The sequence below is a fragment of the Lolium perenne genome, chromosome 6 (genome assembly GCF_019359855.2).
Source record: "Lolium perenne isolate Kyuss_39 chromosome 6, Kyuss_2.0, whole genome shotgun sequence".
In the NCBI taxonomy this organism is placed as follows: domain Eukaryota; kingdom Viridiplantae; phylum Streptophyta; class Magnoliopsida; order Poales; family Poaceae; genus Lolium; species Lolium perenne.
In genome coordinates this window covers 125,373,093-125,445,181 of record NC_067249.2, presented here as the reverse complement: position 1 = coordinate 125,445,181, position 72,089 = coordinate 125,373,093, and the positions used below count along the sequence as shown (strand labels likewise).

The 72,089-nt window shown below is 41.7% G+C and overlaps 1 protein-coding gene and 1 long non-coding RNA gene across 2 annotated transcripts; one reads left to right on the top strand and one right to left on the bottom strand.

Annotated features, from left to right (window-relative positions):
• Positions 1-21,409: 21,409 nt before the first annotated feature.
• Positions 21,410-43,186, bottom strand: LOC127334620 (uncharacterized). The gene is made up of 10 exons (XR_007872314.2): positions 43,112-43,186; positions 42,797-42,902; positions 41,182-42,300; positions 40,752-40,799; positions 40,583-40,655; positions 24,658-24,814; positions 24,511-24,588; positions 23,926-24,025; positions 22,216-22,422; positions 21,410-21,860 (listed from the first exon to the last, which is right to left on the bottom strand). It is a non-coding gene; the product is annotated as an uncharacterized lncRNA (long non-coding RNA).
• Positions 43,187-64,532: 21,346 nt separating this feature from the next.
• Positions 64,533-65,021, top strand: LOC139832494 (uncharacterized). The gene has a single exon (XM_071822268.1). It carries the CDS (start codon positions 64,533-64,535, stop codon positions 65,019-65,021), a length of 489 nt encoding a protein of 162 aa, XP_071678369.1.
• The last annotated feature ends 7,068 nt before the right edge of the window (positions 65,022-72,089 follow it).

The following is a 72,089-nucleotide window of genomic DNA, read 5'->3' as shown; positions in this document are numbered from 1 at the left end:
CAACCGGGGAGGTCAGAGTCAGAATCCAATCCACCAGATCGTCTGCAACAATTGTGGCCTAAGGGGTCATATGCAGAAGGATTGTCAGAAACCCAGAATCATTTGCTATGGTTGTGGGAAGGATGGACACATCAAGCCGGATTGTCCAAACAAGGCGTCTTGGAGCGGACAGAGCTCAGGAGGACGAGGTGGAAACAACAACAACAACAACAACAACCGCAACTACAACAACAACAACAAGAGGGGAAAGCCTTATGGAAAGCTAAATTGCACATCTTTGGAACAAGCGGAAGAGTCGGATCAAACAGTCTTAGGTACGCTAAGCATTCTTACTCATCCTGGCAAAGTCTTATTTGATACTAGAGCAACCACATCATTTCTTGCATTGGAGTTTGTGGAAAAATTTGGGCTTAGATGTTCTGAGTTAGAAACCCCTATAACTGTTCTATCCGCGGGGGGAACGATCTTAGTAACCCACGTGAAAGAAGCACAAGTCCTAACCATATGTGACTGTGTGTATTTCGCGGACCTATTCATCATACCCATGAAGGACATATCTGTCATCCTAGGGATGGATTGGTTGACAGAGAATGGAGCGGTGATTAACTGTGGAGACAAAACAGTATCATTTCGCAACTCCATAGGAGGCCGAATAGTTTTCCAAGGAGACAAATACAGTGAGTTGGAGATAGGATTGGAACTCAATAGTCTGAAGGAGGTGAGGATTGAAGATATTCCTGTAGTGAATGAGTTTCAAGATGTATTTCCTAAGGAACTACCGGGGATGCCACCCGATAGGGAGATAGAATTCACAATCGATCTGATTCCAGGCACAGCACCAATAGCTCAACCACCATATAAGATGGGGCCAAAGGAATTAGTGGAACTGAAAGCTCAGATTGATGAGTTAGAACAGAAGGGATTCATTCAAGAAAGTGTGTCACCATGGGGTACACCAGTTATTTTTGTGGATAAAAGAGATGGAGGAAAGAGAATGTGTGGAGATTACAGAAATTTGAACAATGTAACTATCAAGAACAAGTATCCTTTACCTAGAATCCAAGATCTTTTTGATCAAGTTCAAGGAGCTGGAGTCTTCTCGAAGATAGATTTAAGGTCAGGATATCATCAAATCAAGATCAGGAAGGAGGATGTACCAAAAACAGCGTTCGTATCAAGGTATGGACACCATGAATACTTGGTTGTACCATTTGGTCTAACAAATGCACCAGCAATTTTCATGAATTTGATGAACAAAATATTCATGAAGTACTTGGACAAGTTTGTGATAGTGTTCATAGATGATATTCTAATCTATTCCAAAGATAAAGAAGAACATGCCAAGCATTTGAAGATAGTTCTGCAAATTTTGAGAGAACATCAGCTATATGAAAAGTTCAGCAAGTGCAAATTTTGGTTAGATAGTGTTGAATTTCTTGGACATGTTATAACCAAAGAAGGCATAGCGGTGAATCCAAGCAAGGTTCAGTCCGTATTGGAATGGAAATCACCTAAAAATGCTAAGGAGATACGAGGATTTCTTGGTATGGCAGGCTATTATCGGAGATTCATAGAGGGATTTTCAAAGATTGCTGGACCAATGACCAAGTTACTCAAGAAAAATACTCCATTTGAGTGGACGGATGAGTGTGAAGCCAGCTTCCAAACACTCAAAGATAAGTTAACCACAGCACCGGTGTTAGCAGTTCCTGAACTAGGAAAGGATTATACGGTGTATTGTGATGCTTCCAAGAATGGACTTGGATGTGTTCTTATGCAAGATCGGAAGGTAATAGCTTATGGATCAAGGCAGTTGAAACCACATGAACACAACTACCCAGTACATGATTTAGAGTTAGCGGCAGTTGTGTATGCTTTGAAGAGTTGGAGACAATTTTTATATGGATCCAAGTGTGAGTTATACACCGATCATAAAAGTTTAAAATATTTCTTCACTCAGAAGGAATTAAACATGAGACAGAAGAGATGGTTAGAGTTGATTAAGGATTATGACCTTACAATCAACTATACACCAGGCAAGGCTAATGTAGTAGCAGATGCTTTAAGCAGGAAGAGTACGGAGAATCAACCTACGGAATGGGAGATTCCAAAGGAACTTCGGAAAGAGCTAGAGGATGCTCAGATTTTGTTTATTCAAGGTGATGTTAAGGGAAGTATAGCAACCATGAGGATTATGGATGAGATGTACTCAGACTTTAAGTATGAGATTATCCGAAAACAAGCGGATGATTTGTTCATCCGAGAAGAAATCAAAAGGATTGGAGAAGGAAGACCATCGGAATTCCATCTAGGGGATTTTGATTCATTATACTTTCAGAAAAGGATATGTGTACCGGATGATCCAGAAGTGAAGTCAATCATATTAAAGGAAGCACATGAAACCCCTTATTCAATACATCCGGGAAGTACTAAGATGTATATGCACTTGAAGGAGATGTTCTGGTGGAACAACATGAAAAGAGAAATAGCACAATATGTCTCGGAATGTCATACATGTCAACGAGTGAAGGCAGAACATCAGAGTCCTGCGGGATTACTCGAACCACTAGAGATACCGTAGTGGAAATGGGATGAAATCGGAATGGATTTTGTTACTGGTCTACCAATGACTAGTAAGAAGAAGGATATGATATGGGTAATAGTGGACAGGCTTACCAAGAGTGCTCACTTCATAGCCGTAAATACAAAGGATACTGCAGAAAAGCTTGTGGATATATATGTGAAGGAGATTGTGAGTAAGCATGGAGTACCCAAGAAAATAGTCTCAGATAGAGGTTCAATTTTCACATCAGCATTTTGGAAACAACTCCAAGAAGCTTTGGGATCCAAGTTGGATTTCAGTACAGCTTATCATCCACAAACTGGAGGACAAACCGAAAGAACCAATCAGATACTTGAGGACATGCTTAGAGCTTGTGCTCTGAACTTTGGAGGCTCAAGGGAGGAACATTTACCTTTAGCGGAATTCTCATATAATAATAGTTATCAGAGTAGCATTCAGATGGCACCGTACGAAGCATTGTATGGAAGGAAGTGTCGATCACCAATTTGTTGGTTTGAAACCGGAGAGAACAAGGAGTTTACACCGGATTACATCATGGAGAGACAAGAAGTCATCGAGGTGATCCGGGATAGACTCAAAATAGCTCAGAGCCGTCAGAAGAGTTACGCCGACCTAAAAAGAAGAGATTAGGAACCGAAAGTGGGAGACATGGTTTATTTAAAGGTTAGCCCAATGAAAGGACTTAAGAGGTTCGGAGTAAAAGGAAAGTTGAGTCCTCGATATATAGGACCATTTAAGATACTGATACGTCTCCGACGTATCGATAATTTCTTATGTTCCATGCCACATTATTGATGATATCTACATGTTTTATGCATACTTTATGTCATATTTATGCATTTTCCGGCACTAACCTATTAACGAGATGCCGAAGAGCCAGTTGTTGTTTTCTGCTGTTTTTGGTTTCAGAAATCCTAGTAAGGAAATATTCTCGGAATTGGACGAAATCAACGCCCAGGGGCCTATTTTGCCACGAAGCTTCCAGAAGACCGAAGAGGAGACGAAGTGGGGCCATGATACGTCTCCAACGTATCTATAATTTCTGATGTTCCATGCTTGTTTTATGACAATACCAACATGTTTTGTTCACACTTTATATCATTTTTATGCGTTTTCCGGAACTAACCTATTGACGAGATGCCGAAAGGCCGTTCTTTGTTCTGCTGTTTTTGGTTTCAGAAATCCTAGTAAGGAAATATTTTCGGAATCGGACGAAATCAACACCGAAAGTCTTAGAAATACGCGAAGCTTCCAGAGCACCGGAGAAAGGCCAGAGGGGTGCCAGGGGGGCCCCACACCACAGGGCGGCGCGGCCCAAGGGGGGGCGCGCCCCCCTATGGTGTGGGCACCCCGTGGCCCCTCCGACTCTGATTCTCGGCCTATTTAATCGTCCCTGACCTAAAAACCTCGACAAGTTCGACGGAAACAGAGAAAACCATCCAGAGCCGCCGCCATCGCGAAAGTCCAATTCAGGGGACAGAAGTCTCTGTTCCGGTACCCTGCCGGGACGGGGAATTGCCCCCGGAGCCATCTCCACCGCCGTCTTCACCGCCATCTTCACCGCCATCGCTGCCTCCATGATGAGGAGGGAGTAATTCGCCCCCGAGGCTGAGGGCTCCGCTGTAGCTATGTGGTTAATCTCTCTCCCATGTACCTCAATACAATAATCTCATGAGCTGCTTTACATGATTGAGATTCATATGAGTTTTGTATCACTACTATTCTATGTGCTACTCTAGTGATGTTATTAAAGTAGTTCTATTCCTCCTGCACGGTGTAATGGTGACAGTGTGTGCATCCGTGTTAGTACTTGGTTTATGCTATGATCATGATCTCTTGTAGATCGCGAAGTTAACTATTGCTATGATAGTATTGATGTGATCTATTCCTCCTACATATGCATGAAGGTGACAGTGTGCATGCTATGTTAGTACTTGGTTTAGTCGAATTGATCTATCTTACACTCTAAGGTTACTTAAATATGAACATTTAATTGTGGAGCTTGTTAACTCCGGCATTGAGGGTTCGTGTAATCCTACGCAATGTGTTCATCATCCAACAAGAGTGTAGAGTATGCATTTATCTATTCTGTTATGTGATCAATGTTGAGAGTGTCCACTAGTGAAAGTGTAATCCCTAGGCCTTGTTCCTAAATACTGCGTTACTACTGCTTGTTTACTGTTTTACTGTGTTACTACTGCTGCAATACTACCACCATCAACTACACGCCAGCAAGCTATTTTCTGGCACCGTTGCTACTGCTCATATATATTCATACCACCTGTTTTTCACTATCTCTTCGCCGAACTAGTGCACCTATTTGGTGTGTTGGGGACACAAGAGACTTCTTGCTTTGTGGTTACAGGGTTGCATGAGAGGGATATCTTTGACCTCTTCCTCCCTGAGTTCGATAAACCTTGGGTGATCCACTTAAGGGAAAACTTGCTGCTGTTCTACAAACCTCTGCTCTTGGAGGCCCAACACTGTCTACAGGAAAAGGAGGGGGAAGTAGACATCAAGCTATTTTCTGGCGCCGTTGCCGGGGAGGAAAGGTAAAAGGTACTCACACTCCGGACCTCGGCTACCAAGCTATCTTCCGGCGCCGTTGTAAGTACTCGAAGCTATTTCCTTTAGATCCTGCAATTGCAACTTTTTGTTTCTTGTTTACACTAGTTAGGCATAATGGAAAACAACAAAAAAATTGGTGAGCTTTTTAGTCTTTTTCCTGATTTAGAATTGTTTGATGCGAAAATTAAAAAACCTATGGAACCTTATTTGCATGCTAGTAGCGATGTTATTAGTATGAATGCAATTACTGCTAATGCTATGAAGAAGTCTAAGCTTGGGGAAGCTAGTTTTTGTGATCTTTTTAGCTTCCCATCTTTAGGGGAGAAAATTTGTTCTGATAATGCTTTATCTCCCATATGCGATAACTCTAATGATGCTTCTGATATTTTAAATCCACCTGCTGAAAGTATTCCGTATAAAATACCTATGAAAATTATTGAACGTGTTATGGACAACCACTATAAAGGGGATGGAACTGTCCATCCTAGAGATCATTTACTGTTTTTGCACGAATTATGCGGGTTATTCAAGTGTGCAGGTATCTCTATGGATGAAGTGAGGAAGAAGCTATTCTCTGTTTCGCTGTCTGGTAAAGCGGCGCATTGGTATAAAATGTTGGAGAATAGACATTCTCTTCGTTGGGAGGAAATTGCATCTCTCTTTTATTCTAAATTTTATCCTCCGCATGAAGTGCATATTGATAGGAATTATATTTATAACTTTTATCCTCGTGATGGAGAGAGTATTTCTCAAGCGTGGGGGAGATTGAAATCACTAATGCTCAAATGTCCCATTCATGAGCTCCCCCGTAATGTTATTGTTAATAATTTTTATGCGAGGCTTTCAGGACAACACAAGGACTATCTGGACGCGTGTTCGGAGGGATCTTTCACAAGCAAGGAGGTTGAAGCTAGGTGGGATCTTCTTGATCGGATTGAGGACAACGCTGAAGGATGGGAGAACGACAAAGGTAAAGAGTCAGGTATAAATTATGATTATGAATGCATTGAAGCTTTTATGGATACCGATGAATTTCGAAATATGAGTGCTACTTATGGTCTTGACTCTCAAATTGCTGCAAATCTTTATAAAGCCTTTGCTTCTCATTTTGAATTGCCTAAAAAGAATTTTGATAAGTACCATGAACCTTTTAAAGAGGCTTGCATGAAGAATGAAATTGTTGTTAATTATTGCAATGACCATGCTCAAACTCCTAAGAATGCTATTTCCTATAAGCATGTTAATTTTTGTGGAATACATAGACCTTGTGGAATTAATCAAATCAAAGATGAATATTGTATCCATCATACTACTGAAAAAACTAGAAAGTGGCTCAGGGCTCTAGATGATCTTGGTAAAAAAGTTTGTGCCCTCTATCCTTTTATTTGTGAAGTTTGCCATGAAGTGGGTCATTTTAATTTTCAATGCTCCTCCAATGATAATTTGAACCCAATGAGTGCTGCAAATTTGTATTGTGATGATGAAATTACTCCTAATCAGCATGATGAACTTACTTTATTTTTGGGGTGTGAAGAACTGTCGAGAAAAATCTCTTTGTTACATATGAGTGATCTTGATATTGATGATGTCCTGCATGGGTGTTTTTCTTATTGCATTGATAATAGCCATACAAATACTTACATACAAAATATTTTAGAAGATGACACCTTGCCAAAATATGATAGGACCGCTGTGTGTTTTCAACTAATTAATGAAAAGGAGGGGTCCTCCCAAGTTTCTTCTATTGTTTCTGAAAATAAATCAGGTTATGCGGACAAGCTACCCTTCAAGCCTCTTCCTCCTAAAGAAGGGAACGAGGAGAAGGAAGAGAAGAAGAAGAAGAAGGGAACGAAGAAGAAGAAGAAGAAGAAGAAGAAGAAGAAGAAGAAGAAGAAGAAGGAGAATAAAAAGAAAGAGGTAACGGCGTATCCCCGTGATGGCGTGTAACTCACACGTTCGTTGGGAACCCCAAGAGGAAGGTATGATGCGCACAACAGCAAGTTTTCCCTCAGAAAGAAACCAAGGTTTATCGAACCAGGAGGAGCCAAGAAGCACGTTGAAGGTTGATGGCGGCGGGATGTAGTGCGGCGCAACACCAGGGATTCCGGTGCCAACGTGGAACCTGCACAACACAACCAAAGTACTTTGCCCCAACGAAACAGTGAGGTTGTCAATCTCACCGGCTTGCTGTAGCAAAGGATTAACCGTATTGTGTGGAAGATGATTGTTTGCAGAAAACAGTAGAACAAGTATTGCAGTAGATTGTATTTCAGTAAAGAGAATTGGACCGGGGTCCACAGTTCACTAGAGGTGTCTCTCCCATAAGACAAACAGCATGTTGGGTGAACAAATTACAGTTGGGCAATTGACAAATAAAGAGGGCATGACCATGCACATACATATCATGATGAGTATAGTGAGATTTAATTGGGCATTACGACAAAGTACATAGACCGCCATCCAACTGCATCTATGCCTAAAAAGTCCACCTTCAGGTTATCATCCGAACCCCCTCCAGTATTAAGTTGCAAAGCAACAGACAATTGCATTAAGTATGGTGCGTAATGTAATCAACAACTACATCCTTAGACATAGCATCAATGTTTTATCCCTAGTGGCAACAGCACAACACAACCTTAGAACTTTCTGTCACCGTCCTGTGTCAATGCAGGCATGAACCCACTATCGAGCATAAATACTCCCTCTTGGAGTTACAAGCATCTACTTGGCCAGAGCATCTACTAGTAACGGAGAGCATGCAAGATCATAAACAACACATAGATATAACTTTGATAATCAACATAACAAGTATTCTCTATTCATCGGATCCCAACAAACGCAACATATAGAATTACAGATAGATGATCTTGATCATGTTAGGCAGGTCACAAGATCCGACAATGAAGCACAATGGGGAGAAGACAACCATCTAGCTACTGCTATGGACCCATAGTCCTGGGGTAGACTACTCACACATCACACCGGAGGCGACCATGGCGGCGTAGAGTCCTCCGGGAGATGATTCCCCTCTCCGGCAGGGTGCCGGAGGCGATCTCCTGGATCCCCCGAGATGGGATCGGCGGCGGCGGCGTCTCTGGAAGGTTTTCCGTATCGTGGCTCTCGGTACTGGGGTTTTCGTCACGGAGGCTTTAAGTAGGCGGAAGGGCAAGTCAGGAGGGGGCACAGGGGCCCCACACCATAGGCCGGCGCGGCCAAAGGGGGGCCGCGCCGCCCTAGGGTTTGGGCACCCTGGGGCCCCACTTCGTTTCGTCTTCGGACTTCTGGAAGCTTCGTGGCAAAATAGGCCCCTGGGCGTTGATTTCGTCCAATTCCGAGAATATTTCCTTACTAGGATTTCTGAAACCAAAAACAGCAGAAAACAGAATCGCACTTCGGCATCTTGTTAATAGGTTAGTTCCAGAAAATACACGAATATGACATAAAGTGTGCATAAAACATGTAGATAACATCAATAATGTGGCATGGAACATAAGAAATTATCGATACGTCGGAGACGTATCAGCATCCCCAAGCTTAGTTTTGCTCGTCCCGAGCAGGTAAAATGATAACACAGATAATTTCTGGAGTGACATGCCATCATAATCTTGATCATACTATTTGTAAAGCATATGTAGTGAATGCAGCGATCAAACAATGTATATGACATGAGTAAACAAGTGAATCATATAGCAAAGACTTTTCATGAATAGCACTTCAAGACAAGCATCAATAAGTCTTGCATAAGAGTTAACTCATAAAGCAATAATTCAAAGTAGAGGCATTGAAGCAACACAAAAGAAGATTAAGTTTCAGCAGTTGCTTTCAACTTGTAACATGTATATCTCATGGATATTGTCAACATAGAGTAATATAATAAGTGCAATATGCAAATATGTAGGAATCAATGCACAGTTCACACAAGTGTTTGCTTCTTGAGGTGGAGAGAAATAGGTGAACTGACTCAACATTGAAAGTAAAAGAATGGTCCTCCATAGAGGAAAAGCATTGATTGCTATATTTGTGCTAGAGCTTTGATTTTGAAAACATGAAACAATTTTGTCAACGGTAGTAATAAAGCATATGTATCATGTAAATTATATCTTACAAGTTGCAAGCCTCATGCATAGTGTACTAATAGTGCCCGCACCTTGTCCTAATTAGCTTGGACTACCGGATCATCACAATGCACATGTTTTGACCAAGTGTCACAAAGGGGTACCTCTATGCCGCCTGTACAAAGGTCTAAGGAGAAAGCTCGCATTGGATTTCTCGCAATTGATTATTCTTCAACTTAGACATCCATACTGGGACAACATAGACAACAGATAATGGACTCCTCTTTTATGCATAAGCATGTAACAACAATTAATAATTTTCTCATTTGAGATTGAGGATATATGTCCAAAACTGAAACTTCCACCATGGATCATGGCTTTAGTTAGCGGCCCAATGTTCTTCTCTAACAATATGCATGCTTAACCATAGGGTGGTAGATCTCTCTTACTTCAGACAAGACGGACATGCATAGCAACTCACATGAAATTCAACAAAGAGTAGTTGATGGCGTCCCCAGTGAACATGGTTATCGCACAACAAGCAACTTGAAAAGAGATAAAGTGCATAATTACATATTCAATACCACAATAGTTTTTAAGCTATTTGTCCCATGAGCTATATATTGCAAAGGTGAATGATGGAATTTTAAAGGTAGCACTCAAGCAATTTACTTTGGAATGGCGGAAAATACCATGTAGTAGGTAGGTATGGTGGACACAAATGGCATAGTGGTTGGCTCAAGTATTTTGGATGCATGAGAAGTATTCCCTCTCGATACAAGGTTTAGGCTAGCAAGGCTTATTTGAAACAAACACAAGGATGAACCGGTGCAGCAAAACTCACATAAAAGACATATTGAAAACATTATAAGACTCTACACCGTCTTCCTTGTTGTTCAAACTCAATACTAGAAATTATCTAGACCTTAGAGAAACCAAATATGCAAACCAAATTTTAGCATGCTCTATGTATTTCTTCATTAATGGGTGCAAAGTATATGATGCAAGAGCTTAATCATGAGCACAACAATTGCCAAGTATCACATTACCCAAGACATTAATAGCAATTACTACATGTATCATTTTCCAATTCCAACCATATAACAATTTAACGAAGAAGAAACTTCGCCATGAATACTATGAGTAGAAACCAAGGACATACTTGTCCATATGCTACAGTGGAGCGTGTCTCTCTCCCATAAAGTGAATGCTAGGATCCATTTTATTCAAACAAAATAAAAAACAAAAACAAACCGACGCTCCAAGCAAAGCACATAAGATGTGATGGAATAAAAATATAGTTTCAGGGGAGGAACCTGATAATGTTGTCGATGAAGAAGGGGATGCCTTGGGCATCCCCAAGCTTAGACGCTTGAGTCTTCTTAATATATGCCGGGGTGAACCACCGGGGCATCCCCAAGCTTAGAGCTTTCACTCTCCTTGATCATGTTGCATCATACTCCTCTCTTGATCCTTGAAAACTTCCTCCACACCAAACTCGAAACAACTCATTAGAGGGTTAGTGCACAATAAAAATTAACATGTTCAGAGGTGACACAATCATTCTTAACACTTCTGGACATTGCATAATGCTACTGGACATTAGTGGATCAAAGAAATTCATCCAACATAGCAAAAGAGGCAATGCGAAATAAAAGGCAGAATCTGTCAAAACAGAACAGTTCGTATTGACGAATTTTAAAATGGAACCAGACTTGCTCAAATGAAAATGCTCAAATTGAATGAAAGTTGCGTACATATCTGAGGATCATGCACGTAAATTGGCTTAATTTTCTGAGCTACCTACAGGGAGGTAGACCCAGATTCGTGACAGCAAAGAAATCTGGAACTGCGCAGTAATCCAAATCTAGTACTTACTTTTCTATCAACGGCTTAACTTGGCACAACAAAACACAAAACTAAGATAAGGAGAGGTTGCTACAGTAGTAAACAACTTCCAAGACACAAAATAAAAACAAAGTACTGTAGGTAAAAACATGGGTTGTCTCCCATAAGCGCTTTTCTTTAACGCCTTTCAGCTAGGCGCAGAAAGTGTGTATCAAGTATTATCAAGAGACGGTGTGTCAACCTTACCTTGGGCTTTACCCTTACCTTTCTTATTGTTTTTCTTTCCCTTTGGTTTAGGAAATATATGATTTCCCCCCGGTATAGAGGTGAATTTCAGAGTGCCTTCTCCCACATCAATGACTGCTCCCAATAGTTTCAGCAGGGACCTTCCGAGTGTGATTTTTCCTGTTTCAACAACAAGATAATCAATGGATATTGTTCTTCCAAGAATGGTTGTATGCACACCTGCGGCTATTCCCTTAGGAATTATAATAGAGTTATCAATGAGAGTTATTTCTTCTCCTCCTTCATCGACTCCCCAAAGTTTCAAAGATTTATAAATGCTTTCAGGCATAAGGCAAAATTCATACATAATATCACAGTAGGCATGAAGAGTTCGATCACCGATAACAATTTTAACAGTAGGATCCCACAATGAAAGTTTAGAGTTCACTAAAACTTGTTCAAGACGATTACGAACGTGGCAATAGTTATCATCCAAGCGAGATGTACTTATCTCGAGATTGTTTAATCTACTATATATGCTAGTGAGGGCTGAATCAAAGTTATTAGCTGAATCATGTGATGCAACCAACTTCTTTATGGCATTAAAAGCTTGATCCCCATTGCAATGAAGGAAATCTCCTCCCACTAAAGTATCCAAAGCATATCTATAGCGAACCATAAGACCAAAATAAAAATTACTAAGGAGCAAACTTAGAGTCATTTGAGGTTCAGTTTTACGATAAGAAGTAAAAATTCTAGACCAAGCATCCTTAAAACTCTCCTCATCCCCTTGTTTAAAAGTGAAGACTAATTCTTCAGGCGAAGAAGTAACAGGTTCAGAGCTAGACATGGTAACAAAAGTAACTAATTTTTTGTATTTTTAATATAGAGTGCAAGACAGTAAATAAAGCAAACTAGATAAAGTAAATGCAAGTAACTAATTTTTTTGTGTTTTTGATATAGCAAACAAGATAGCAAATAAAGTAAAACTAGCAACTAATTTTTTTGTATTTTGATTTAGTGCAGCAAACAAAGTAATAAATAAAACTAAGCAAGACAAAAACAAAGTAAAGAGATTGAGAAGTGGAGACTCCCCTTGCAGCGTGTCTTGATCTCCCCGGCAACGGCGCCAGAAAAAGAGCTTGATGGCGTGTAACTCACACGTTCGTTGGGAACCCCAAGAGGAAGGTATGATGCGCACAGCAGCAAGTTTTCCCTCAGAAAGAAACCAAGGTTTATCGAACCAGGAGGAGCCAAGAAGCACGTTGAAGGTTGATGGCGGCGGGATGTAGTGCGGCGCAACACCAGGGATTCCGGCGCCAACGTGGAACCTGCACAACACAACCAAAGTACTTTGCCCCAACGAAACAGTGAGGTTGTCAATCTCACCGGCTTGCTGTAACAAAGGATTAACCGTATTGTGTGGAAGATGATTGTTTGCAGAAAACAGTAGAACAAGTATTGCAGTAGATTGTATTTGAGTAAAGAGAATTGGACCGGGGTCCACAGTTCACTAGAGGTGTCTCTCCCATAAGACAAACAGCATGTTGGGTGAACAAATTACAGTTGGGTAATTGACAAATAAAGAGGGCATGACCATGCACATACATATCATGATGAGTATAGTGAGATTTAATTGGGCATTACAACAAAGTACATAGACCGCCATCCAACTGCATCTATGCCTAAAAAGTCCACCTTCAGGTTATCATCCGAACCCTCCAAAGATTAAGTTGCAAAGCAACAGACAATTGCATTAAGTATGGTGCGTAATGTAATCAACAACTACATCCTTAGACATAGCATCAATGTTTTATCCCTAGTGGCAACAGCACAACACAACCTTAGAACTTTCTCATCACTGTCCCTGTGTCAATGCAGGCATGAACCCACTATCGAGCATAAATACTCCCTCTTGGAGTTACAAGCATCTACTTGGCCAGAGCATCTACTAGTAACGGAGAGCATGCAAGATCATAAACAACACATAGATATAACTTTGATAATCAACATAACAAGTATTCTCTATTCATCGGATCCCAACAAATGCAACATATAGAATTACAGATAGATGATCTTGATCATGTTAGGCAGCTCACAAGATCCAACAATGAAGCACAATGGGGAGAAGACAACCATCTAGCTACTGCTATGGACCCATAGTCCAGGGGTAGACTACTCACACATCACACCGGAGGCGACCATGGCGGCGTAGAGTCCTCCGGGAGATGATTCCCCTCTCCGGCAGGGTGCCGGAGGCGATCTCCTGGATCCCCCGAGATGGGATCGGCGGCGGCGGCGTCTCTGGAAGGTTTTCCGTATCGTGGCTCTCGGTACTGGGGGTTTCGTCACGGAGGCTTTAAGTAGGCGGAAGGGCAAGTCAGGAGGGGGCACAGGGGCCCCACACCATAGGCCGGCGCGGCCATGGGGGGGGCCGCGCCACCCTAGGGTTTGGGCACCCTGTGGCCCCACTTCGTTTCATCTTCGGACTTCTGGAAGCTTCGTGGCAAAATAGGCCCCTGGGCGTTGATTTCGTCCAATTCTGAGAATATTTCCTTACTAGGATTTCTGAAACCAAAAACAGCAGAAACAAAGAATCGGCACTTCGGCATCTTGTTAATAGGTTAGTTCCAGAAAATGCACGAATATGACATAAAGTGTGCATAAACCATGTAGATAACATCAATAATGTGGCATGGAACATAAGAAATTATCGATACGTCGGAGACGTATCACCCCGCGTGAATGAGATAACGCTAAGTAACCGTAAGTATGTTGCTCCTAATGATTATTGTGATAATGAATCTGAATACGATGATCTTCCTATGCCCTTTACATATATTAGCAATCATGATTTGAATGAGCGCACTACTTTTGATATTGCAAATCTCTGGGAAACTAATTCTGAAAATGATGATGATAATAATTGCCATAGTGTCAGTGCTATCCATGCTTCCTCCCATAATGTAGAAAGCTCTAAGCTTGGGGAAGAGGTGTTTGAAAATCCTTTTGCTACTGGTCATTATGTTCTTGATGCATCTCCTTCTAATAACAATGATGGTGTGGACACAGATAAACCGACTGTGAAAGATAACTATTCTATTTCTTATGATGACACTGTGCCTCCAATCTTTGATGATTATTATAAAGAATGCTATGATATAGGTAATAACTATCCTTATGAAACTTGTCATAGTCATGATTGGATTACCAAAAACAATTCCCTTAATATGCAACTTGTTTACCATGTTCAAATTCTTGATAATAATCTTGCTCCAGTTACTATTAGTGAGAAGAACTCTTCTTATGCCAAAATTAATGATACTTCTATGCATATGAACCATGATAAGAATGTTTTAAGTGATGGGTATATTGTGGATTTCATCAATGATGCTACTGAAAGTTATTATGAGAGAGGGAAATATGGTTATATGCATCTTAATAATATTAAGTTTCCCCTCTTTATGTTGAGAATCTTGAAGTTACTCGTGTTCTATCCTCTTATGCTCGTCACTTTGTTCTTCATGAATTCATTTGTGTACAAGATTCCTCTGCATAGGAAGCATGTTAGGCTTAAATGTGGCTATAAAGAAAGAACTTCTTGGGAGATAACCCATGTGTTATTTTGCTACAGTACTTTGTTTTATATTTGTGTCTTGGAAGTTGTTTAATACTGTAGCAACCTCTCCTTATCTTAGTTTTGTGTTTTGTTGTGCCAAGTGAAGCCTCTAATCGAAGGTTGATACTAGATTTGGATTTCTGTGCAGAAACAGATTTCTATCTGTCACGAATCTGGGCTGTTTTCTCTGTAGAAAAATCAGACAAATATGCCAATTTACGTGCGTGTTCCTCAGATATGTACGCAACTTTCATTAGTTTTGAGTTTTCTGATCTGAGCAACGGAATTATTTATTAGAAATTCGTCTTTACGGACTGTTCTGTTTTGACAGATTCTGCCTTTTATTTCGCATTGCTTCTTTCGCTGTGTTGGGTGGATTTCTTTGTTCCATTACCTTCCAGTAGCTTTGAGCAATGTCCAGAAGTGTTAAGAATGATTGTGTCACCTCTGAACATGTGAGTTTTTGATTATGTACTAACCCCTCTAATGAAGTTTATGAGAAGTTTGGTGTGAAGGAAGTTTTCAAGGGTCAAGAGAGGAGGATGATATACTATGATCAAGAAGAGTGAAAGCTCTAAGCTTGGGGATGCCCCGGTGGTTCACCCCTGCATATATCAAGAAGACTCAAGCGTCTAAGCTTGGGGATGCCCAAGGCATCCCCTTCTTCATCGACAAATTATCAGGTTCCTTCTCTTGAAACTATATTTTTATTCGGTCACATCTTATGTGCTTTTCTTGGAGCGTCAGTATGTTTCTTGTTTTTGTTTTTGTTGAATAAATGCTTGTGTGGGAGAGAGACACGCTCCGCTGGTTCGTATGAACACATGTGTTCTTAGCTTTTAATGTTCATGGCGAAGGTTGAAACTGCTTCGTTAATTGTTATATGGTTGGAAACGGAAATGCTACATGTAGTAATTGGTATGATGTCTTGAATAACTTGATATTTGGCAATTGTTGTGCTCTTGTTTAAGCTCTTGCATCATATACTTTGCACCTATTAGTGAAGAAATACATAGAGCTTGTTAAAATTTGGTTTGCATGAGTGGTTTCTCTAGAGTCTAGATATTTTCTAGTGAGGTGTTTGAACAACAAGGAAGACGATGTATAGTCTTATAATGCTTGTAATATGTCTTTCATGTGAGTTTTGCTGTACTAGTTCGTGCTTGTGTTTGCTTCAAACAACCTTGCTAGCCTAAACCTTGTATCGAGAGGGAATACTTCTCATGCATCCAAATCCTTGAGCTAAACAACACTATGCCATTTGTGTCCACCATACCTACCTACTACATGGTATTTCCTGCCATTCCAAAGTAAATTGCTTGAGTGCTACCTTTAAACAATTCAAAATTTATCACCTCTGATTTGTGTCAATGTTTTATAGCTTATGAGGAAGTATGTGGTGTTTATCTTTCAATCTTGTTGGGCAACTTTCACCAATGGACTAGTGGCTTCATCCGCTTATCCAATAATTTTGCAAAAAGAGCTGGCAATGGGATTCCCAGTCCCAAATTAATTAACAAAAATAGACACTCCTCCATGGTATGTGATTGTTGGACGGCACCCTAGGATTCGGTTAGCCATGGCTTGTGTAAGCAAAGGTTGGGAGGAGTGTCATCATAATAAAACTAAAATAAAAAGGCACTCCTTCATGGTATGAGATTGTTGGCAGGCACCCGAGGATTCGGTTAGCCATGGTTTGTGAAAGAAAGGTTGGAAGGAGTGCCACCCAAAATAAAATAAAATGGGAGCCACTCTTTGAAGGTTTGTCTGGCAAGGGGGTTAGAGTACCCGCTACCATTCGTTGACAACAACATACACCTCTCAAAACTTTATTTTTATGCTCTCTTTATGTTTTCAAAATAAAAGCTCTAGCACAAATATAGCAATCGATGCTTTCCTCTTTGAAGGACCATTCTTTTACTTTTATTGTTGAGTCAGTTCACCTACCTCTCTCTACCTCAAGAAGCAAACATTTGTGTTAACTGTGCATTGATTCTTACATACTTGCTTATTGCACTTGTTATATTGCTTTGCATTGACAACTATCCATGAGATATACATGTTACAAGTTGAAAGCAACCGCTGAAACTTAATCTTCCATTGTGTTGCTTCAATATCTTTACTAAGAATTTATTGCTTTATGAGTAACTCTTATGCAAGACTTATTGATGCTTGTCTTGAAAGTACTATTCATGAAAAGTCTTTGCTATATGATTCAATTGTTTACTCATTGCATTTACATTGTTTCGAATCACTGCATTCATCTCATATGCTTTACAATAGTATGATTAAGATTATGTTGGTAGCATGTCACCTCAGAAATTATCTTTTATCGTTTACCTACTCGAGGACGAGTAGGAACTAAGCTTGGGGATGCTGATACGTCTCCAACGTATCTATAATTTCTGATGTTCCATGCTTGTTTTATGACAATACCAACATGTTTTGTTCACACTTTATATCATTTTTATGCTTTTTCCGGAACTAACCTATTGACGAGATGCCGAAAGGCCAGTTGCTGTTTTCTGCTGTTTTTGGTTTCAGAAATCCTAGTAAGGAAATATTTTCGGAATCGGACGAAATCAACACCGAAAGTCTTAGAAATACGCGAAGCTTCCAGAGCACCGGAGAAAGGCCGTAGGGTGCTGTGGGGCCCCACACCCCAGGGCGGCGCGGCCCAAGGGGGGGCGCGCCCCCCTATGGTGTGGGCACCCCGTGGCCCCTCCGACTCCGACTCTCGGCCTATTTAATCGTCCCTGACCTAAAAACCTCGACAAGTTCGATGGAAACAGAGAAAACCATCCAGAGCCGCCGCCATCGCGAAAGTCTAATTCGGGGGACAGAAGTCTCTGTTCCGGTACCCTGCCGGGACGGGGAATTGCCCCCGGAGCCATCTCCACCGCCGTCTTCACCGCCATCTTCACCGCCATCGCTGCCTCCATGATGAGGAGGGAGTAATTCACCCCCGAGGCTGAGGGCTCCGCTGTAGCTATGTGGTTAATCTCTCTCCCATGTACCTCAATACAATAATCTCATGAGCTGCTTTACATGATTGAGATTCATATGAGTTTTGTATCACTACTATTCTATGTGCTACTCTAGTGATGTTATTAAAGTAGTTCTATTCCTCCTGCACGGTGTAATGGTGACAGTGTGTGCATCCGTGTTAGTACTTGGTTTATGCTATGATCATGATCTCTTGTAGATCGCGAAGTTAACTATTGGTATGATAGTATTGATGTGATCTATTCCTCCTACATATGCATGAAGGTGACAGTGTGCATGCTATGTTAGTACTTGGTTTAGTCGAATTGATCTATCTTACACTCTAAGGTTACTTAAATATGAACATTTAATTGTGGAGCTTGTTAACTCCCGCATTGAGGGTTCGTGTAATCCTACGCAATGTGTTCATCATCCAACAAGAGTGTAGAGTATGCATTTATCTATTCTGTTATGTGATCAATGTTGAGAGTGTCCACTAGTGAAAGTGTAATCCCCAGGCCTTGTTCCTAAATACTGCGTTACTACTGCTTGTTTACTGTTTTACTGTGTTACTACTGCTGCAATACTACCACCATCAACTACACACCAGCAAGCTATTTTCTGGCACCGTTGCTACTGCTCATATATATTCATACCACCTGTATTTCACTATCTCTTCGCCGAACTAGTGCACCTATTTGGTGTGTTGGGGACACAAGAGACTTCTTGCTTTGTGGTTACAGGGTTGCATGAGAGGGATATCTTTGACCTCTTCCTCCCTGAGTTCGATAAACCTTGGGTGATCCACTTAAGGGAAAACTTGCTGCTGTTCTACAAACCTCTGCTCTTGGAGGCCCAACACTGTCTACAGGAAAAGGAGGGAGAAGTAGACATCAGGCCACGGGGCACCGCCACAGTAGGGCGGCGCGGCCCAAGGGGGGCCTGCGCGGCCCTGTTGTGTGGGGCCCCCGTGACGCCTCCTGACCTGCCCTTCCGCCTAAATATAGTCTTCGTCGCGAAACCCCCAGTACCGAGAGCCATGATACGGAAAACCTTCCAGAGACGCCGCCGCCGCCAATCCCATCTCGGGGGATTCAGGAGATCGCCTCCGGCACCCTGCCGGAGAGGGGAATCATCTCCCGGAGGACTCTTCACCGCCATGGCCACCTCCGGAGTGATGAGTGAGTAGTTCACCCTTGGACTATGGGTCCATATCAGTAGCTAGATGGTCGTCTTCTCCTTATGTGCTTCATTGTCGGGTCTTGTGAGCTGCCTAACATGATCAAGATCATCTATCTGTAATGCTATATGTTGTGTTTGTTGGGATCCGATGGATAGAGAATACTATGTTATGTTGATTATCAATCTATTACCTATGTGTTGTTTATGATCTTGCATGCTCTCCGTTATTAGTAGAGGCTCTGGCCAAGTTTTTACTCTTAACTCCAAGAGGGAGTATTTATGCTCGATAGTGGGTTCATGCCTCCATTAAATCTGGGACGATGTGACGTAAAGTTCTAAGGTTGTGGATGTGCTGTTGCCACTAGGGATAAAACATTGATGCTATGTCCGAGGATGTAGTTATTGATTACATTACGCACCATACTTAATGCAATTGTCTGTTGTTTGCAACTTAATACTGGAAGGGGTTCGGATGATAACCTGAAGGTGGACTTTTTAGGCATAGATGCATGCTGGATAGCGGTCTATGTACTTTGTCGTAATGCCCAATTAAATCTCACTATACTCATCATATCATGTATGTGCATGGTCATGCCCTCTCTATTTGTCAATTGCCCAACTGTAATTTGTTCACCCAACATGCTATTTATCTTATGGGAGAGACACCTCTAGTGAACTGTGGACCCCGGTCCATTCTTTACATCGAATACAATCTACTGCAATACTTGTTCTACTGTTTTCTGCAAACAATCATCATCCACACTATACATCTAATCCTTTGTTACAGCTAGCCGGTGAGATTGACAACCTCACTGTTTCGTTGGGGCAAAGTACTTTGGTTGTGTTGTGCAGGTTCCACGTTGGCGCCGGAATCCCTGGTGTTGCGCCGCAATACATCTCGCCGCCATCAACCTTCAACGTGCTTCTTGGCTCCTACTGGTTCGATAAACCTTGGTTTCTTACTGAGGGAAACTTGCTGCTGTACGCATCACACCTTCCTCTTGGGGTTCCCAACGGACCCGTGTTGAACGGAAAGACATAAGTCAACTACGCGCAGCAAGCAAAATTTCTGGCGCCGTTGCCGGGGAGATCAAGACACGCTGCAAGGGGAGTCTCCACAATCCAATCTCTTTACTTTGTTTTTGTCTTGCTTTATTTTATTTACTACTTTGTTTGCTGCATTATATCAAAATGCAAAAAAATTAGTTGCTAGCTTCACTTTATTTACTGTCTTGTTTGCATACTCTATATCAAAAACACAAAAAAAATATTTACTTGCATTTTACTTTTGTTACCATGTCTAGTTCTGTACCTGTTACTTCTTCACCCGAGGAATTAGTCTTCACTTTTAAACAAGGGGATGAGGAGAGTTTTAGAGATGCTTGGTCCAGAATTTTTACTTCTTATCGTAAAGCTGAACCTCAAATGACTCTAAGTTTGCTCCTTAGTAATTTTTATTTTGGTATTATGATTCGCTATAGATATGCCTTGGATGCTGTAGTAGGAGGAGATTTCCTTCATTGCAATGGGGATCAAGCTTTTAATGCCATAAAGAAGTTGGTTGCATCACATGATTCAGCTAATAACTTTGATTCAGCCCTTATTAGCATTTATAATAGATTAAACACTCTTGAGACAAGTGCATCTCGCTTGAATGAAAATTATAGATATGTTCGTAACCGTCTTGATCAAGTTTTAGTGAACTCTGAACCTTCATTACGGGATCCTACTATTAAAATTGTTATCAGTGACCAAATTCTTCATGCCAATTGTGATATCATGTCTGAATTTTGCCTTATGCCTAAGAGTATTCATGAATCTTTGAAACCTTGGGGATTCGTTGAAGGGGAGAAGGAATAACTCTTACTAGATGACCCGTTGCGCTATCGCGCAAATGACAGAATCAAATGAAAATTTAAATTATAAGTTTTAGCTTATTTAGTATTAAACATTAGCTTGAAATTTAATAAATGTTTTAGTATAATTGTAGACACAACATTCTATCAAGGTGTTGCAATTAGATATGACAATTTCAAGGCAAAGGCAAAAGAGAAATAGTAGCTCATATAAATATTTTTCAAGGAAAACCCCACGACCATAATACTTAACAAGGAAGATTGGCGCGGCGCGCCCGTGCGAGGAGAATCTGGACAAACACTTTTACGCAGATCTGGTAACTGTCAAGGCCGGAAGACATTTCTTTTGGAAACTGGAAACAACATACATAACATTCAACCGGAACAACAGAAATCAAGTGCAACTGAAATTGCACAGAAGTTCAAAAAAAGTAAAAAGTTCAAAGGGAACCCAAGATAACATGTAGACCCAATGATCAGCCCCACACTCAGATATAACCAATGGACAGGTAAGAAAGAGCAATACCCAGAAGAGTCATTAATTTTACACTTGATGTACCAGCCTTGCAGACAAATGTGTTTCTCACGATATTGAAGTCATTAATTAGTAGAATTTTTTGCATAAAGAATATATGAACTATACAACCCTAAATCCTAAAACCATTTATACTCTGTTAGGAATGCACGGAGAGCACAGCACAAAGGCATCAAGGGGGAGGCATATAATATTTAAGAACAGATTTGGGCTAGCAAAAGGCACTTCATCAGCAAAACATGCCAAAGATATTTGAAGAATTGCAGCTTGGGGTACTCGAGCTTAAATTAGCTGAGCATGAGTTGCAGCGGTGCTCCAGCCTTGTTTTCAATGTATGATCATACCATATATTCCATTTCCGAAGCTGGCATTCCAATATGCTGTATCAACTCATCATTGCACCCTATGCAACAGAACGAAAAAATATTGGTTTATTATGAATGGAATAGAGCACATGATATTTGTTTCTCCTGCTTTGTGTCCACCATGCACCAAAATACACATGAAAGATTAAATGAGACTAAAGGGGAACAAAGTAGAGTATTTGGAACTTCAGTGATGTGAATAAGCCAAGAGAGGCATTATGGCTGGGTTCACCCATGGAAATGAGGTCGCGCTCACTAAGGAAGGAGTGCCATGGACAGCACCAGGACTAAGGTCACCCCCTTCGACTGACACGGCATACGTCTAAGCCAACCACCATGCAGGGATAAAGTGTTGCTTGGACAATTTCATAGGGCAAGGAGGGGATCATTCACCTTTTCAGTGTGGACTGTCTATCTTCTATGAGGATCGGGCAAGAGAACTGTAGCAAAATCAACCTTTTCCCCCTTCGAGTTCCCCATGCTTCTCATTTCCTCCTAAGGTGCCGCAGACGGCATCTCGCCAGGTCGGTTCTTGATCCGCGGCCGTGTACGTCTCGGTCCCTTCTTTGATGACTCCATGGATGACTCCTTATTTAAAATCTAAAAGGTAACATAATAAATTTTCACAGTGAAAGATAACTCTAGTACTGAATTAAAATATTACAATAGACACTGAGAGTAAATTCGCTAGAGATCTTACCATGTTGGCTTATGAAATGAGACTGGAAAAACATTATAAATTATATATATGCAAACCATATTAGTAGATCTTTTCTTTACATTCAAACTGAAGAAGAAAGACCACAGGCCACCGGGTAAGAAAGCAACATTTGATAAAATACATGAAGACTTTCGTGAATGTTGCCTGCTATATTTCTGAAAAGCTTTTCCATTTTCAAGTTATAGATTGATAGCTTGCATACATTACAGTGTGGAAGCCTTGCAAGAAGTTGTACTGGAATCTACGTAGTATACACAAGATAATAATTTAAAATACATTTCGGCACTTTGATGTATACAATGGTTTAAAACTGAAAGTGCAAGAACTAAAAAGTTATCAATATATACATGAAACAGGGAAGTGCTTAGGGATACTTTCAGGACGTGATTTTGAATGGTCGAACTGAATGTTGCGATGGTCTGCGTCCTGTTTATTTTTTAGAGGTGACCTAAAATAATTCTTGAACCATAACTATGAAGGATGCATTTTAAACCATCAGTAATACCATTGGCAGAACACATCCTTTAAAAGTTCAATTCTAATAAAATATACAATTAAAAAGAAATAAACAGGAGATCTGCAACACTGTAAACTGAAATGAAATACTGAGGTCCACCAGGCAGTAACCTGAATGCTAATATCTATCAAAGTGAAAGAACATAAATGCAAACAATATTAATGTTATACAAAGAAGTCATCTGTTAGTTCCGTTTGAGCAAGCAAACTCTAAAAAAATGATGCAAGAAGATCAACTAAAAACAAAGAGAGGAACTCTCACATAGTTTTCAGAGTGAAAGATAACTCTAGTACTGAATTAAAATATTACAATAGACACTAAGAGTAAATTCGCTAGAGATCTTACCATGTTGGCTTATGAAATGAGACTGGAAAAACATTATAAATTATATATATGCAAACCATATTAGTAGATCTTTTCTTTACATTCAAACTGAAGAAGAAAGACCACAGACCACCGGGTAAGAAAGCAACATTTGATAAAATACATGAAGACTTTCATGAATGTTGCATGCTATATTTCTGAAAAGCTTTTCCATTTTCAAGTTACAGATTGATAGCTTGCATACATTACAGTGTGGAAGCCTTGCAAGAAGCTGTACTGGAAGCTACGTAGTATACTCTAAAAAAGGATGCAAGAAGATCAACTAAAAACAGAGAGAGGAACTCTCACATAGGATCAGATGAAGCAAACATAATTAACTAAAAACTCTGATCATACATTGGAGCATGCACATTTTCCTAGATAAAATGCCTTCAAGCTTCCCCACTGTTTATTCCCCGCAAGGAATGTGCAAAACAGCGATAGAAATTCATAAATATAGACATAAGGAAAAAGAACCCAAGTGGAAAAGAGAAGATCTCACCTAAGCTAAATGATTCGCATGTTGTGAGCCATCCTCCAGCAACACGTAGACAAGCGGTGAATGCCATGGGGCTTGCCTGCGGTCAGTGTTGGACCTCAGCCTGCGATATTGGACTCACATCATATTATATTCTTCTTACCGAGGAGAACAGGAAAATAAAGCAGTGTTTTTTTGTTAGGCATATTTTTTTCATCCTAATCCTCATATTGTTCCTACTGAAGTAGGCATAACAAAATCTAAAGCTAAAAGGTGTCTACTATATTATTCCTAATCAGATTTAAACCTAAATCTGAACCTAAACCTAGCAAATATCTGCACAATAGAAAATGAAATTTAAGCAGCAAACTAAAGCCACAAATAACTATTTTAAGTTTATTACATCCGATGAAATGGTATAATAATTTTTAAAAGAAAACGTTCATTGATTTATTCTCTACTTTCTTTTGCTAAAAGGTGGAAGATAGAAAAATCAAGAATCGGTGATGTGGCGAAAGCCTAAATACACATTATAGGACAAACGAAACAAAGCATGTGGCTGCTCCTTAAGGGACAAAAGTAAGGAGCAATAATTTATGAACTGGAGACCTTTGCATGGAGGAGCAGCCACACCAAATTTGCCGCTCCAGCCTCTTATGCGGCAAGCGGCCTCCATGATGTTCCTTCCTAAGCCAAATTTATATTAGAAAACTGGAATTAGACATAAGAATCAAGAGGGCAAAGAGAGAGGGGCACCTAATATGGATTTTCCGTGGGTTGCTTTATAAAGGGAGGAATCCAATGAAGAAGGCATCACTATGAATTAACACGGCCCAGGATGGACCTTCAAAGTATATACATATGTCTCAACTCTGTCTTATCATGGTACCAGTAAGCACACCTGGGGCATTCTCTGCATGGTAAGTAACAACATAAATAGTTTTAGTCACCAAGAGCTGTTTACAAGTGGCATTTCAATTGCTCACTCACATGCATATCTATGCTTGCAAATATTCATCTTTTGTGTAACAAAATCTTAAAATCACAAGAAAATTTCTGGTTTTGTGCCACAAGAGAGATGCATTAGTGCCACAAGAGAGATTCATCTTTAAATAACCGATTATTTAGGGAAATTTAAAAAGATAGGCATGCATTAGTGCCACAAGAGAGATGCAGTTGCTTTTGTGCAAAAAAACGCATATATAAAATAGAACATCTTGGGAAAGACCTACTGATTATGCTTGATGAACCATGATTTACATGAAATATTAATATCATAGTAATGGTAAGATTATCTAAGGGAAATTTAAAAGTGAGGCAAAAATAAATTAATGGCACAACCGGATTGATTTGCCCCTTTCAGATGGCCTGGTTGAGAGGGTAGTCTTTCAATATTTATAGGAGAAACAAGTTCAAAAAGAAATTGACGGTAGAAGCTCTAAAAATGCAGACCATGCAAGGAAGAACATAAACTTCTACAGCTACAAATCCAATCAGGAAACGACAATGACTATGTTAAAACTTGTATGTTACTCTAGAACCAAAACAGGCCAGAATAGCCAGCTTATCACTGCATGAAAGATAATCATACGACATGGTTTCATGAAAATAACACTTGATACTTTTATGAGAGAGCATCAGATTATTTAATTATAGAAGTTCAATTATCCAAGTGAGAGTGATCTTACAATTTAAAATATGACCGACGATGCTGAATAAGAAACAGAGGCAAAATACGCAATGACAAAAGGAAGACACAAGTTCATGATGTGCATCTGCAAAAAGTTTTCTGCATATCGACAACACTCCCGACCAGATATCCAAAAAAGTGCAACATACGCTGAGAGTCTCAGTTAAGCAAATTTATAATATCGGTAAACGTCATCTAACAGAACAGACTCTTAAAGATGATAACAACAAAAAAGACTACCCCTGTGCTAGATAAACAAGCTGCAATGTAACGGTGGACATGCTCTAATATGATTAAGGAAAATATTACATTGTCATGGCATGACCGGCCATATTTCAAGATTTCATCTGCAAAGATAGTTTCCTTATCACCCATTGTAACATCCCAAGTTTCAACAATAATAAACAAGAAAGATAAATATCCCCAAACCCAAAGTTTGCAATTAACAAAAACTTTTTCTATGCATATAGTGCCACATATAGATTTATGCATTTGAGTGAAATTCTTTTGTGCAATTGCCATGATGAGTGTTAGTATGTTTAAACATTGCTATGTGAACCCTAAGCAAGATCACTAAACCCTAATTTGAGGGGAAATGGAGAAAATGAGAAAAACTCATTTTCCACTTACTTACACTTTATGCAAAATAGCAAATCCTCAACCAAGGCCATAATTGCTTGCTCCCTTGCTTCTAAAATACTTCAATGTGATAAACTAACACAATTGCACCCTTGAACCAAGAATCAAATACAAGGAAATCAAAAATCTCACATACATATGATAATGGTCACTTCTCCCCAAAATATTTTCTTCACCTCTTTACCCCCCTGGTTTTCTCAATTCTTGAACTAAACTTGGTCAACCAAAGCCATGTCATCCAAGACCATGTCAAGGTGAGCAACTTTGATGTTGACCATTAGGCTAGAGTTGACTAGGTTGACCAGAATAATAGTGACAAGAAGGGATGCTGAAATAAAGAGAAGATTATGTCACTTTTGACATTTTGCAAAACAATTCCAAATTGAGTGCCACCACCACCAATACTTCACATTAATTATATAAATGAGATTCACCAAAAAGATTTCCAAAATTCAAATAAAATTCTCTTGCGGCCATTATGTCGAACAGGTGGCAGGCATGATTTCCAAATTAAGTTACACACTATTGTCCACTGGTTTCTTCACTAAACCCCTTTTTTACTTTGATCATTACACTCTCTTACAGCCCCTGCATGATCCCAGTACTTGTCTTGGTCGATTAAAGTGAGAGGAGGAAGAAGAAAAACCCTAAAACTATGCCATGTCTTGTACCCCGGCCACCTTTGGGCATCCCTCTCTCTGGCCTCCCCCTCAACCTTTCCTCTTGTCTTCGAGCATCTCTGAAGCACAAGGATCACGCCAGTACCGCTCGATCGATCGCCAACGCACCCCATTGGCCGGAACGCCCGCGTCCAAAACCTTGCCAGCACACGCCCGTGCACGCGGTGAGCGCGCACTGGCCGCGCCAGGACGCCGTGCACTCGAACGCGACCGTCCTCCCCCTGCATCCCTACCGCAACGTTGAGCAGCTACTCCCCGCCCTCTACACGCTAGACGAGCGCCCATGCCTGCCCTGCACCGTCGCCGTCGTCCTCGACCGAATGATGCCGCACGTCCTGCCGCAAACCCTGCACGCTCCCGAGCCATCCCGTCGCCTTTTCTCTGCGCCAGCTAGCCGTTGAGCATCGCCAGGACGACGCCTACAAGATGCCATCCTCGCCTTGCCCCTTCGATTGACGGAGAGGCCACGCCGTCGACGCTCCTCCACAGCACACCCGGCCCCCTCGCTCCCTCTATAAATAGCGACGATCGGCACCTCCTCTCTTCACACAATCCACTCCCCTCACCTCACTGAGTCTCCTCCACCCATCAATTTCATCAGACCTCGCCGGAGCTGCTCGAATCGCGAGCTCGAGTCCGCCGGAGCCCGCGGAAGCTCTGCTTCGATTGGCGCCTCCCCGAGCGCCGCCGCTGCTCCCAGGGCTTCCTCATCTACTACACCTTCTCCGCGCCTACTACCAGACCCCTGCAACGGCCTGGTACTCCCTCCCACCCCCTAGGCTCGCCGCCAGGGAGCTCGCCGCTCGTCGGTGACGACGACGATCACCGACCGCTCGATCTATTTCTAATCCTACGGCCTAACGCTCGCGTACCGTTTCGCGTGGTTAAGTGTCGCCGACAGGTGGCCCCCACCTCGTCAGTGCGGCCCGAGCGCGCCAGATGCGTGTTGGGCTGCGAAGTAGAATTTAAACCCGTTTCGGCCCAGTAACATTTCCCGCCTAGCCCAGGAATTCAAATCTAGTTTTAATCTTTATTCAAATTTGCTCTGCTGAGGGTTTAGTAAATTTTGAATAGTTTGAATTCTGCCGAACCAAATTTAGCAAACTTTATACCGTTGGAAAGCCCATGAATTTATATATCCAATGCCACTGGCCCCATCTCCAATTTCATTGTAGTTTTAATTTGACAAAAAAGACAAGACAGGGACTTTTGAACATTCAAACTTTATTTAAAATTCAACCAAATAGATTTTGAAGTCATTCCAATTCTAATAAATCACAAATGATGTCCTCTAATTGATTATGCAATAACATAGCCCTGTTGTTTGTATGATCATGGACTAGATCAAATAAAATGGCTATGTAGTCATTTCTAGAGCATTTTAAAGTGGAATTCAAACCCAACCCTAATATGAGAGCTACCTCTCATTTAAATTTTGATCCTAAGTACTAATAACCAGGGGGAATGACTTAGGCTAATGAACCCTTGAGAATTATTACTTAGAGATTTTAATTCATTTAAATGTTAAGTATTAAAACTATGTGAAGTGTAGCACTTCAATTAAATTGAACTCACATATAATAGATATGAAATGTTGACTTTGGGTCAACCTATATTTCATACCTTATTATTATATGAAGAGATTAAATCTTAATAAGAGGTAATGAAAAGAAATGAATTCTTTTAAAGACCTACATACCAAATTTAAGAAATAGGAATAATGAGAGGAAATTATTTTCTTTCCAATAAAGACAAATCAAATAATCCACCATGCCATGTTTGATTGATACTAGGACTAGTGTGAACTCTTTTGAGTGTTTCTAGTTTAGTATGTGAGCTTGGTTTAGTATTTATACCTCGTATTCGTATATAGACGCTAGTAACGAGGAATACCAAGAGGAGGAGGGCTACTCTCAGGATGAAGAAGAGAACTTCGATAACTACCCAGCTCAAGGCAAGCTAACCCTTGCTAAACACAAGTGCTTAGCTATACAAGAGCAAAGGCACCATCACCCTTTACCTTTATGTATTACCTATCCCATGTTTTTACTTACATTTACCTTTGCTTATTTATTTCAAAGTACCTTTTTGATTTATGATTCACTTGGTCTAGAGTAGAAAAAATACTTGGAATAGATTAGCACCACTCAAAGCTAGATAGCACCCCTCATATAGTTGCTAGTGCTAATCAATTAAAATTTGACTACTCTAGATGGGAACATGGTGAAGTGAAATGACTTTGAAAGAAAGTAAAGTGGGGGTGGATTTGAACAAGAGAAGATGGTGATTTTTGATAAAATAGATGATTGAGTTTGAATGCGATACCCTTCCAATTATACAAGTACCCCCACAATACCTGATTATGGGTAGGGCTTAACTAGAAACTTGTGTATTTTAGTATGGGTTCCCTCTGAACAAACATCATAAGGGTTAAGCTGCGGCTGCCTCCGTTAAGTGTGGATTGATGTTGAAATGAGGTGAATGTACGGCCCAAGCCCTGTGCAGTTCCCGGGTTGACTGTGGTTTCCACCGGGAGGCCAAGCTCATGGGGAGAGGTGCTCATACTAGCATATATAAGCGAAAGGTTTCGATTGGTGATCCGCGTACTGTGTTACGATGATTCGGGGTTATCCTCGACGGATGAAATCAAAAGTTGTGGCACAAGAGTACAACCTCTGCAGAGTGTTAAACCTATTCGAATAGCCGTGTCCACGGTTACGGACGATTGGAAAGGCCATACTATCTCCGTTATCATTAAAATGTTTTGATTCGAGAAATGAATGGTGGATTGAAAGGTGACATTATGGTGAACCATAATGAGTTGTGGGAATGACACTAATGTTCCCACTTGAGTTAGTCTAGCACATGATATAAGTTTTTACCAAAGATTTATGAAACTAAAACTTGGCTTTATGCAAATAAACCTAGAGCTTAGCACCCCCTTACACTTAATGAGTATTTTATCTTAGAGTTAGTTTGTGAGTACTTTAAAAGTACTCATGGCTTTGCCCTGGCTATTCAAATGCCAGACTATGAAGGAGAGCACCAGTATCAGGATGACGGACAACAGGACGTCTACGATAACTAGGATCGTCTTCTAACGTCAAGCGTTGCCTGTGGAATAGATCGTCCACTACTACTTCGCTTCCGCTACTATTTGTGATGTTGAACATTATATTCGTGTAATATTGGATCATGTGATCTATGGTTGTAAGACAATATGTGTTGTAATAAATGATGACTCTATGCTACTTACTATTATGTCTCGCAAAAACATTATTCCTGGGATTGCGATGTACGGCATAATAGGCATCTGGACTTAAAAATCCGGGTGTTGACAAGTTGGTATCAGAGCCATTGTTTGACCTTAGGAGACCCTAGTTAGAATGGAAGCTCCAAAAACTTAGTTTCAAATTCCATGATTTGACTAGTTATGAAAACCTTATTCACCTTCTTACCTTGAAGAGTCTATTACAAACTTTAAATTCATGCCCTTCTTCTAAGTGAATTAAAATTTGGAACACTTGCACTTATCTAACTTAATCATCTCCTCTCTCTACAGATGGATCACGTCGTGGATGCGCAGCCCTTTCTCCAGACTGAGTTCTATCAGTTGGGGAACGGTGGAGAGATCATCTTTGAGAGGGACCTCTTCTCCCTCTCAGAGTTCCTCGGGCGCCCACCACCGGAAGTCTTTGGCGGAATGCTGAATGACCAACCCGGTGGTCAACTTCAGTGGGTGATCATGGTGGACCTTCGTGGAAGGTTCACGCTCCCAATGAGCGCAAGGATCCAGTTCTCCTTCAGGGAGAACAACTGGGCGGATGGTCTCGCAAGGGGACTTCAGGAAGGAATCGCACGTCTGTGTGGGCAAAACTTCATGGACTTCACGGATAGTCGCTTTGTGCACTATGCAAGGCACAACTCCCTCGGAGTGCCAATGAACCTGCCGTCGCACCAGCAACTTCGCCACCATGTTGATCATCTTGACTTCATGCTGAGTGAGACCCGCATCGACCTCGACAACTCCCGCGAATACGCCAACCACACTCACATCCAGTTGGCGCAGCAGGCGGACACCATCAGGGTGATCGCCGGAGAACGCAGGGCACTCCGCCGTGCCAACCAGAAGAAGGATCACGCCATCAACCGCCTGAAGGCCAGGATCGCCACTCTGAAGGCGACCATCGCTGCCCAAGCTGAGCAGATCCAGGAGCTGGAAGGCGAAGGTGAAGGGGAGAACATCCAGGGGGACGGCTACTCCTACGTCAGCAACGACGACGACTACGAGGAGGAGGAAGAAGACGACCTGGAGTTCCACCCTTACGAGGATGGCCACGAGCACCTCGATGCCGGGGTAGACAATGTCTACCCTATCAACGTCGATGGCGAGTAGTCCCGTATGAGCACTTGCGTCCCGTGTTATGTATCGGTCCTTTGTATCCGCCCCATGTATCGTAGTTTGTTGAAAGGGTTCTTAAAACCCTCCTGAACATTTGGCTTGTAATATGTGCTACCTCCATGACTATGTTTGTGTGTGTGTAATATTATTACTATTATGAATCAAATTTTAAGTTGTATTTTATCCCAAAATGAGCCATAGACATTTCCCTCTTATCTCATGATCCCTATCACTGTTCAGATGGCACCCCCAACTCGCAACGAAACCGCAATGATGCAGATGTTGCAACAGATGATGACAGAAAGAGAAGCTGAGAGAGTTGACCGTCAAGCCAACCTAGCTGCACTTCAACAACTTGCTCAGGGCAATCAAGGCCACGGAAACAACGACCACCCAGGGTCAAAGCTGAAAAACTTCCAGAACACTAACCCACCGGTGTTCAGCAAGACCGAGGAACCCCTCGATGCTGATGATTGGCTCCAGACTATGGAGAACAATCTCGAGGTTGCCGGAGTGGAGGACAACGAGAAGGTGTTGTTCGCCACCCACTATCTGGCTGGACCTGCACGTGCCTGGTGGACAAGTACCCGCGCCTTACATGCGGGGAACATGATGACTTGGGAGGATTTCAAACTCAAGTTTAGTAAGTATCATGTGCCCTCGGGTTTGATTAAGAAGATGAGGGATGAGTTCAGGGAACTGAAGCAAGGCAGAATGACCGTGGTGGAATACCGCGACAAGTTCCTCACTTTGTCAAGGTACGCCCCGGATGAAACGGACACCGTCGAGAAGAGGAAGGAGAGGTTTCTGAATGGACTGCATGATGAGATGCAGACTGTGCTGATCAATATCCCCTTTGCTGACTTAGAAGCCCTCGTTGACTCCGCCATTCAGATGGAGGGGAAGATACACCAAGCCAATGAGAACCGCAAGCGCCGTATGATGAACCAGAGTGGGCCCAGCAACAACCACAAGTATCGCCCCAACTCAGGTGGAGGGTTCGCCCCAAGAAACAACAAGCCCCCGATGCAGAATCCACGTCCGAGTTATCAGAACCGGAGTGGAGGAAACCCCAGGTCAGGAGGACACAACAACTACAACAACAACAACAACTTCAACCGCGCTCCACCCCGCGCCCCCAACAATAACTCCAACACTGCTCCAAGGACTGGGAGCAATGCTGTTCCCATCACCCCCAAGGACAAGTCCACCTACAACTGCTACGAGTGCGGAGTAGCTGGGCACTTCTCCTATGAGTGCCCCAAGAAGCTCGCCAAGACCGCCGCCAACACCTCGGGCCTGCGCAGCAGCAGCCGTGTCACCACCAACAAGAAGTTCGCCCCCAACAACCCGAACAACCGCAACGGCCGCCTCTACCACATGAATGCAGAAGAAGCTCAGGAAGCCCCAGACGTTGTGCTGGGTATGTTCTCTGTTAACTCAATACCCGCAAGAGTGCTGTTTGATTCTGGAGCATCGCATTCATTCATTACCGAAGATTTTGCATGCACTAGTAAGATTCAACCCATCAGTTTGAAGCATGTCATGATAGTTCAAATACCTGGATCAACAACTAAAGCTAGAAAAATTTGCAAAGATGTGCCAATCAGAATACATGAAATAGAATTCTATGCAAATTTGATTGTTCTGGGAGCCAAAGGTTTGGAAGTAGTCCTGGGAATGGACTGGATGGCGAAACATCATGGACTGATTGATTGTGCCAAGAAGGCCATCACCATGACTAGTAGCACCGGAATAATAGTCGAACACATATCTGAAAAGATGCCCCGAAAGTTCACTTGTAACCAAGGCCTAGCCAAACCCACCTTGGATCAGATCAGGGTCGTTTGTCGATATCCTGATGTGTTTCCAGATGATCTACCCGGTATGCCCCCAGATCGGGATATCGAGTTTATCATCGAGTTAATCCGCGGAACCGGACCTACAGCCCAAAGAGCCTACAGCATGAACCCGGCAGAGTTAGTGGAACTGAAGAAGCAACTGGATGATATGCTATTCAAAGGTCTGATTCAACCAAGTGCGTCACCCTGGAGATCGCCAGTTTTGTTTGTGGATAAAAAGGACGGTGCCACTCGTTTGGTTACGGACTATCGTAAGCTTAACGATGTCACCATTAAGAACAAGTATCCGTTGCCCAAGATAGAAGATCTGTTTGACCAGCTGACCGGAGCCCAAGTATTCTCGAAGATTGATCTGCGAACAGGGTACCATCAGTTGAAGATTCGTGCCACCGATATCCCCAAAACTGCCTTTACCACCAGATATGGATTGTATGAGTACAATGTCATGTCATTTGGATTGACCAATGCCCCCGCTTACTTCATGAATCTCATGAATAAGATCTTTATGAACTTCCTGGACAAGTTTGTCGTTGTATTCATCGAGGACATACTGATATACTCCAAGTCCGAAGAAGAACATGAGCAACATTTGGAAGTGGTCCTAGATACCCTTCGGGAACATCAGTTGTATGCCAAGTTCAGCAAGTGTGAGTTCTGGTTGAAAGAAGTAGGATTCTTGGGTCATATCTTGTCAGCCGGAGGAATTGCCGTTGACCCCGCAAAAATCAAGACTGTTGAAGAATGGAAAGCCCCAACCACCCAAACCGAAGTCCGTGCATTTCTCGGATTGGCGGGATATTACCGCCGATTCGTTGAAGGATTCTCGAGCATAGCAAGACCGATGACCCAACTGTTGAAGAAGGACCGGAAGTTCGAATGGACCGACAAGTGTGAAGAGAGCTTCCAACAGCTCAAGCTAAGATTGATAACAGCCCCAATACTGGTGATGCCGGACATTACCAAGCCATTTGATGTGTACTGCGACGCCTCCAAGATTGGTCTTGGATGTGTGCTGATGCAAGAAGGCAAAGTGATATCTTACCTATCAAGACAGCTGAAGCAGCATGAACAGAACTATCCAACCCATGACTTAGAGCTAGCAGCGGTGGTGTTAGCACTGAAAGTATGGCGTCATTACCTCATGGGTAATCGATGCGAGGTTTACTCGGATCACAAGAGCCTGAAGTATATCTTCACGCAGAAGGAGCTGAATATGAGACAGCGCAGATGGATAGAGTTAATCAAGGATTACGACATGGAAATCCACTATCACCCCGGCAAGGCCAATGTGGTAGCAGATGCTCTGAGTAGACTGCCGTGTCAGTTGAACTCCATGTTAGCAATTGAGCAACCCAGCCTGTTTGAAGAGTTTGAACAGTTTAGGCTTGAACTGGTTAGCGAAGGATACCTCGCCAGCATTGAACTCCAACCCACCCTGATTAGTCAGATCAAGGAAGCTCAGAAAGGAAATGCTAGCATTGACGGAATCAAAAACCAAATAGCCGCCGGAAAGGCACCGGGATTCACCGTAGATGAAGAAGGAGTGCTATGGTATAACAAGCGCCTTTGCGTGCCGTCAGACTCAGAATTGAAGCAAGTTATTCTGAAAGAAGCCCACGACACCCTGTACTCCATTCACCCCGGAGGAACCAAGATGTACCAGGATTTGAAGGAACAATTCTGGTGGCATGGAATGAAGAGAGAAATTGGAAGCTACATCGCCAAGTGTGACATCTGTCAAAGAGTCAAGGCAGAACACCAACGCCCCGCAGGACTGTTGCAACCCTTACAGATTCCCGAATGGAAGTGGGATTCCGTAGGAATGGACTTCATCACCGGACTGCCCAAGTCTAGTAAAGGAAATGATTCCATCTGGGTAGTGGTCGACAGACTGACCAAAGTCGCCCACTTCATCCCCGTCAAGACCACCTATCAGGGACCAAGACTCGCAGAGTTATATATCTCAAGGATAGTCAGCCTGCACGGAACCCCGAAGTCGATAGTATCCGACAGGGGATCCCAATTCACCTCCAGATTCTGGCAGAAAGTACATGAAGGACTCGGAACTCGTCTGAATTTCAGCACCGCCTATCACCCGCAGACAGATGGACAGACTGAAAGAGTCAACCAGATACTAGAAGATATGTTGAGAGCATGTGTGCTAGAGTATGGATCTAAGTGGGAGGACTGCTTACCGTATGCAGAATTCTCGTACAACAACAGCTACCAAGCCAGCTTGCAGATGGCCCCCTTCGAAGCACTGTACGGAAGGAAGTGCCGTACCCCTCTGAATTGGTCGGAAGTAGGAGAGAGTCAAATCTTTGGACCAGATATTCTCCGAGAAGCCGAAGAGAAGGTTCACAAGATCCGTGAGTACCTCAAGACAGCCCAATCAAGACAGAAGAGTTACGCCGACAAGAGACGCCGAGAGATGACCTTCGAGATCGGAGATTTCGTATATCTCAAAGTGTCCCCTCTTAAAGGAATGCAGAGATTCCAGCTTAGAGGAAAGCTCGCACCCCGATATGTCGGACCTTTCAAGGTCCTGAGCCGCCGAGGAGAAGTATCCTATCAGCTGGAGTTACCGGAAGAAATGTCAGCGGTGCACAATGTGTTTCACATCTCGCTACTCCGGAAGTGTTTAGAGGTACCTGAGAAGACCGAGGTTTTCAAGAACATCGACCATCAAGCTGTGGATATCAACTCAGATCTGACATACCGCGAAGTACCTATTCGCATCCTGGAAGAAGCTTTCAGAACCACCCGTACCCGAAGTATCAAGTTTCTGAAGATCCAATGGAGTAATCACACCGAAGAAGAAGCCACTTGGGAGAGAGAAGACTTCATGAGGACTGAGTACCCAGATCTCTTTAGTACCTAGTTTTCTCAGATCTCGGGACGAGATCTTTTGTAAGGGGGAAGGGTTTGTAACATCCCAAGTTTCAACAATAATAAACAAGAAAGATAAATATCCCCAAACCCAAAGTTTGCAATTAACAAAAACTTTTTCTATGCATATAGTGCCACATATAGATTTATGCATTTGAGTGAAATTCTTTTGTGCAATTACCATGATGAGTGTTAGTATGTTTAAACATTGCTATGTGAACCCTAAGCAAGATCACTAAACCCTAATTTGAGGGGAAATGGAGAAAATGAGAAAAACTCATTTTCCACTTACTTACACATTATGCAAAATAGCAAATCCTCAACCAAGGCCATAATTGCTTGCTCCCTTGCTTCTAAAATACTTCAATGTGATAAACTAACACAATTGCACCCTTGAACCAAGAATCAAATACAAGGAAATCAAAAATCTCACATACATATGATAATGGTCACTTCTCCCCAAAATATTTTCTTCACCTCTTTACCCCCCTGGTTTTCTCAATTCTTGAACTAAACTTGGTCAACCAAAGCCATGTCATCCAAGACCATGTCAAGGTGAGCAACTTTGATGTTGACCATCAGGGCTAGAGTTGACTAGGTTGACCAGAATAATAGTGACAAGAAGGGATGCTGAAATAAAGAGAAGATTATGTCACTTTTGACATTTTGCAAAACAATTCCAAATTGAGTGCCACCACCACCAATACTTCACATTAATTATATAAATGAGATTCACCAAAAAGATTTCCAAAATTCAAATAAAATTCTCTTGCGGCCATTATGTCGAACAGGTGGCAGGCATGATTTCCAAATTAAGTTACACACTATTGTCCACTAGTTTCTTCACTAACCCCTTTTTACTTTGATCATTACACTCTCTTACAGCCCCTGCATGATCCCAGTACTTGCCTTGGTCGATTAAAGTGAGAGGAGGAAGAAGAAAAACCCTAAAACTATGCCATGTCTTGTACCCCGGCCACCTTTGGGCATCCCTCTCTCTGGCCTCCCCCTCAACCTTTCCTCTTGTCTTCGAGCATCTCTGAAGCACAAGGATCACGCCAGTACCGCTCGATCGATCGCCAACGCACCCCATTGGCCGGAACGCCCGCGTCCAAAACCTTGCCAGCACACGCCCGTGCACGCGGTGAGCGCGCACTGGCCGCGCCAGGACGCCGTGCACTCGAACGTGACCGTCCTCCCCCTGCATCCCTACCGCGACATTGAGCAGCTACTCCCCGCCCTCTACACGCTAGACGAGCGCCCATGCCTGCCCTGCACCGTCGCCGTCGTCCTCGACCGAATGATGCCGCACGCCCTGCCGCAAACCCTGCACGCTCCCGAGCCATCCCGTCGCCTTTTCTCTGCGCCAGCTAGCCGTTGAGCATCGCCAGGACGACGCCTACAAGATGCCGTCCTCGCCTTGCCCCTTCGATCGACGGAGAGGCCACGCCGTCGACGCTCCTCCACAGCACACCCGGCCCCCTCGCTCCCTCTATAAATAGCGACGATCGGCACCTCCTCTCTTCACACAATCCACTCCCCTCACCTCACTGAGTCTCCTCCACCCATCAATTTCATCAGACCTCGCTGGAGCTGCTCGAATCGCGAGCTCGAGTCCGCCGGAGCCCGCGGAAGCTCTGCTTCGATTGGCGCCTCCCCGAGCGCCGCCGCTGCTCCCAGGGCTTCCTCATCTACTACACCTTCTCCGCGCCTACTGCCAAACCCCTGCAACGGCCTGGTACTCCCTCCCACCCCCTAGGCTCGCCGCCAGGGAGCTCGTCGGTGACGACGACGATCACCGACCGCTCGATCTATTTCTAATCCTACGGCCTAACGCTCGCGTACCGTTTCGCGTGGTTAAGTGTCGCCGACAGGTGGCCCCCACCTTGTCAGTGCGGCCCGAGCGCGCCAGATGCGTGTTGGGCTGCGAAGTAGAATTTAAACCCGTTTCGGCCCAGTAACATTTCCCGCCTAGCCCAGGAATTCAAATCTAGTTTTAATCTTTATTCAAATTTGCTCTGCTGAGGGTTTAGTAAATTTTGAATAGTTTGAATTCTGCCAAACCAAATTTAGCAAACTTTATACCGTTGGAAAGCCCATGAATTTATCTATCCAATGCCACTGGCCCCATCTCCAATTTCATTGTAGTTTTAATTTGACAAAAAAGACAAGACAGGGACTTTTGAACATTCAAACTTTATTTAAAATTCAACCAGAATAGATTTTGAAGTCATTCCAATTCTAATAAATCACAAATGATGTCCTCTAATTGATTATGCAATAACATAGCCCTGTTGTTTGTATGATCATGGACTAGATCAAATAAAATGGCTATGTAGTCATTTCTAGAGCATTTTAAAGTGGAATTCAAACCCAACCCTAATATGAGAGCTACCTCTCATTTAAATTTTGATCCTAAGTACTAATAACCAGGGGGAATGACTTAGGCTAATGAACCCTTGAGAATTATTACTTAGAGATTTTAATTCATTTAAATGTTAAGTATTAAAACTATGTGAAGTGTAGCACTTCAATTAAATTGAACTCACATATAATAGATATGAAATGTTGACTTTGGGTCAACCTATATTTCATACCTTATTATTATATGAAGAGATTAAATCTTAATAAGAGGTAATGAAAAGAAATGAATTCTTTTAAAGACCTACATACCAAATTTAAGAAATAGGAATAATGAGAGGAAATTATTTTCTTTCCAATAAAGACAAATCAAATAATCCACCATGCCATGTTTGATTGATACTAGGACTAGTGTGAACCCTTTTGAGTGTTTCTAGTTTAGTATGTGAGCTTGGTTTAGTATTTATACCTCGTATTCGTATATAGACGCTAGTAACGAGGAATACCAAGAGGAGGAGGGCTACTCTCAGGAAGAAGAAGAGAACTTCGATAACTACCCAGCTCAAGGCAAGCTAACCCTTGCTAAACACAAGTGCTTAGCTCTACAAGAGCAAAGGCACCATCACCCTTTACCTTTATGTATTACCTATCCCATGTTTTTACTTACATTTACCTTTGCTTATTTATTTCAAAGTACCTTTTTGATTTATGATTCACTTGGTCTAGAGTAGAAAAAATACTTGGAATAGATTAGCACCACTCAAAGCTAGATAGCACCCCTCATATAGTTGCTAGTGCTAATCAATTAAAATTTGACTACTCTAGATGGGAACATGGTGAAGTGAAATGACTTTGAAAGAAAGTAAAGTGGGGGTGGATTTGAACAAGAGAAGATGGTGATTTTTGATAAAATAGATGATTGAGTTTGAATGCGATACCCTTCCAATTATACAAGTACCCCCACAATACCTGATTATGGGTAGGGCTTAACTAGAAACTTGTGTATTTTAGTATGGGTTCCCTCTGAACAAACATCATAAGGGTTACGCTGCGGCTGCCTCCGTTAAGTGTGGATTGATGTTGAAATGAGGTGAATGTACGGCCCAAGCCCTGTGCATTTCCCGGGTTGACTGTGGTTTCCACCGGGAGGCCAAGCTCATGGGGAGAGGTGCTCATACTAGCATATATAAGCGAAAGGTTTCGATTGATGGTCCGCGTACTGTGTTACGATGATTCGGGGTTATCCTCGACGGATGAAATCAAAAGTTGTGGCACAAGAGTACAACCTCTGCAGAGTGTTAAACCTATTCGAATAGCCGTGTCCACGGTTACGGACGATTGGAAAGGCCATACTATCTCCGTTATCATTAAAATGTTTTGATTCGAGAAATGAATGGTGGATTGAAAGGTGACATTATGGTGAACCATAATGAGTTGTGGGAATGACACTAATGTTCCCACTTGAGTTAGTCTAGCACATGATATAAGTTTTTACCAAAGATTTATGAAACTAAAACTTGGCTTTATGCAAATAAACCTAGAGCTTAGCACCCCCTTACACTTAATGAGTATTTTATCTTAGAGTTAGTTTGCGAGTACTTTAAAAGTACTCATGGCTTTGCCCTGGCTATTCAAATGCCAGACTATGAAGGAGAGCACCAGTATCAGGATGACGGACAATAGGACGTCTACGATAACTAGGATCGTCTTCTAACGTCAAGCGTTGCCTGTGGAATAGATCGTCCACTACTACTTCGCTTCCGCTACTATTTGTGATGTTGAACATTATATTCGTGTAATATTGGATCATGTGATCTATGGTTGTAAGACAATATGTGTTGTAATAAATGGTGACTCTATGCTACTTACTATTATGTCTCGCAAAAACATTATTCCTGGGATTGCGATGTACGGCATAATAGGCATCTGGACTTAAAAATCCGGGTGTTGACACCCATGAGATGTTGACATTAATGTCAATCTACGATTTAAAAGTGCAGTATACGAAATTAAATGTTAGGAAGCTTAGCGGTTGCTTGCTTTTCAGCGCATCAACTTAATCAAGGATAATGACCAGATGCATCTAAAAAAGGGAAGTAGATACTACTTGGTGTATGGTAATTACTTGACCGGTCATGAATCACGCATGTACACTTACTTTGCATTATGATCTTCATTCTATATACCTTGATCCAGTGACCATCCTCATCAACTTGACAAATGCAAATGATCTTCAGAGTTTGGAAAGAGATCAGTAGAGCTTAACCATACTTTCTACAGAAACAACGGACATATTATGGATCACTCCAACATGTTTGACTACAAACCTCTATGAGTAAACACCAGCCCTTTAGAGAAAAAACATCGGTAAGCCTCTAAAATACAAATAATCCAATAATAAATAAGTTTATGTCTGAACTGCAACCAATCACTGAACCAAACAACTGATCAAGCATTGATACTCTGTACATCACTGCTCAATATAGCACTCACTATTGGTGAGAGAAACGGAAAAAATGGTACAAACAACTGTTTAGTTGCATCTAAATGTAAATTTTATGCCCTAGGCGAGATACCGAAATGCATATACTTGCTCTCCATCTACGACACATCAATACCTAATTAGAATACAAATGCATTATTATATACCATTTACACCGCCAAAATGGCAGTAGAAGCGTAGAATCTGGTATATATATGTTGACCTCAGTCTCAACTGAATAAAGTAAATGACAACAAGAGTAGTAGCTAGTGTACCTGAATCCAGCATTGTGTGGGTGAGATGATGTACAACCTAACAGCTAGAAACAATGCCAGCAAATCCCGAGACTTAAGTGATAGTCCTAGAAACAATATAAGAAAAACAAGTTCAGAATAAGTTAGAGAGCACAAATTCAGTTTCTGTTGTACCATCAGACACGAAGACAGAACCACGGTATCTGGAAACAGAGAATGAAGCATGGTGTCAGCTCACAAATAGTAGGAAATTTAAACAACAAATGACGCTCCACTTAGGTAAGCCATGCTTGCAGCCTCTGTCGCTAGCTTATACACTTAACTCTGTCAGCTGTAACAGAGTTGGTTAATAGAATCTGTAACATTCAACAATACCAACTAAATGATCTCTTATGAAGAAAGAAAAATTCAGGTAGCATTTCTGTGAATAGATAGGAGAGCAGCAGAGTCAAAATAACGGAATGGAAGAACAAATGATAAATCAGGTGAAATAATTTCAAGTAATATTGGTTTTAAGTACTAAAAAGTTCAAACCCTGATGAGCAAACCACTCAAGAATTGATGGAAGGGAGATGATGACCAGAAATATTGCATGCAATAAGTGGTTGAGCCCCATGTGCATTAAACATCCTAAAGCAAAAGCATACATGGAAATAAACATTACACACGGTAAAGGGAACCCCGGGATGTAAAGTTGTAGATTGATTTAAATGCCATCATGTTCTTGACTAAAGCGTACACTACGAACAATTATTTTGAACATGAATAAATCAGCATGGTAAAGGGAACCCCGGGATGTAGCCTATAAGAATGGTGGCTTCACATGTAAAGTTGTAGATTGATTTAAATGGGTGGACATTGCCTTTCTTTCGTTTTATTCACTATCTTTCTGTGGCGAATCCGACACACTATGTTGCTCATTAGTTGTATTCAGTTCAGTGGGAGGAAAAGCAACCAGAAAAGGTAAATTTGTGCATAAAATGATATGCAACAGTGTTAAGAGAGGCGAGGGGAACTGAAGCAAGAATGTATTTATTTCCATATACAGACTACAGAGCCAAAAGAAAGCAAACCTTCGGAGTAGAAGAAAGCGGAGCACGGCAAGGACAGGCGAACAACCAATCCTAGCAAATCTTCAGGCTGTGAAACAAAGTACAAACTCAAATTCGCAAATCATCAAGCTGTGAAATAGAGAACAATCTCATATTATCAACACAGAGGACACTCATATTAGAAAATAATCAGGCTCATATTATACATTATAAAGATAAAGACTAAATTCCAGAAGAAGCAATATTGGCTAGCAAAAAGAGACCCGTTAGACAAAATTCTTCTTATGCCTGCATCCTTTTTTTCAATAGACTACTCTGCTATACTGTATTGATTAGTTGTCATAGAAATATGTGTGCTCCTATCATCAGGTTTCCACGAATGTTGTTTGTTTACCATAAACTTTAAAGCCATGTCAGATTGCAAAAAGCTATTTACAGAAAACTGAATTCACCACTCACCTGCAGCTAAGCATAATAAAACCAATCTACAATAGTAATAAATTATTTTCTGGAAGAACTAATGCAATCCTTATGTATAGAAATCATGCCAAAGTAATAAAATAGAGTAGGCATTCTGCATTCACCTAGGATCAACCACTAAATTATAATGCACCAGTGCTGGTCGTTGTCACTGCTGTCGTAGGAATCTTCCGCCACCCAAATACAACATTCCAAGCCGCGGCTGCACATCTACAAAGCGAGAAATAAAACTTTACCATCTTAGAGAAGAATTGAATCAAACATTTACATAATGCAAGAGCTAGAGTAAATAAACAATTAGTAACAGGCTACTATTTCATATAAAAACAGATCCAGGGATCAAAATAAGAAAAATCATTACTGGAAAGTTATTACCACTAAGATTGTACTGGCAAAGATCATACGGAAATGCCACTTACCAATAAAGAATAGACACCTACATGTGACCTGCTTGAGGCCTCTATTGGAGGTATTGCTGCTGTCTGTCATCTAACCTACAGACCATGTGAAATTATATCCATGACAAACATACATCAGATCCATGTATTAAACTTGAATTCAGATAGACACACATCTAACAGTATCCCACAACGGCAACAACACACACACACCAAGCAGAACACAGCAGATCCATGTGTTCCTTCATCTTGCAGCAGCACACACGCATCAGACAGTACCAGCAGCACACGTACATCAGGCAGTAGCCCACAACGACAAGAACACAAGCACAATACCCGCATCCAATCGACGAGAGACAAAGAAAGGAAGCAGGAACTCACTTGCCTAACGGGGACGAAAAGGCGCTGAGAAGGAGGGGCATGGGCGTCGTGCGTGTCGCCGCCGCCGCTGGAGGACGAGCTGCATGCGCGTGGTGCGCTCCCGCGGCTCGTTGCCTTTCTCTGCACCACCAACCGCCGCGGGGAGATGAAAGGAAGCCACGAGCGAGGACTCCGCTGGCGCCGCCGGGGCCCTCCTCCGGAACCTGCTCCTGCCGTGCCTCCTCTCGTCCGCCACGGCAGCCGTCCCGTCCGGCCCCGTCTGCTCTCCTGCAGCTCGCCTCCAGCAGGAGGATGCGCAGGGAGGCCGCCGGCGTCGGGGAGGCGCGAGCAGGTCGCAGCGGCCAAGGGCGCCGTGCGCAGCCGATGGCGCCGCCGCACGGAAGCCCGCCTGCGTGCGGTCTCCCGTCCGTCTCCATGCCGGGGAGAGCGGCGCGCCACCATTGGAGAGGAGCAGAGAGGAGAAATGGGGATTGGGTGGAAATGAGGCCCGGGGATTGGAGGAGCGATCTAGGGTTTCACCCGTGCCCTGTGGAGAGGAAAAACAAGGCGACTGAAGGAACGGGCGTGTCCGCCTCTCGTCATCGGGGCCCGCACATGGCCGGTCCCACGCGTCATGGAGCCTTTCCGAAGCCGAAGGAGTGAGAAACATTTTGACCGATCCAACGGCTGTGGTGAAAAGTGGGATAGAAGATTTACTGTGCAGAGGCAAACGTGTGACCCAGATTGATTTGCCCCTTTGGATGGGCTGGTTGGCCGGGTACTCTAGCATCATTTATAGGAGAAATTGATAACTCTGTTATAATTCCTAAGGGAATAGCTGCGAGTGTGCATACAACCATTCTTGGAAGAACAATATCCATTGATTATCTTGTTATTGAATGTGCAGGAACAGGACAAATCACACTCGGAAGATCCCTGCTGAAACTATTGGGAGCAGTCATAGATATGGGAGAAGGCACCCTAAAATTCACCTCTACACCGGGGGGTAGACATATATTCCCTAAATCAAAGAGTAAGAAAAAGAACAAGAAAGGTAAGGGTAAAGCCCAAGGTAATGTTGATGCATCATCTCTTGATAATACTTGATATACACTTTCTGCGCCTAGCTGAAAGGCGTTAAAGAAAAGCGCTTATGGGAGACAACCCATGTTTTTACTACAGCACTTTTATTTTATATTTGAGTCTTGGAAGTTGTTACTACTGTAGCAACCTCTCCTTATCTTAGTTTTGTGCATTGTTGTGCCAAGTAAAGTCGTTGATAGTAAGGTTCATACTAGATTTGGATTACTGCGCAGAAACAGATTTCTTTGCTGTCACGAATCTGGGCCTAATTCTCTGTAGGTAACTCAGAAATTATGCCAATTTACGTGAGTGATCCTCAGATATGTACGCAACTTTCATTCAATTTTAGCATTTTCATTTGAGCAAGTCTGGTGCCTAAATAAAATTCGTCTTTACGAACTGTTCTGTTTTGACAGATTCTGCCTTTTTATTTCGCATTGCCTGTTTTGATATGCTTGATGGATTTTTCGATTCCATTGACTTTCAGTAGCTTTGTGCAATGTCCAGAAGTGTTAAGAATGATTATGTCACCTCTGAACATGTAAATTTTAATTGTGCACTAACCCTCTAATGAGTTGTTTTGAGTTTGGTGTGGAGGAAGTTTTCAAGGATCAAGAGAGGAGGATGATACAATATGATCAAGTAGAGTGAAAGCTCTAAGCTTGGGGATGCCCCGGTGGTTCACCCCTGCATATTTAAGAAGACTCAAGCTTCTAAGCTTGGGGATGCCCAAGGCATCCCCTTCTTCATCGACAACATTATCAGGTTCCTCTAGTGAAACTATATTTTTATTCCATCACATCTTATGCATTTTGCTTGGAGCGTCGGTTTGTTTTTGTTTTTGTTTTGTTTGAATAAAGTTGGATCCTAGCATTCATTGTGTGGGAGAGAGACACGCTCCGCTGTTGCATATGGACAAATATGTCCTTAGGCTTTACTCATAGTATTCATGGCGAAGGTTGAATCTTCTTCGTTAAATTGTTATATGGTTGGAATCGGGAAATGCTACGTGTAGTAATTCTAAAATGTCTTGGATAATGTGATACTTGGCAATTGTTGTGCTCATGTTTAAGCTCTTGCATCATATACTTTGCACCCATTAATGAAGAAATACATAGAGCTTGCTAAAATTTGGTTTGCATAATTGGTCTCTCTAAGGTCTAGATAATTTCTAGTATTGAGTTTGAACAACAAGGAAGACGGTGTAGAGTCTTATAATGTTTACAATATGTCTTTTATGTGAGTTTTGCTGCACCGCTTCATCCTTGTGTTTGTTTCAAATAACCTTGCTAGCCTAAACCTTGTATCGAGAGGGAATACTTCTCATGCATCCAAATCCTTGAGCCAACCACTATGCCATTTGTGTCCACCATACCTACCTACTACATGGTATTTCTCCGCCATTCCAAAGTAAATTGCTTGAGTGCTACCTTTAAAATTTCTATTCTTCGCCTTTACAATATATAGCTCATGGGACAAATAGCCTAAAAACTATTGTGGTATTGAATATGTACTTATGCACTTTATCTCTTATTAAGTTGCTTGTTGTGCGATAACCATGTTCCTGGGGACGCCATCAACTACTCTTTGTTGAATATCATGTGAGTTGCTATGCATGTCCGTCTTGTCTGAAGTAAGGGAGATTTGCCGCTAGAATGGTTAGAGCATGCATAATGTTAGAGAAGAACATTGGGCCGCTAACTAAAGCCATGATCCATGGTGGAAGTTTCAGTTTTGGACAAATATCCTCAATCTCATATGATAATATTAATTGTTGCTAAATGCTTATGCATTAAAGAGGAGTCCATTATCTGTTGTCTATGTTGTCCCGGTATGGATGTCTAAGTTGAGAATAATCAAAAGCGAGAAATCCAATGCGAGCTTTCTCCTTAGACCTTTGTACAGGCGGCATAGAGGTACCCCTTTGTGACACTTGGTTAAAACATGTGTATTGCAATGATAATCCAGGTAATCCGAGCTAATTAGGACAAGGTGCGGGCACTATTAGTATACTATGCATGAGGTTTGCAACTTGTAAGATATAATTTACATGACACATATGCTTTATTACTACCGTTGACAAAATTGTTTCTTGTTTTCAAAACTAAAGCTCTAGCACAAATATAGCAATCAATGCTTCCCTCTGTGAAGGGCCTTTCTTTTACTTCTATGTTGAGTCAGTTCACCTATTTCTCTCCACCTCAAGAAGCAAACACTTGTGTGAACTGTGCATTGATTCCTACATACTTGCATATTTCACTTGTTATATTACTTTACATTGACAATATCCATGAGATATACATGTTACAAGTTGAAAGCAACCGCTGAAACTTAATCTTCCTTTGTGTTGCTTCAATACCTTTACTTTGATTTATTGCTTTATGAGTTAACTCTTATGCAAGAATTATTGATGCTTGTCTTGAAGTACTATTCATGAAAAGTCTTTGCTACATGATTCATTTGTTTACTCAGTCATTACCATTGTTTTGATCGCTGCATTCATTACATGTGCTTACAATAGTATGATCAAGGTTATGATGGCATGTCACTCCAGAAATTATCTTTGTTATCGTTTACCTGCTCGGGACGAGCAGAAACTAAGCTTGGGGATGCTGATACGTCTCCCACGTATCGATAATTTCTTATGTTCCATGCCACATTATTGATGATATCTACATGTTTTATGCATACTTTATGTCATATTTATGCATTTTCCGGCACTAACCTATTAACGAGATGCCGAAGAACCAGTTGTTGTTTTCTGCTGTTTTTGGTTTTAGAAATGCTAGTAAGGAAATATTCTCGGAATTGGACGAAATCAACGCACAGGGGCCTATTTTGCCATGAAGCTTCCAGAAGACCGAAGAGGAGACGAAGTGGGGCCACGGGGCGCCGCCACAGTAGGGCGGCGTGGCCCAAGGGGGGCCCGCGCGGCCCTGTTGTGTGGGGCCCCCGTGACGCCTCCTGACCTGCCCTTCCGCCAACATATAGTCTTCGTCGCGAAACCCCCAGTACCGAGAGCCACGATACGGAAAACCTTCCAGAGACGCCGCCGCCGCCAATCCCATCTCGGGGGATTCAGGAGATCGCCTCCGGCACCCTGCCGGAGAGGGGAATCATCTCCCGGAGGACTCTTCACCGCCATGGTCGCCTCCGGAGTGATGAGTGAGTAGTTCACCCCTGGACTATGGGTCCATTGCAGTAGCTAGATGGTCGTCTTCTCCTTATGTGCTTCATTGTCGGGTCTTGTGAGCTGCCTAACATGATCAAGATCATCTATCTGTAATGCTATATGTTGTGTTTGTTGGGATCCGATGGATAGAGAATACTATGTTATGTTGATTATCAATCTATTACCTATGTGTTGTTTATGATCTTGCATGCTCTCCGTTATTAGTAGAGGCTCTGGCCAAGTTTTTACTCTTAACTCCAAGAGGGAGTATTTATGCTCGATAGTGGGTTCATGCCTCCATTAAATCTGGGACAGGGATAGAAAGTTCTAAGGTTGTGGATGTGCTGTTGCCACTAGGGATAAAACATTGATGCTATGTCCGAGGATGTAGTTATTGATTACATTACACACCATACTTAATGCAATTGTCTGTTGTTTGCAACTTAATACTGGAAGGGGTTCGGATGATAACCTGAAGGTGGACTTTTTAGGCATAGATGCATGCTGGATAGCGGTCTATGTACTTTGTCGTAATGCCCAATTAAATCTCACTATACTCATCATATCATGTATGTGCATGGTCATGCCCTCTCTATTTGTCAATTGCTCAACTGTAATTTGTTCACCCAACATGCTATTTATCTTATGGGAGAGACACCTCTAGTGAACTGTGGACCCCGGTCCATTCTTTACATCGAATACAATCTACTGCAATACTTGTTATACTATTTTCTGCAAACAATCATCATCCACACTATACATCTAATCCTTTGTTACAGCAAGCCGGTGAGATTGACAACCTCACTGTTTCGTTGGGGCAAAGTACTTTGGTTGTGTTGTGCAGGTTCCACGTTGGCGCCGGAATCCCTGGTGTTGCGCCGCACTACATCTCGCCGCCATCAACCTTCAACGTACTTCTTGGCTCCTACTGGTTCGATAAACCTTGGTTTCTTACTGAGGGAAACTTGCTGTTGTACGCATCACACCTTCCTCTTGGGGTTCCCAATGGACGCGTGTTGAACGGAAAGACATACGTCAACTACGCGCAGCAGATACTCAGTCAAAATCGAGGAACAGCTTTTGAGTTGGAATTACCAGCGCAACTAAGTCAAGTTCACAATGTGTTTCATGTATCACAACTCAGAAAGTGTTTGAAGGCACCGGATGATCCTATCACATATCAAGAAATAGAATTACAATCTGACCTAACTTATGTGGAAAGACCGGAAAAGATCCTAGAAGTACAATGGAAGAAGTTAAGAAACAGAGCAATCAAATACTGCAAAGTTCAATGGCAACATCATCCTGAGCGAGAAGCAACTTGGGAGATGGAAGAAGAACTCAGGAAGTCTTACCCCGAGATGTTCAGGTACCAATCTTAACTTCGGGACGAAGTTTCTATTAAGGGGGAGAGGCTGTAATAACCCAGAACATAGGAACAATGAAGGGTAGATTTAGAAATGGGATGTGCATTTCATCGCAAAATGGGGGAAATTTTCGCGCCTTATTGCAACTAAACCTAAGAGGGATCGAGGTTCTCTCTCATTTTGCACTTAGGGTTAGGCAATGTGAGTTAGGGAAATTTCGACATTATCTCTTTTGTATCTTATTGATTTGGGGAATGATTGCATTTGACAAGTGTTATCACATTTAGCAATAAGCATCACACAACATAAATAATGAATTCATAATTCAAACACAACTTATAAATTCAAATGACTTTGAATTTCAAATTGAATATCAAATACAATATTTAATCAAGAATATAAACATTACATAAGATAAAAGCTCATAAAAAAAACTTGAGCTTTATTGATACATAACACAAATTACAAAGTCTTTACAATATTCTTGATACAAGAATTGAGAAATAATAAACAGAAATAAAAAGGGAAATTACAAGTTTGTTCTAAACTAAAACCTAGACTAAATGACTTGAAGATGATCTTCTGGCCATAATTCACTTCAAACCTGCAAAATAAATAACAAGTGCTAGACCAGAATGTAAGTGTTAGAAAATTCAGTTTGGACAGTTAGCACAAATCACAGAAATTCAGTTTGGACAGTGAACATTGTCACTGCACACTTGTGCTTGTCCAAATCCCTGGACAGCACAAGATAGGCACAGGCAGACCAAAACTGAGCAGCCACAGGGGCTCAAGTTTCAGCATATGAGGGCTGTTGCTAACCAAGCAACAGCAAGGCAATGCAAGGGATGAGTCACAAAGTAACCAGGCCTTGTGTGTCATGGCCAGAGTACAAGTAGGGATCATATAAATAGAACACAAACCCTAGAACCATGACAGTCGACCAGATAAGATAATTCACCAGGTAAGGGTGAAGCTAGAGCCAACACAAGTTCATCCAGTTCATACTCAAGAACAGAACAAACACACAACCACTCATCACCAGGAATCATGGTGACCTGATGATGTCTACGGGTGCTTCTATTCTTGTAGACAGTGTTGGGCCTCCAAGAGCAGAGGTTTGTAGAACAGCAGCAAGTTTCCCTTAAGTGGATCACCCAAGGTTTATCGAACTCAGGGAGGAAGAGGTCAAAGATATCCTTCTCATGCAACCCTGCAACCACAAAGCAAGAAGTCTCTTGTGTCCCCAACACACCTAATAGGTGCACTAGTTTGGCGAAGAGATAGTGAAATACAGGTGGTATGAATAAATATGAGCAGTAGCAACGGCATTAGAAAAGTGCTTTGCTGTCCAGGACTGGCGTGTGGTTGATGGTGGTAATATTGCGCACAGTAGAGATGCAGTAAAACAGTAAACAAGCAGCGATAGCAGTATTTCGGAACAAGGCCTAGGGATCATACTTTCACTAGTGGACACTCTCAACATTGATCACATAACAGAACAAATAGATAGATGCTAGACTCTACACCCTCTTGTTGGATGATGAACACCACTAACTGTGTAGGATTACACGAACCCTCAATGCCGGAGTTAACAAGCTCCACAATATTCGATGTTCATATTTAAATAACCTTAGAGTGCACAACAAATCAACATAACCATACCAAGTACTAACATAGCATGCACACTGTCACCTTCACGCTACGAAAGGAGGCATAGACCACATCAATACTATCATAGCAATAGTTAACTTCATAATCTACAAGAGATCACAATCATAGCCTACGCCAAGTACTACACGATGCACACACTATCACCATTACACCGTGCAGGAGGAATGAACTACTTTAATAACATCACTAGAGTAGCACATAGATGAATAGTGATACAAAACACATTGCAATCATAAAGAGATATAAATAAGCACTTCACTATGCCATTCATAACAGTGAATAAGTATTCTGTGAAATATAGCCTAAGAGACCCACACAGTGCACACACTGTCACCTTTACACACGTGGGACAAGGAGTCTCCAGAGATCACATAAGTAAAATCCACTTGACTAGCATAACGACATCTAGATTACAAGCATCATCATATGAATCTCAATCATGTAAGACAGCTCATGAGATTATTGTATTGAAGTACATAGGAGAGAGATTAACCACATAGCTACCGGTACAGCCCTTAGCCTCGATGGAGAACTACTCCCTCCTCATGGGAGACAGCAGCGTTGATGAAGATGGCGGTGGTGTCGATGGAGAAGCCTTCCGGGGGCACTTCCCCGTCCCGGCGGCGTGCCGGAACAGATACTCCTGTCCCCCAGATCTTGGCTTCGCGATGGCGGCGGCTCTGGAAGGTTTCTCGTACCGTGGCTTTTCCGTATCGAAGATTTAGGTCAGGGAGGCTTAAATAGGCGAAGAGGCGGAGTCAGAGGGGGTACGGAGCCACCACACAATAGGGTGGCGCGGGCCCTAGCCTGGCCGCGCCAGCCCCATGTGTGGGCCCCCTGTGGCTCTCCTCTGGTGGCTCTCGGGTGTTCTGGAAGCTTCATGCAATCCTAAGATGCTGGGCGTTGATTTCGTCCGATTCCGAGAATATTTCTTTATTAGGATTTCTGAAACCAAAAACTGCAGAAAACAACAACTGGCCCTTCGGCATCTCGTCAATAGGTTAGTGCCGGAAAATGCATAAATATGACATAAAGTATGCATAAAACATGTAGATATCATCAATAATGTGGCATGGAACATAAGAAATTATCGATACGTCGGAGACGTATCAGCATCCCCAAGCTTAGTTCCTGCTCGTCCCGAGTAGGTAAACGATAACAAAGATAATTTCTGGAGTGACATGCCATCATAACCTTGATCATACTATTGTAAGCACATGTAATGAATGCAGCGATCAAAGCAATGGTAAATGACATGAGTAAAAAAATGAATCATAAAGCAAAGACTTTTCATGAATAGTACTTTCAAGACAAGCATCAATAAGTCTTGCATAAGAGTTAACTCATAAAGCAATAAATTCAAAGTAAAGGCATTGAAGCAACACAATGGAAGATTAAGTTTCAGCGGTTGCTTTCAACTTGTAACATGTATATCTCATGGATAGTGTCAATGCAAAGTAATATAACAAGTGCAATAGGCAAGTATGTAGGAATCAATGCACAGTTAACACAAGTGTTTGCTTCTAGGATGGAAGGAAATAGGTAAACTGACTCAACATAAAGTAAAAGAATGGCCCTTCGCAGAGGGAAGCAGGGATTAAATCATGTGCTAGAGCTTTTATTTTGAAAACACAAAGAGAGCATAAAAGTAAATTTTTTAGAGGTGTTTGTTGTTGTCAACGAATGGTAGTGGGCACTCTAACTACCTCGCCAACCAGACTTTCAAGAGCGGCTCCCATGAAGGACGTTATTTCTACCAGCAAGGTAGATCATCCCTCTTCTCTTTTGTTTACACATGTACTTTAGTTTTATTATGGGTGACACTCCCCCAACCTTTGCTTACACAAGCCATGGCTAACCGAATCCTCGGGTGCCTTCCATCAATCTCATACCATGGAGGAGTGTCTATTTGCAAAATTAAGTTGCTTACTGATGAGTCAGAGCAAAACATGTGAAGAGAATTATTAATGAAGTTTGATTAATCGGGGCTGGGAACCCCATTGCAAGCTCTTTTTGCAAAATTATTGGATAAGCGGATGTGCCACTAGTCCATTATGAAAGTCCGTCAAGAGTAAATGACAAGGTTGAAAGATAAACACCACATACTTCCTCATGAGCTATAAAACATTAACACAAATTGAGAAGCATTTTGAAGGTTTAAAGGTAGCACATGAATTATTTACTTGGAATGGAAGGAAATACCATGTAGTAGGTAGGTATGGTGGACACAAATGGCATAGTGTTTGGCTCAAGGATTTGGATGCACGAGAAGTATTCCCTCTCAGTACAAGGCTTAGGCTAGCAAGGTTGTTTGAAGCAAACACAAGTATGAACTAGTACAGCAAAACTCACATAAGAACATATTGCAAGCATTATAAGACTATACATTGTCTTCCTTGTTGTTCAAACCCTTACTAGAAAATATCTAGACCTTTAGAGAGACCAATCATGCAAACCAAATTTTAACCAGCTCTATGTATTTCTTCATTAATAGGTGCAAAGTATATGATGCAAGAGCTTAAACATGAGCACAACAATTGCCAAGTATCAAGTTATTCAAGACATCATACCAATTACTACATGTAGCATTTCCCGTTTCCAACCATATAACAATTAACGAAGCAGTTTCAACCTTCGCCATGAAAATTAAAAGCTAAGAACACATGTGTTCATATGAACCAGCGGAGCGTGTCTCTCTCCCACACAATCATTTATTCAAACAAAAACAAAAACAAACAGACGCTCCAAGTAAAGCACATAAGATGTGACCGAATAAAAATATAGTTTCAAGGGAGGAACCTGATAATTTGTCGATGAAGAAGGGGATGCCTTGGGCATCCCCAAGCTTAGACGCTTGAGTATTCTTGAAATATGCAGGGATGAACCACCGGGGGCATCCCCAAGCTTAGAGCTTTCACTCTCCTTGATCATATTGTATCATCCTCCTTTCTTGACCCTTGAAAACTTCCTCCACACCAAACTCAAAACAAACTCATTAGAGGGTTAGTGCGTAATCAAAAATTCACATGTTCAGAGGTGACACAATCATTCTTAACACTTCTGGACATTGCGCAAAGCTACTGGAAGTCAATGGAACAAAGAAATCCATCCCACATAGCAAAAGAGGCAATACGAAATAAAAGGCAGAATCTGTCAAAACAGAACAGTCCGTAAAGACGAATTTTAAAGAGGCACCAGACTTGCTCAAATGAAAATGCTCAAATTTAATGAAAGTTGCGTACATATCTGAGGATCACTCACGTAAATTGGCATAATTTTCTGAGTTACCTACAGAGAATTAGGCCTAGATTCGTGATAGCAAGAAATCTGTTTCTGTGCAGTAATCCAAATCTAGTATGAACCTTACTATCAAAGACTTTACTTGGCACAACAATGCAATAAAAATAAGATAAGGAGAGGTTGCTACAGTAGTAACAACTTCCAAGACTCAAATATAAAACAAAATTGCTGTAGTAAAATAAACACATGGGTTATCTCCCAAGAAGTTCTTTCTTTATAGCCATTAAGATGGGCTCAGCAGTTTTAATGATGCACTCGCAAGAAATAGTAGTTGAAGCAAAAGAGAGCATCAAGAAGCAAATTCAAAACACATTTAAGTCTAACATGCTTCCTATGCATAGGAATCTTGTAAATAAACAAATTCAAGAAGCATAATGCAACAAGCATAGAAAGATAAAACAAGTGCAACTTCAAGATTTTAAGCATATAGAGAGGTGTTTTAGTAACATGAAAATTTCTACAACCATATTTTCCTCTCTCATAATAACTTTTGGTAGCATCATGAGCAAACTCAACAATATAACTATCACATAAAGCATTCTTATCATGAGTCTCATGCATAAAATTATTACTACTCCCATCATAAGCATAATCAATTTTATTAGTAATAGTGGGAGCAAATTCAACAAAGTAGCTATCATTATTATTCTCATCAAGTGTAGGAGGCATAGTATAATCATCATAAAATGTACTCTCCATAGTAGGCGGCACCAAAAGACTACTATCATTATAATCATCATAAATAGGAGGCAAAGTATCATCAAAGTAAATTTTCTCCTCAATGCTTGGGGGACTAAAAAGATCATGCTCATCAAAACCAGCTTCCCCAAGCTTAGAATTTTCCATAGCATTAGCAACAATAGTGTTCAAAGCATTCATATTAATAACATTCCCATTAGCATGCATATAAAGTTCCATGGGTTTTTTAATTCTCTCTTCAAACACATCATGTCCTAATTCAACATAAAGTTCATAAAGATCTCTCATATTTTTGTTGTTTTCCATTATGCCTAACTAGTGTAAACAAGAAACAAAAAGATGCAATTGCAGGATCTAAAGGAAATAGCTTCGAGTACTTACAACGGCGGAAAATATCTTAGTTGCCGAGATCCGGAGTGTGAGTACCTTTTACCTTTCCTCCCCGGCAACGGCGCCAGAAAAGTGCTTGATGTCTACGGGTGCTTCTATTCTCGTAGACAATGTTGGGCCTCCAAGAGCAGAGGTTTGTAGAACAGCAGCAAGTTTCCCTTAAGTGGATCACCCAAGGTTTATCGAACTCAGGGAGGAAGAGGTCAAAGATATCCTTCTCATGCAACCCTGCAACCACAAAGCAAGAAGTCTCTTGTGTCCCCAACACACCTAATAGGTGCACTAGTTTGGCGAAGAGATAGTGAAATACATGTGGTATGAATAAATATGAGTAGTAGCAACGGCACCAGAAAAGTGCTTTGCTGTCCAGGACTAGCGTGTGGTTGATGGTGGTAATATTGCGCACAGTAGAGATGCAGTAAAACAGTAAACAAGCAGCGATAGCAGTATTTAGGAACAAGGCCTAGGGATCATACTTTCACTAGTGGACACTCTCAACATTGATCACATAACAGAACAAATAGATAGATGCTAGACTCTACACCCTCTTGTTGGATGATGAACACCACTAACTGTGTAGGATTACACGAACCCTCAATGCCGGAGTTAACAAGCTCCACAATATTCGATGTTCATATTTAAATAACCTTAGAGTGCACAACAGATCAACATAACCATACCAAGTACTAACATAGCATGCACACTGTCACCTTCACGCTACGAAAGGAGGCATAGATCACATCAATACTATCATAGCAATAGTTAACTTCATAATCTACAAGAGATCACAATCATAGCCTACGCCAAGTACTACACGATGCACACACTATCACCATTACACCGTGCAGGAGGAATAAACTACTTTAATAACATCACTAGAGTAGCACATAGATGAATAGTGATACAAAACACATTGCAATCATAAAGAGATATAAATAAGCACTTCACTATGCCATTCATAACAGTGAATAAGTATTCTGTGAAATATAGCCTAAGAGACCCACACGGTGCACACACTGTCACCTTTACACACGTGGGACAAGGAGTCTCCGGAGATCACATAAGTAAAATCCACTTGACTAGCATAACGACATCTAGATTACAAGCATCATCATATGAATCTCAATCATGTAAGGCAGCTCATGAGATTATTGTATTGAAGTACATAGGAGAGAGATTAACCACATAGCTACCGGTACAGCCCTTAGCCTCGATGGAGAACTACTCCCTCCTCATGGGAGACAGCAGCGTTGATGAAGATGGCGGTGGTGTCGATGGAGAAGCCTTCCGGGGGCACTTCCCCGTCCCGGCGGCGTGCCGGAACAGAGACTCCTGTCCCCCAGATCTTGGCTTCGCGATGGCGGCGGCTCTGGAAGGTTTCTCGTACCGTGACTTTTCTGTATCGAAGATTTAGGTCAGGGAGGCTTAAATAGGCGAAGAGGCGGAGTTGGAGGGGGTACGGAGCCGCCACACAATAGGGTGGCGCGGGCCCTAGCCTGGCCGCGCCAGCCCCATGTGTGGGCCCATGTGGCTCTCCTCTGGCGGCTCTCGGGTGTTCTGGAAGCTTCATGCAATCCTAAGATGCTGGGCGTTGATTTCGTCCGATTCCGAGAATATTTCCTTACTAGGATTTCTGAAACCAAAAACAGCAGAAAACAAAGAATCGCCCTTCGGCATCTCGTCAATAGGTTAGTGCCGGAAAATGCATAAATATGACATAAAGTATGCATAAAACATGTAGATATCATCAATAATGTGGCATGGAACATAAGAAATTATCGATACGTCAGAGACGTATCACCTGAGAAGATCAACCAGAATCTGGAGGTGAAGGGCTGTGCACAAAACCCCAAGTCTGCAACAACCAAATATTTCACTCTAGGAGCTGGAACAAGGTATACCAAGTTCCTGGACAGATCCAATGGATCTGATCCATACAATTTGCATGACATAGTCATGGGATTGAGCAGATGCTCAAATGGGTAGATCATCACTTGGTTTTCACTAAGGATTACTGCCAGTCTAAAAGTCACTAAAAATGGAAATCATCTAGATACAAATCTTGAGCACAGAAGCTAGCAATCATGCATAGATGCACACACTAGCAAGATCATATGCACAGATAGCACCAGTAGATGTGTTGCAAGGATTAGCAGCTAATACAGACTACACAGTAAATCCTAAGCTAGTAACCATCAGTAAACCCTAGATTTCATCAGGCAAGCATATTGGCATTTATATCTAGTATGATTCCCAAATATGCAAGCAAAGGTTGAGTAGCCACAAGATCCAATCAAATAGGTGAGCAACCAATCAGTAGCAAGGCTACTGAGGTCACATCACACTTAGCACCATTTAAAAGAAAGCCAACTATAGCACATCATTATCCAGAAATGGATTCAGATTCATTTGCTCGCTAAACAATCATGAATAGCCAATTCATATACAAGCAAGACATTTAAATCATCACTTCATAAGCAGTTCACTATGAATCAATTTAACTCAAGCATGAATTTATCACAGATCCATACTAATTATTGACAGTAGCACACTGTAGGGCAACATGGCACCAATCACTGCATCATAGCCACTGGATTAAGTCCAGTAAGCTTGAATAAGCAATAGCACAAGTAAGCAGTAGCATAGTGATGTTTGAGCATCAGCATCAACAAGAAAAATGAATCACTTAGCCACAGAATTAATCAATAAGCCATCACTGACATTTAATTGATCAAATGGATCAATTGAATCAAGTCAAGCCACACAGATAAGCTAGCCAACAAGCAATGGTTGATCCAATGGATCATTAGCTTACACAGGAAGCACAGAGGCACTTCACAAGCACCACTGGCACTCACAAGTGTCACTGATGCACCACAGTACACCTAGACAAGCAAGTATAACATGCCAGTAAGAACAAGCAAGCCCATAAGCAAGTACAACATGGCATAGCAAGCTCATAAGCAAGCACAGCAGAGCATTGCAAGAACAGAGCATGCTAGGAGCAACAGATAAGCAAACAGAGCATGTATAGAAAGCAAAGCAACACTGGCCAGTACCAGAAACTGGTGATTTGGCCATGAGCTTGCAGTAAATAGAAGCATAGGAAGATTAAGCAACCATGGCAGAGCTCTGTGTGATCACAGGACCACCAGAGAGCAACAGAACATGAGGAGGAAGAAGTATAGTAGCAAGGGAGGCGCTCAGGCATGGAGAAGAGAAGGAGGAGGTGAAGATTACTTACACGCGCCTGGTGGCAGAAGCTAGGGCATGGCGAGGCAGTGCTCGCGCGGCCAAAGCAGCTGCAAAGCCAGGGTAGGCGCCAACGTTACGCCGGCGAACACGAACACACCACCGTAATAGAGCACCAGAGACGACGGCACAGGTACTGCGAGCAGCACCCGCGCCAGGTCAGTCTCAGTGGCGCGCACGTCGATGGCGAGGACGAGAGGTCGTCGAAGATCGCCAATCGCAAGAGGCGATTCTCCACGAGATCCAGAGAGGGGCGATTCGCCAGGAGAGGAAGAGATGGGGGAAACCACGCGGACAGATCGGTAGATCGTCTCGCGGCGGTCCCGATTTGGTAGGTGGCTATGGTAGGGGAGTACGGAGCTGGCCGGAGCAAGGCGGCGGCCATGGCGGTGACGCCATCGCCACAGGCGTCGCGAGAGAGTTAGGGTTAGAGACGAGCGCGTGAGAGAGACAGTGAGGGAGCGAGGTGGGCCGCTTCGGCGTCACCGAGCCATAATGGGACAAGCCTTAATGGGTTGTCCCTGGGCCTTAGTTAAGTGGGCTGGCCCAATAGGGGCCAAGGGCATTTTGGTCTTTTAACAATTTAGAAAAGGCCAGAATTTCACCAATTTTTAATAAATAAAATACAACTCTAAAAATCCATTAAAAATTGGATTAGTGAATGAAAAATAAATCTTAACCAGAATAAAATATGAAATAGAATTTAAGAAACAAATTCAAAATTATGAATTTGAAGAATTTAAATAATAACTTGGAATTTTAAACTATTATTTCCTTGTATTTAAAATTCAAGGAAAAATCTCAAATAAGTTCAAATACTTATTTTCAAACATGTCAAAATGATATTCTATTATTCCAAGTCATTTCTATTGAGAAAGGTATTTTTTCCAAGAAAAAAATACTATATTCCTTTTTATTCCAAAAACTATAGAGGTAACTCTATGATTTCAAATTATTTTTGGAATGAGTAAGGGAATCACCAAGTAAAGTAGTTTTACTTTGAAGTATTTTACTTTATGTGAATTAAAATGGTTTACACTTTTAAATCAACTGCAAGTTACTGCCAAAGGCATAAATCTTAACTCAACCCTAAATTGCTATAACTCAGTGGGGTAAAGGGATTCAACATAAAATAATACATCCATGATTGCATTATTTGGATTTTATAACATTATCCTTACCGGACAATGATGCTTCTTACAGAACCCGAGGTCCAGGTTCCATCAACTGCATTGAACTGCACTATCTCGTAGTCCACAGGCAAGTTCACCCTTGCTCATGTCAACTTGATTATTTTCTACTACTTTAATGCAAAGCTATATACTTATCATTCCTGCATCGCAAATAAAATGTTACTTTCCAAATATGAATATGACTATGTGGCTGGCAATGGAACCATGGTATGTGTTGATATGGTGGAGGTTCCATTGCATGGGTTATATCACCCTAGGATTAATTACCAATGCCGTCCAGTGATTCTAGCGCCGTACACACCGCGTTGACCATGAGATCTATAATGGCTCTGGGGAAGCCAGTCGTATCTTTTCCCTTCTGCACGCCAACGGATTGGTAGAGCTGGTGGGGTGTTGGAGGCACTACCGCAATAGGTTGGGATATCCTTTTAAATCCCCATCCATTAGTGATGATAAGCTCTACGATCTATGATGGATTGTCCGGAGTACACCGTGAGTAAAGCCGTATTATCGGGAGAAGTCTACTGGGGGTGTACGGTTGGACAAAAGGGTGGGTTTGCAGTCGCGGAGAAGGCGGTGTGGGCTTGGATTTTCATACCTGGCCACACATCAAAGGAAGTGTGAACGGGGGCAAGTCCCTACGGATGGCAAAAGGGGTGGAATCTCTTATGGGAAAATTAACGCACCTCTGCAGAGTGTATCAAATTGTGGCTGTCACTCCCTGTTCCAGGAAGGGAACTACGAACGCGGCAGGAAAGGAACTCCACGAAGCTCTAGTCAACCTGTGAAGACTGACGGACATAGTTTTCATAATAAAAGCAACCTTTTGAAGAAATGATTTCAAAACATGCATTGACCTGCGATTTCCTGATCAATGGTCGTAGCTAGTGCATCAAACACCTTTTTACTCTTTTAGAACTTGCTGAGTACCTCTGTACTCACTTTCTTTTGACACCCTTGCTAGACTGTGATCCGGAAGTGGAGGCCATCAACGATGGAGCACCAGAAGGAAGTTACGAGCTGGTCTACGAGGAACCTGATCTTACCGGCGGAGTGGAAGGAGTAGACTATGGGATAGTCTACGGACCCGATGACACGGAGGTGGAGGAGTAGTGATTCACCATAGCATCATAGAGCCGAGCAACGTAGAACTTACCTAAATAAGTTGTTGAGCTCTCTTTATATTTGTTATGAGTTGTAATCGTACTTAAGTAGTATCTTAGGGTGTTCTCATAGGACCTGTGAGAATACCAACTTGTTAAGACAATGTTTGTAATAAAGTATGGAGTGTTATGACCTGCAATGTTTCTGTTGTACCACTCTGAGGGATATGGCAATTTGTGAAGAAGTCCCTTCACAAAGATCATATCAACGACTTGTATACTACAACATGCAGTGGTATGCTGGGTCACCGCAAACATGTTGCCCAAGCATGGGAAAGAATGAAATATTTGGTCAAGAATTACCCTACCCATGGACTGACTACTTGGATGATCATCCAAACCTTTTATGCAGGATTGAATTTTTCTTTGCGGAACCTATTGAATTCAGCTGCTGGAGGTACTTTTATGTCCATCACTTTAGGCGCCGCAACAAAGCTTCCTGATAATATGATGATCAATTACTCTGAATGGCACACTGAAAGGACTCCACAAGGTAAGAAGGTGAATTCTGTTGAAGAAACCTCCTCCTTGAGTGATAAGATTGATGTTATTATGTCTATGCTTGTTAATGGTAGATCTAATGTTGATCCTAATAATGTTCCTTTAGCTTCATTGGTTGCTCAAGAAGAGCATGTTGATGTGAACTTAATTAAAAATAATAATTTCAACAACAATGCTTATAGGAATAATTCTGGTAACAACTATAGGCCATATCCTTCTAATAATAGTAATGGTTATGGTAATTCTTATGGTAATTCTTACAACAATAATAGGAGTGTACCCCCTGGTCTTGAAGTCATGCTTAAAGAATTTATTAGTACACAAACTGCTGTTAACAAATTTGTTGAACAAAAGCTTGGTAAAATTGATGTTCTTGCTTCTAAGGTTGATAGTCTTGCTGCTGATGTTGATCTTTTAAAATTGAAAGTTATGCCTAATGAAACAAAGGATATTAAGTCATTTGCTACATCAAACGCTATCCAAGTTCGAATTAATGAAAATATTAGATTGATGGCTGAATTGCATGCTAGGTGGGAAAGAGAAGAAAAATTTGCTAAAGAGAATAATGTAGCTAAAGTTTGGACTATTACCACCACTAGTAATGTTGATGCTTCACATGTTGCTAAACCTCCTACTATCAATGGTAAAATAATTGGTGTTAGCAATGTTTCTATTCCTAATGCAAAGCGTGCAAAACTGCCTGAAACTGCTAAAACTGCTGAAACTACTTGTGATAAAACTGCTGAAATTTTCAAAATATTGGGGACAATGATCCCATTGCTTTAGATCATAATGGTTTAGATTTTGATGATTGTCATATCTCTGAAGTTATTAAGTTCTTGCAAAAACTTGCTAGAAGTCCTAATGCTAGTGCTATAAATTTGGCCTTTACAAAACATATTATAAATGATCTCATAAAAGCTAGAGAAGAGAAATTAAAACTTGAAACTTCTATTCCTAGGAAGTTGGAAGATGGTTGGGAGCCCATCATTAAGATGAAGGTCAATGACTTTGATTGTAATGCTTTATGTGATCTTGGTGCAAGTATTTCTGTTATGCCTAAGAAACTCTATAATATGCTTGACTTGCCACCATTGAAAAATTGTTATTTGGATGTTAATCTTGCTGATAATTCTATAAATAAACCTTTGGGGAGAATTGATAATGTTCACATTATGGTTAACAATAACCTTGTCCCCATTGATTTTGTTGTCTTGGATATTGAATGCAATGCATCTTGTCCTATTATTTTGGGAAGACCTTTTCTTCGAACTGTTGGTGCTATTATTGATATGAAGGAAGGGAATATTAAGTATCAATTTCCTCTCAAGAAAGGTATGGAACACTTCCCTAGAAAGATAATGAAGTTACCTTTTGATTCCATTATTAAAACAAATTATGATGTTGATGCTTCATCTCTTGATAATACTTGATTCACACTTTCTGCGCCTAGCTGAAAGGCGTTAAAGAAAAGCGCTTATGGGAGACAACCCATTATTTTACTACAGCAATTTTGTTTTATATTTGAGTCTTGGAAGTTGTTACTACTGTAGCAACCTCTCCTTATCTTTATTTTATTGCATTGTTGTACCAAGTGAAGTCTTTGATAGTTAGGCTGATACTAGATTTGGATTACTGCGCAGAAACAGATTTCTTGCTGTCACGAATTTGAGTAGGCCTCTCTGTAGGAAACTCAGAAAAATCTGCCAATTTTCATGAGTGATACTCAGATATGTACGCAAATTTCATTCAATTTGAGATTTTTCATCTGAGCATGTTAAGTGCCTCTAAAAAATTCGTCTTTACGGACTGTTCTATTTTGACAGATTCTGCCATTTATTTCACATTGCCTCTTTTGTTATGCTGAATGGATTTCTTTGTTCCATTAAATTTTCAGTAGCTTTGTGCAATGTCCAGAAGTGTTAAGAATGATTATGTCACCCCTGAATATGTGAATTTTGATTATGCACTAACCCTCTAATGAGTTTGGTTTGAGTTTGGTGTGGAGGAAGTTTTCAAGGATCAAGAGAGGAGGATGATACAATATGATCAAGAAGAGTGAAAAGTCTAAGCTTGGGGATGCCCCCGTGGTTTATCCCTGCATATTTCAAGAAGACTCAAGCATGTAAGATTGGGGATGCCCAAGGCACCCCCTTCTTCATCGACAACTTATCAGGTCACCTCTAGTGAAACTATATTTTTATTCCGTCACATCTTATGTGCTTTACTTGGAGCGTTTGTATGTTTTTATTTTTGTTTGTGTTTGAATAAATTTGGATCCTAGCATTCTTTGTTTCGGAGAGACACACGCTCCGCTCGTTCATATGAACACTGGTGTTCTTAGCTTTACTTTTAATGTTCATGGCGAAGGTTGAAAACTGCTTCGTTCTTTGTTATTTGGTTGGAAACAGAACATGCTTCATGTGGTAATTGGTATATTGTCTTGAATAATTTGATACTTGGCAATTGTTTTGCTCAATAGATCATGTTTAAGCTCTTGCATCATGTACTCTGCACCTATTAATGAAGAACTACTGTAGAGCTTGTTAAAATTTGGTTTGCATGATTGGTCTCTCTAAAGTCTAGATATTTTCTGGTGAAGTGTTTGAACAACAAGGAAGACAGTGTAGAGTCTTATAATGCTTGCAATATGTTCTTATGTAAGTTTTGCTGTACCGGTTCATACTTGTGTTTCCTTCAAACAACCTTGCTAGCCAAAGCCTTGTACTGAGAGGGCATTCTTCTCGTGCATCCAAATCCTTGAGCCAAAACCTATGCCATTTGTGTCCACCATACCTACCTACTATGTGGTATTTCTCTGCCATTCCAAAGTAAATTGCTTGAGTGCTACCTTTAAAATTTCATTCCTTGTCTTTGCAATATATAGCTCATGGGAAAATAGCTTAAAAACTATTGTGTGGTAAAGAGTATGTAGCTTATGTATCTTATTTCTTACTAGACCATGAAAAGCGCGCGTTGCCGCGCCCGTCCATCATAAAGAATGAGTGATAGAAGTCTTATGCAAAGTTTGAAAATAGACCTCTTTCGCGTCTGGAAGCGTACGGTCGTCAAAGAGCTAAGCGAAAACAACTGGATCCACTCTGTCGCGTCCCTTAACTCGCCTCAACAACTCGCGCAATATATCGACGTCTGGGAGGCCGTCCACTCCATCAACCTTGCCCAGAGTCGCCGGACAACATCGTCTGGAAGCTTAATGCCAATTCAACCTACAACGCTAGCTCCGCCTATGAGGCACAATTCCTTGGCTCCCAAGGCCGCTTCGATGCCATGAAGATTTGGTCGGCACATGCGCAGCCCAAATGCAAGTCATTTGGTTGGCTAGCCCTTCATGGAAAGCTCCTTACCGCCGATATGCTTGCCATCCGAGGATGGCCTCACGACCCTCGATGCCCCTTGTGCCTCAGCGAGCCTGAGACAGCTGACCACCTTTGTAGAAACTGCTCGTTCACGGCGGCCGTCTGGAACCTTATCAAATCTTGGGATGGCGACTCCTCCGGCGACCGACGCCTCGACTTCCAATCCATACCTGACTGGTGGAATGACATGATAAAGGAAAAGCCGCAGAAAGATAAGAAACGCATCAGCGGCCGGTTCTTATATGTACTCTGGAACGCATGGAAGGAACGAAACCGGCGCATTTTCACTGGACAACGTCTTACCTACCTTGAGGTCGCAAGCATCGCTAACGAGGATATCCTCCAAAGGGTTCGTTCTATAAATGGTTTCGGTCCGGTCATCCCGGCCGAGCCGGATTAGTTTTTCTTTTGGTAGCTCGTCTTTCATGGTGGGTTCTGGTCATTTTACCACCTTAAGCTAAAAATGCCCTCTCTTTGTACAGTTTGGACCGTTTTGTTCCCTCTTGCTTAATGAAAAGGCAGTGCTCCTGCCGGTTGCTCCAAAAAAAATAGACCTCTTTTTCTAAAAATTTGAATAATTTGAACTACAGTATCTTGATGCATGTGATGTTGCATATTTACATCAGGACAAATAAATATATTTACATAACCGGTTTCAGTTATACTTATTGGCAAAATCACATTCAAGTGAAACTGAGAAAAAAATGCCAGATACATATAATTTAACCAGGGTCGAAGAACCTTAGCCTGCTAAAGCATATTATCGTCTGTACCAAAGGAAAGGCAGTGCATCCTCAATTTATAGAGGAGAGGCATCATAATCTGGTAGAGAACATTTAAATCCTCTCGGCTTAACCATGTCCCTTAGCGGCTTCTGTCCAACAATTAGTCGAGATCATATAAGTAAACAATTCACCACATCAGGTCAATTTGACCTCCGGAGTAGCATCCTTTAGGGGCAAATGGCCCACTGCGGGAACTAACGGAGATCGGACAGTCGAAAATGTGCAGGCAGTGCGATCGGATGGCCAAAAACATCCCGTTAGCAATATATAATGTCCCTAGTGTAAGGGGAAACAAAAATAGTACTGGAGATATGTTGATGGTATTGGCGAAATTTCACATGATAGGTATAATGTGCATAATAGAAATAGTTTTAGCATTATAATTATGATCAAGTTGATCAGATCTAACAAAAAAGTTGAAGAGCAGTAATGCAAATTGTGTGGATTGCTAAAACTGTATTGTCAAAATGAAGTTGCAACACTGGAAATATTGATGTCCTAAGCCAAACACAAGCCATCATCTGAGAGATAAGTAAGAATTGAAACCGTAATCTCAGAAATATGAGCATATAGGTAATATATAAGTAAATTAATACGGCCTCATTCTAAATGGAGGATCCTCGGATCCACGAATTTTCTAAAATAGGCCAGGGCCAAGTAGCAAATATAACAGAAATGGACTTTCAGTTCTTTATTACCATGGAAAAATACAGTAAAAGTGACAGAAAAGAGGTAGAAGTATGAATGGTGATGCGCTCTGTTCAACTTAACTGTATCACTAACTGCAGAATACCCTTTATTCTCTGACTTCATATGAACGATAACAATAGAATTTACTTCCTATGACATAAAAGGAAGACCCAGCTGACATATCGAAGCAGTGTATATGTACATAATAAGTAGAAAAGCTTTTTGTCAATAAATGTGACATACCTCTTACAGAGACTCCTCTCTCCGCATTTGTACACATGTTGTTGAGTTTGCAGTCTTACACCTTGTAGAAGGTAGGCTCGATTTTGGAAGTTCAACCGCATGCAGTTAAGCTCAAGTTACTTGATTCCAAGAACTTTCTCCTTCAGCGTCTCCTAGGTTATTCCATGTCACATTAAAAGAACCTTCATTAGTGAAGAAACACAAATCATTGCAATTGAAAAAAATCAGGGTACTTTGTCTTACATTCATAACAATCGTGATATTTATTTCAATGGACTCGAAGAAATTTTTGATGAGAGAACAATTAAGATTGCTGGCCACTCAGAAGTTATACAAATCCATCATATACACAACATGTTGACATCTCCCATGTGTACGATTGTAAACAACAATTGGTTGGAAAACTGAAGGTGACATTTATAATGCTTCAACATAATTCTACCTATTACAATTTACTAACAGATATTGATTAATCAGAAACAGCAAACTTATAAACATTAGCCAAGTAAGAAAGCAGGACAGCCGGAGCAATTCATCTTCTTCTTGAAGGTGGGTGCTAGGTGGCGAGAAACTGTTGCCGCCCAACATATTTTTGCTCACCTCAGGGTCTTCTTCTGCGCTGCCTACGAATGTCACCAAGATCGATCATGGCTGGAGAACATAGTGTGCTTGAGCCAGGTCTATAAATGTAAGATATCTGAACTATAGGTGCAGTGCAGAGAAGTAAAAAATGTGACAGATCAGATAGTCACATCTCGTTACACCATGAATTCACGCGCGAGCAAGTCCAAGATATGTATGTACGAACCATTTTCTCTTGGTCCTTTGATGAGATGCTGCACTGGCCCTTCTTCCCAGGGGCACAATGAGATAAGCTGGAGATAATGGAGCATGCCAGCCTATGTCATCTCCTCTGCATCATCTTTCTCTTACACCAATGAGACGCTACGGCCTCCTCCCGCGTCGGCAAGCAGCAGCTGCAACCTCCTTGTGATCCTGCTTTGCGTCCTTGATCCGCTAACGCCGCGGCCTCCGTCTGATCGCCCATCGTTGATGTCACCATAGTTCTCTTGCCCTTCGTCGCCGCCTCCATAATCGCTGGGACAATCAACAAAGAAATAGCAAGGATTGCTGGATTAGCATCTATGATCACAGATAGGTTAGGAAGAAATCGAATTCCTGCAAACAAGAAGAGTGAACCTAGGCATCGGCATGACCTAGGGAGAGGAGGTGGGCGGGCCATAAATAGCCGTCCACTGCAGCCGAACGAGAAGGAAACAGAAAGGGTGGTGGCGGCATACCTTCTACGCCATTCATTGCACGAAGAAACAGCGGCGCCATCATGGCCTTCCCCTGCGCGCTGGGTCAATGTACACCGAGGAAGAGAAACGGAATCTCTTGCCTGATCCCCTACCGAACGGAGGCCCAGTAGTTAGCAGAAGGGCCGCAAGAAAATATAGCGCTGCATTACCAACATCTAAGCCCAATTCACGTGAAAGTGTCTAGCTCGGCACCCAGAGCAGCCGCCCAGCAATGTTTACGGGCCGTGACATGCGGAAGACGAGTAAAAACGGCCGAGGAATACGGTGGGGCAGCTGGAAGAGATCTGGAGCGTTTAACGGATAGATCGGACGGTCTAAGACGTCAAAGCTCTGTGGATAAGCCTAGGTAGTTCCATTTTAATGTTTCTTAATAAGTTGCTTGTTGAGCGGTAACCATGTTTCTGGGGACGCCATCAACTATTACACCTTTGTTGAATATTATGTGAGTTGCTATGAATGTTCGTCTTGTCTGAAGTAAGGGTGATTTATCATGATCAAATGGTTTGAGTATGCATATTGTTAGAGAAGAACATTGGGCCGCTAACTAAAGCCATGTATCATGGTGGAAGTTTCAGTTTGGACATTAATCCTCAATCTCTTATGAGAATATTATCTGTTGTTGAATGCTTATGCATTAAAGAGGAGTCCATTATCTGTTTTCTATGTTGTCCCGGTATGGATGTCCTTAGTTAAGATCTATCAAAAACGAGAAATCAAATGCGATCTATCTCCTTGGACCTTTGTACAGGCGGCATAGAGGTATCCCTTTGTGACACTTGGTTGAAACATATGTAATGCAATGATAATCCATGTAAATCCAAGCTAATTAGGACAAGGTGCGAGCACTATTGGTATTCTATGCATGAGGCTTGCAAATTATAGGATGTCTTATGCATAACACATATGAATTATTACTACCGTTGACAAAATTGTTTCTATGTTTTCAAAATAAAAGCTCTAGCACAAAAATATTAATCCATGCTTCCCTCTGCGAAGGGCTTTCTTTTACTTTATGTTGAGTCAGTTTACCTACTTCTTTCTATCTTAGAAGCAAACACTTGTGTCAACTGTGTGCATTGATTCCTATATACTCGCTTATTTGCATTCATCATATTACTTTGTGTTGACAATTATCCATGAGATATACATGTTGAAGTTGAAAGCAACTGTTGAAACTTATATCTTCCTTTATGTTGCTTCAAAACTTTCTGCTAAGAATTTATTGCTTCATGAGTTAACTCCTATGCAAGTCTTATTAATGCTTGTCTTGAAAGTACTATTCATGAAAAGTCTTTGCTATATGATTCAGTTGTTTAATCATTGCCTTTACCATTGCTTCGAATCACTTCATTCATCTCATATGCTTTACAATAGTATTGATCAAGATTATGATAGCATGTCACTTCAGAAATTATCCTTGTTATCGTTTACCTACTCGAGGGTGAGTAGGAACCTAGCTTGGGGATGCTTGATACGTCTCAAACGTATCTATAATTTCTTATGTTCCGTGCTAGTTTTATGACAATACTCACATATTTTATATACACTTTACATCATTTATACGCATTTTCCGGCGCTAACCTATTAACGAGATGCCGAAGCGCCAGTTCCTGTTTTGTGCTGTTTTTGGTTTCAGAAATCCTACAAAGGAAATATTCTCGGAATTGGACGAAACGAAAGCCCAGGGTCTTATTTTTTCACGGAGCTTCCAGAAGACCGAAGAGGATACGAAGTGGGGCCACGAGGCGCCGACACCACAGGGCCGCGCGGCCAAGGGGGGCCCGGGCCTCCCTATGGTGTGGGGCCCCCGTGCCTCCTATGACTCTGCCCTTCCGCCTACTTATACTCTCTGTCGCGAAAACCCTATTACCGAGAGCCACGATACGGAAAAAGTTCCAGAGACGCCGCCGCCGCCAATCCCATCTCGGGGGATTCAGGAGATCGCCTCCGGCACCCTGCCGGAGAGGGGAATCATCACCCGGAGGACTCTACATCACCATGATCGCCTCCGGACTGATGTGTGAGTAGTTCATCCTTGGACTATGGGTCCATAGCAGTAGCTAGATGGTTGTCTTCTCCTCATTGTGCTATCATGTTAGATCTTGTGAGCTGCCTATCATGATCAAGATCATCTATTTGTAATGCTACATGTTGTGTTTATTGGGATCCGATGAATATGGAATACTATGTCAAGTTGATTATTGATCTATCATATATGTGTTGTTTATGATCTTGCATGCTCTCCGTTGCTAGTAGAGACTCTGGCCAAGTTGATACTTGTAACTCCAAGAGGGTGTATTTATGCTCGATAGTGGGTTCATGCCTCCATTGAATCTGGGACAGTGACAGAAAGTTCTAAGGTTGTGGATGTGCTGTTTCCACTAGGGATAAAACATCAATGATTTGTCTAAGGATATTTGTGTTGATTACATTACGCACCATACTTAATGCAATTGTCTGTTGTTTGCAACTTAATACTGGAAGGGGTGCGGATGCTAACCCGAAGGTGGACTTTTTAGGCATAGATGCATGCTGGATAGCGGTCTATGTAATTTGTCGTAATGCCCTAAGTAAATCTCATATTAGTCATCATGATATGTATGTGCATTGTTATGCCCTCTATTTGTCAATTTCCCAACTGTAATTTGTTCACCCAACATGCTATTTCTTATTGGAGAGACACCACTAGTGAACTGTGGACCCCGGTCCATTCTTTTACATCTGAATACAATCTACTGCAATCATTGTTCTCTGCTGCTCATTGCAAACAAACATCATTTTCCACACCATACGTTTAATCCTTTGTTTACAGCAAGCCGGTGAGATTGACAACCTCACTGTTAAGTTGGGGCAAAGTATTTTGATTGTGTTGTGCAGGTTCCACGTTGGCGCCGGAATCCCTGGTGTTGCGCCGCACTACACTCCGTCACCAACAACCTTCACGTGGCCTTCGTCTCCTACTGGTTCGATAACCTTGGTTTCTTACTGAGGGAAACTTGCTGTTGTACGCATCACACCTTCCACTTGGGGTTCCCAACGGGCGTGTGCTTTACGGGTCATCACCTCTCCATCGTCCTTTCCGGCCGGCAGCACCAACGGAGAAGATTCCGGGTCGGGCCAGCGATGGTGGTGACGAGCGGCGGACTCTCAATGAGGGCGAGCTATTGTAGCGTCTTGAGGGGGGAAAAGAGCTCACGAGACATGTAAAGTGATCACCTCCACCTATTTACTTTTTAGTAGAGTCATATCATGAGTAGTGGAGTTATCATATAGGATAGTTTGCAGTGTGGAAGTATCTCTCCTTTATTCGATTATCTATGTATCCTTTGGTGTGAGTTGCCGTTACGGAATATTAATGAGAAGTTTTTATCATTTACTTTATGCACATCTTATTTTAGTTTGTAATTTCTATCATATGATTAATCTTGTTGGTTAGTATTGGTATCACTACTGGGAGCATCAAGTAATTCTAGTTGGTCTTGGCAAACTTAGCATTGGTCAATAGCAACATTACTTTGAGGCTTTAGTAGAAAAGAGAGAAATACATGTAGATATATTATTCCATTATCTTTCCTTCTTGTTGGCTCATAAGATTAGTATTCTCAAGATTGGATCGTTTGTACTTCCAAGGAAGATTGCATGATTGTTTTCTATCACATGTATATTTGTTTGTTTCGCTCAACTCTTATACTTGCTACCCAACATTGCTAGCAAAGACATGTACTGAGAGGGAATGCTTCTCGTGCATCCAAACCTTGAACCAAAAACTCATGCCATCTATGTCCACCATATCTACATATGTGGTATTTCACTGCCACTCCAAAGTGAATTGCTTGTGTGCTACCTTTAAACCTTCAAACATTATTACCTGTTTGGGGTTTTGTTCTTAGCTCATGAGGAAGTATTGAATGGTTTATTATCTTTTCATGAATTCATTCGTGACTAGCATGAATAATGTGCTAAGTCCTTAATTTTGCAAAAAGAACAAGGCGTTGGGTGCCCATACCAAACAAAATATAAATAAACAAACAAGGCTCCGCACATTATGTACTGGAGAGATCCTAAATAATGGTGTGCAACGGAGAACTACATGGGAGCCGCTCTTGAGGTCACTATATGAAAAGATGATAGATTCTTCAATGCCATTCATCGACATAGACATGGATACCTCTCAAAAATGTATTTTTTCAACGGTCCTATTGCATTTAAAACAAAAAGCTCTAGCACATGAGTAATCTGGCTTCCCTCTATGAAGGGCCTTTCTTTTACTTTTATGTTGAGTCAGTAAACCTATTTCCCTCTACCTCAAGCCAGCATTTGAGTTGTTATGATCCAGTCATTTATGTGTGTTGATCCATTCAATCCTCTCTTTTATTAATCCTTGTGTAGCATAATGATTTCATTTGAATGAATATAATGTTGAAAGCT

Coding starts and splice junctions, on each gene's coding strand:
- LOC139832494 (XM_071822268.1), top strand. CDS start 64,533: ATGAAGATTTGGTCGGCACATGCGCAGCCCAAATGCAAGTCATTTGGT.